This window comes from Rhinoderma darwinii, chromosome 1 (assembly GCF_050947455.1).
Source record: "Rhinoderma darwinii isolate aRhiDar2 chromosome 1, aRhiDar2.hap1, whole genome shotgun sequence".
NCBI lineage: Eukaryota > Metazoa > Chordata > Amphibia > Anura > Rhinodermatidae > Rhinoderma > Rhinoderma darwinii.
This window is the reverse complement of record NC_134687.1, coordinates 29,790,842-29,862,930: the sequence shown is the minus strand read 5'-3', so window position 1 is coordinate 29,862,930 and position 72,089 is coordinate 29,790,842.

Sequence of the window (72,089 nt, the reverse complement as noted above, 5' to 3'; positions counted from 1 at the left end):
AATAAGGTGTATGGATGTCATAGATGGGATCCCTAACTTGGGCACCCCCTCTATTAGCCGGACCAAAGCTGTACATTTTAATCGGCGCAGCGTAATACTACATTTCACCTGAGAAATATGTGGCCGACCACAGCTTCTCCCAGTGATATTAGGGGTTAGGGCAGTCGAACCCAGGGAGGCTTCTTTTTGAGAATGGGTAATCCAATTGGAATAAGCCCTTTGACTATAGTACATGGACTGTAAATATAAATAAACATCTTCACATGTTTTTTTGCACCTTGGGAATCATAAAGAGGTTTTCTAGTATAGAAAACTACCTTTCACATGTGGTATTATTATTGAACCTTCACCTTTGAGTGAAGAAAAGGCTAGCTATGGCTCTGGAATAAAGCTACATCTATTGTATGCTATGGGGGCTTTTCACATGTACTGCTAATAAGCATTGACGTTTTATCTACAGTACATTTTGAATGGTGGACACCTTTCATTTATTGTACCAGTGACTGTCTTCTCAGGTATTCACGGTGCCACCTGGACTGGTGAGCTCAATACCCCCTGTCCCTACTTCATCACCATTTTTTTAGAGGAATGTGGTTGTCTATGGTTTTCCATTGAAAGCAACAAATGTTCATTGATATCAGTGGGTGATCTAGAATACTCTTGGAAGTGATACTTCCAGTGATAACAGCTGATCTCCTAGGATCACGGCAACATATTGCCATGTGGCTTGCCCATTGAAAAAAAAAAAAAAAGACCAATATCACACATCACTATGAACGTGGCGGGCACAGGACATATACACAGTTATAATAATATACTTAGAGTAGAATAGATGAATAGTAAAACTTCTACAGACTCTGTACTTTCATGGATGAGAAAGTCTATGGCCACCAAGACTTGGGGTTCGAATTACTCAGCATAGCAGTTTTTTGAAGATGTGGGCATGTTAAGTGTCCTTTCCAATCAATTCTATTTGCATAATTTCCCATTTAATCATGTGGGTGCCACACCTAGAAAAGTAGATGTTGAGTGAAACCCCAGTCAATAACTTTCCACAATGAACAGTGCTCCAAGCAGTCGGTTCCCGTTAAATAAATTAGCTTTCCAATCAACACATACAAACCAACTACAGCAAAAATACATATATCAACTAAGCTATAATGACACTTTTACGGTACAATGAATGTAAATGTCAAGTGCAAAATAAAACAATAATCTGCTCCTGGCAACGTTGTGTTATCCTAGAAGTAGCTGTGCGGTCTGCGTTACATAATTACAAGCTTCACGCTACAAGGTCGAAATTGTTAATACATTTTCAACACAGGTTTACATTACCTACACAGATCTTCAATTTGTAATAACATCCCCTGCACTGAACCTTATTGACTCGTGTGTCTTGCAGAAAGAAAAAGATCTTTGTTCATTGTTTGGAGAGAAAATGCCTGGAGCCTTCAATAGAAAACCACACAATTATTAGCCAAGCCACTTTCAGCTTCTCCATGGTGGCTGTTTGCCAACATCAACCAGCAGGTGTCAAATAGCCCCATATATGAATAATGACACAAGGAAGAGATCCTGCCACCCGCCGTGGCCTTGTATTCTTCACTTTGGCTAAATTATTACTTAATACTCAGTTATTAGACAGATTACATTAATGTAATGGTGTTCACAACACAAACCTTGGGTTCTCGTCACAATATTCAGATAGAACATTGGACGTTGCAAAGGTTTTTTGCCACCTGGACAGTTGCACCAACTATCAATTTCTGACATAGGTGATTGGCCAACATTATCATTCCTACCCCACAATGCCATGAATGAGGGAAAAAGAAGCGCCACCTTGGCTAATATGTCTATTACTACCCACTAGGGTCAACTCGCCATACAGAACCTATGCAGTCCTTGGTTGTAGATGGTTTTCTATCTTATTACCATAAGGGAACCCCTGAAATGTTTTGTCTCTCCAGGAAACCCTTTTGCCACTACTACTTCTAAGAAGCTTGGTTTAGGAAGAGATAAAGTATTGCATAAATCTTGCTCATCGCCTTATACCATCCTAGATTTGTTGAATGCTTTGCCAAGCATCTTCGAATAGGAGCTATACGGTAAAAGTGACAGATCTTCCTGCCTGCTATCTTCTGAGGAACCCCTGAATCGGTTCCAATGAACCCTGGTTTGGATACACTGGTCTTCACAGTGTCCAGTGATCTACAGATGTAGCTTTCTACTTGGTTCGAGTAATCCCGAGATGATGTAATTCGATATAATTTTTATTTTTTTTCCTTTTCAGGAAACTTTGGTCCCCAGATTAATCCCATGCCAAAAATCTGATTTTGCCATAGTCTTATTGGAACTCATGACTCATTTGGTGATAATGACTGTAGACAGCAGTACCAACCATTGCTTCAATGACGGCTTTCCATTGCAGGAAACTCAGTATAGGAAATCCAATATAGGAAATCCAGTATAGAATTTCATGAAGAGACGGTACCATTTTTGGTGCTATTCATGCCAAATTGCCCCCTTCCCTTTAAAGACAGAGGCAATCATTGCCCCCTCCTTCCCATTTCTTCTCCGAAACAAATTCAATTGCCCCTTCTTTGTTTCAGGTCCACAATGTCCTTTGGGAAGAAGACAATAGAACTTCTCAAGATTCTACTTCCATGGTATATAATAATAATTTATCATATACATTAACCGTAAAGATGCCTTGTAAGCGGATTTTACAAATTAATACATGTTTTAACCCAACACCTCTCGCCATTTTGTCTTGGCTCCTGTGCTAAAATCAGACATTGATGCTTTTTTGTTTCGGTGCTAGATCGGCAGGAATTACATGCCATTATATTCTGGATTATTGGAGTTTTACTCTATGTTTCATTTGGCTGCGATGAAGATCTCGGTGCTTTACTCGAGTTCTGGATAAGGAGGGCCAGAGGGTGAAGCAGAATGGCTTTGTGCAGAAAGGTGTAAATGATCGATGATCACTGTCCTCCAGCAAATCGTAGCCCTTGCTGGTCCTGTTCTTCATCTATTATAATTTGACTTCTATACAAATTTTAAATTTTGGAAGAACCACAGGAACCAATGTGCTGATCTGTTAATCCTAAAAATACACACACAATTTGTGGGGCTTTTGGCTGTTGGCTACCTCCGAACACAGTGATGCAATAAGTTCTCAGATCCAATTATAGAGCAGATGGAGAGCATGTGTTGGTCTGTCTCCAGGAGCTACATCTCATAAAGGCTGGCCTGTCTGCTTCAATAACTTTAAAAGTGCAGATCGTAATTGCAGTTTCCTCTCTCTTGAATAGGCTTTACACTCGACTTACAGGAAGGTACGGAACACTTGTGCCCAGCTCTCGTGAACAAGACTCTCTCGTGGAGAAGAGCCTGTAATGGATTACTAGGACCAGCACTTGTAGACATGATGATATATTTATGAAGACTGGTGGCCAAGAATAATGCACAGATGAAGCAGAGCTGAACTAGCAATTTAATGCCGGAGAGAGCATAAGCTCTGTAAGGCCAGGTTCCCACGTGTCGTAAATGCTGCGGAATTTCCACAATGGAATTCTGTGCGGAACTTCCACAGCATTTACAGTAGCAGCAAAGTGGATGAGATTAACAAAATCTCATCCCCGCGCTGCGGAAAAAAAACGCAGCGTAAACGTTAATAAATTGACCTGTGGTGCGGAATTTAAATCCGCATCATGTCAATTAATGCTGCGTTTTTGTTGATTTTCCGTTGCTGGTTGCATTGAATCCAATGGGGATGCAAAACCCACAACAGAAAGCCAAGTGTTGAGACTTTTGCAGGGTATTCACAGCGATTACGCTGCAAAAATCGCAACTACAGGAAAAAAAAACATGCTTACCCAGAAGTCTGTGTTTCTTCATTTAGTCCGGCCTCCTGCCTCCCATGTGACCACTGGAGCCAATCAGAGGCTGCAGCGGTCACATGGGCTGCAGCGTCATCCAGGGAGACCAGACCGGACTAGACAGGGGGGGAAGCATCGCCATAACAATGGCCTAGGTAAGTATGAGCGTTTTTTACCGCAGTGGAAAATCTGTGCGGTTTTTTTCGGACGGAATGTACTGCGGGTTCCAGGTCGGATACATTGCACAGTTTTTATGCAGCGTATCCGAACCATGGGAAGCCGGCCTAAGAGTGTCTCCTGCTCTAGCGGACACAGCTTATCCATGTATTACATGGGCGGGTATTCATTTGAATGACCGCCATGTAATGCTACATTTTTCCTTTATCTCTAGACACGGTTTCCTCCAGCAAGAGATGATCACTGCGGAACATTGGCTTATTTTTAAGAGAATACAGTAAATATTTCCTCAGATTACACAATGTCATATCACCATAGGTTGTACTGGATTACAAACGCACCCAACACACCTGCACTATCTGACAAACTAAGCTCTGCTTCCTCTGTACTGCAATTTATAACAACCAAAAAACAACTGTCATGTCACTGGTTTTATTCAGTGTTGTGTAGGAAAATAAAATCTATTGGTACCGGAAAACTGTCAACAAGCAGGTTAACCACTGCTAGGTTAATAATACTCTCTGTGTTAAAGGGGGTTGCCCCACAATGAACCCCTTTTTACTATATTACTCATCAATTAGACAGATCATAAAGGTAAAGGACCGATATTGGCCTTGAAAATAAACGCCGATCAACGATACAGTCACAAGGAGCAGTAATCGGTGTGAATGGGGACGAACGATTGTTACTATGATCGTTCGTCCCAATGCATTTGCATCATGTTGGCAGCATATCTCGCCGTTTATATCAGGAGATGTGCTGCAAACTAGCGAACATTTTATTGGCCGCATAAAAAATCCGATCAGCCGATGAATGAGTGTTTGCTTGTCCGGCATCTGATCGTTGCCCTGTTTAATCAGGATAATAATCGAGATTGAGCATTCGTGTGAACGTAATGCCCGTGTGCTCGAACATTGGCCTGTGTAAAAGGGTCTTCAGCTAGGTTAGGGTGCGACCTCTGTGACCACCACCATTCTTGAGATTGAGGGGCCTGAAATCACCATTTTCAGCTGGATGGCCTTGATCTCTAGTACTGCCATAAAAGGGTGTCACATTATAGAAATTTTATAATAATAATTATAATAATAAAATATCCATCACCAAACTTAAAAAAAACAACTAACAATAAAACAACAAATCATCCCACAATGTAAAGTTTTATCAAATAAAACATTTTTCTTGGGAACTTCCATTAATTAGCTGGAGCAGAGAGCGGCTCTAAAGAACATCTCTCTGTGAGGAGGACCCAGTCTGTCCGTGCATCACATGGTAAGCCCATTGATTCCAATGGGCGCTATGTAATACTTAATTTATCCTGTGGTGGCACTGCAGAGGAAATGCACACTTTCTGCAATGTTCCCTTATAGCTGATCATTGGTGTCCCGGCAGCGACACAGCCTGTGAGCAGCTTATATTCAGTTGACCCCTTTATAAAAATAAAAAAAAGGGAGCATCCAAAGTGAACAATTTAAGTTCTAATATCAAATTTGATTTTTCTATTAAAAATAATACTTGAAAATTATCAAGATATCTTTTACTAAATTTCATCGCTGTCTTTGATCTTCTCATTTTGTGCATTGCAGGCTTAAGATTATAAGCTAAATGACCTTATATCAGGAAAATAGATCAACAAGTACGTCAATTTTACAGCGAGATAAAAGAGACTAAGTTGTTAATTAAACCGGTAATAGCCCCAATTATTGCTGAAAGTGACATTGATGTGATTCAATAGCTGAACTTGAACTGACATCCACACGGGGTACGTCACAGCTGTCTCCTTTCTTGGACCTACATTCCTCAGTGTAAGGTTGGTCACAGTAATTGCAGCCCCTACAATTAATCCTGTCAATGGGGCACCGACTGCACAGCCTTGGTATAATAATAGGCATGACTAGTTTTATCTCTCGGCTTTATAGGCATGTGCAAACCTTGTGCTAAAGGAATAAAATGGAAGAATGTGACACAAGTTCTAGACATAGATTATTTCCTTTCGATAGGCAAAAATTGAGACTAAGAAAGTCCCAACAGATATGTCAAAAATGTAAAGAAAGAATATAAAAAGTTACAGCCCATATCCAGGGTTAGAATACATCTCTCAATCAGATGTTTTCATAAGAACACAGGTAAAAAAAATAGGGAACGCCATAACAAAAGTCCAAATAGGGCTCCACTTTTGATGGGATTTCAGTCTACTAATCCAAAAAAGTTGGAGCCAATTATCTGCAAGCCAATGCCTCCCCGATCCATTGAGAGAAGAGAGGCAAATTACCAGAACGCCCACTATTCATTTATATTTGCATGAACCCAACTGCCTTTGCGGTGCGGTTCACGGGATTGTCCTGCCAAAGTCAGTACTGTTGGCAAGTATGTATTCCATGTTAGTCACAAGTCATTCTTCTCGCCTGTCAAGTCATACCTGCTGCTAAGTATGCAGAGTTATTCAGGTTTTTGCATAGAAACCCTTAGGCCTAGTTCACACAGATTTTGACGTGAAAACTGCGCTGGAATCAGCGCCAAAAAACATCCAAAATCGCCTCCCATTGATTTCAAGGGGAGGCAGAGGCGTTTTTTTTGGGGGGGCAACTTTTAGCCGCTCGCAGGAAAAAAAAGCGGCAGGTTCTTTCTTGCCACGGTTCCGCCTCTGAACTCCCACTGAAATCAATGGAAGGCAGAAAAAGCATTTCTTGCTGCGTTTTTTGCCCGGAGGCCTCAATGGCCGAGGGCGAAAAACGCAGTGAAAACCGTGACAAGAAAGTGCAGGCAGGTCAAAATGTGCCTCAGTTAGTTTTTTTGTAAATGTACTGATTTATTTTTTATTATATCTTTATATTGGTCCGAGCAAAGCTCCAAATCCCCTGTATAGATATAATTAAATGAAAAATTCCATTCAAACAGTAATAATAGTATTCAGTAAGCTTCACAGCTCCGCCTAGTGGTGTCTGCATGCAGCTTGAATTTTATAAGTTAACTTCTTGACTATGAAGGGGAATGGAGATTTGAGCGATGTAAAGATATATTAAGAAATTAATCAGCACAAAAAATTGGAGCTAAAAACTTCATTGATTTAAAAAGTGGACATTCACTTTTTCACAAATGTAGCAATAAAAAATTGTGCAAAAGTTTCCACGCTCCCATTACTAAGGATCATTTGTTTCAGTATATATTTGGCAAATACCTGAAAATGTTCTTTTTTCTCTCTGGTGGTTTAGTAATTTGTACTTTATAATAATTCTGCCCTTGTAATAGAAATCAACTCCCCATGCACTGAATTCCTGTTCATCATGTGATGGGCTGGTGTTTATACACAGGAGCCAATCTGTAGAAGCAGAGCTGAAGGGGGAGGGACAGAGCAGCAGACTGAACCAATGCTAAGACAGGAGGTGTGTCTCAGACTACATCAGACTCCTTGTAGACAATGTAGCTAAACTGTAGTCACAAATCACAGCTCTGTCCCAATGAAGCTTAGCCCCTTTTTGCGCATTAACCCCTAGGCGCACCACAACGCAACTGTACGTGCGGGTGGCCAGTGTCTTAGCGCACGGGGACGTACAGTTACTGCGCAGTTCCCGGTCCACACTGTCGGCGATAGTGTGCACCGGGAACCGGGAGGCCAGCTGTCCCTGACAGCTGACACTCCACTGTATGCCGATTAGTAGCTTATTTCCGCTGATTTAGGCAATTAACCCCTTAATTGCGGTGATCGATTGAAATCGCCACATTTTAGAGGTTTCTAGCACATCGGCAGACCTCACGATGAAATCGTGAGGTTTGCAGATGGCTATCATGGCAACCGGTGGCCATGTAATGGCCTCCGTGTCTGCCATGTACAGAAGCCTATCAGGACCAGCTTCCTGATAGACTTCCTGTCAGAGTGACAGGACATCACTGCCGTTCGCGATGCACGCTGTCGGCGACAGTGTCTGTGATAGTGTGCATCGGGAACTGGGACGTCAGCTGTTGCCGATCGCTGATTTCGGCAATTAACACGTTAAATGCGGAGCTCGATTGCAATCTCCCCATGGAGGGGGTTTGTAGCACATCAGCAGCCCCCATGCAATTGTGGGGGCTGCTGATGCTTGTGATGGCACCCGGGGGCCAGGCAACGGCCCCCGGGTCTGCCATGTATGCAAGTCTATGAGGATCAGCCTCTGGCTGGTCCTCGTAGACTAAGGGTATGTGCACACGTGAACTGTCTTTTACGTCTGAAAAGACAGTCTGTTTTCAGGAAAAAACAGCTGCCTCGTTTCAGACGTAAAAGCTCTTCCTCGCATTATGCGAGGCGTCTGTGACGCTCGTAAATCTTGAGCTGCTCTTCATTGACTTCAATGAAGAACGGCTCAAATTACGTTGCAAAGAAGTGCCCTGCACTTCTTTGCCGAGACAGTCAACTTACGCGTCGTCGTTTGACAGCTGTCAAACGACGACGCGTAAATAACAGGTCGTCTACACAGTACGTTGGCAAACCTATTCAAATGAATGGGCAGATGTTTGCCGACGTATTGTAGCCCTATTTTCAGACGTAAAACGAGGCATAATACGCCTCGTTTACGCCTGAAAATAGGTCGTGTGAACCCAGCTTAACTGTCAGAGTGACTGTGACGTCACACTGACAGTGGGAATACGTTACACTACCTAGGTAGTGTAATGTATTCTAGCAGCGATTAAAGCTGCAGGTAAAAAAAGAAAGTGTAAAAAGTAAAGAAAAAAGTAAAAAAAAGTTAATAAAAGCGTTATAGGGAAAAAATTAAACCGTAAAAAACAGTACACATATTTGGTATCACCGCGTTCGTAACGACCCAATCTATAAAACTATAATATTATTTTTACCCCACGGTGAACGTCGCAAAAAGACCAAACTAAAAACAATGCCAGAATTACTATTTTTTGGTCACCACCCCTCCCAAAATATAGAATAAAAAGTGATGAAAATGGCATCGCATGTACCCGGAAATAGTACCAATAAAAACTACAACCCGTCCCGCAAAAAACAAGCCCTTAACCGCTTTTTGGACTGAAAAAAAAAAAAGTTACGGCTCTCAGAATATGGGGACACAGAAAATAAATTATTTTATAAAGAAGTGATTTTATTGTGCAAACGCTGCAAAACATAAAAAAACTATATACATATGGTATCGCCGTAATCGTACCGACCCGCAGAATAAAGTAAAATTGTCATTTATAGCACATTATAAACGCCGTAAGAAATAAAGAATTTAAAACGCCAAAATCATAGTTTTTTGGTCATTAAAGCTCTAAATAAAATGTAATAAAAAGTGATCAAAGAGTTGTATGTACCAAAAATGTACCAATAAAAACTACAGCTCATCCTGCCAAAAATAAGCCCTCACACCACTCAATCGACAAAAAAATTAAAAAGTTATGGCTCTCAGAATGTGTTGATACAAAACAATTTTTTTTTTTAACAAATAGATTTTTCTTTGTAAAAGTAGTAAAATATAAAATATATATATATAATTTGGTATCACTGTAATCGTATTGACCCGCAGAATAAAGTTAAGTTGTCGTTTTTACCGCACGGTTAAAGTGGTAAAAACGAAACCCAAAAAGTAATGGAGGAATCACAGTTTTTTCCAATTTCACCCCGCAAAGAATTTTATTTTCGCTTTCCCAGTACATTATATGGTACTTTAAATCGTATCAATAGAAACTACAACTCTTCCCGCAAAAAAAATAAGCCCTCACACCGCTCTATTCATGGAAAAATAAAACAGTTATGGCGTTTGGAAGGCGTGGAGTGAAAAACTAAAATGGAAAAGCAAAAAAGGATCAGTCCTGCAAAAGTTAATTAATTTCTATTAAAAAAATAAATTATTACCACATGTGGGGTATTGTCGTACTCGGGAGAGATTGCGTTACAAATTTAGGGCGACTTTTTCTTCTTTATCCCTTGTGAAAATGAAAAAATTCAACACTTTAGTGGACAAAAATGTTTATATTCATTTTTACGGCCTAATTCTACTAAATTCTGCAAAAAACCTGTGTGGTATAAATGCTTACTATAGCCCTAGAAAAATTCCTTAAGGGGTGTAGTTTCCCGAATAGGGTCACTTTCGGTGTGTTTCCACTGTTTTGTTCCCTCCAGGGCGTTGCAATCGCGACATGGCACTAAAAACCAATCCAGCAAAATTTGCCCTCCAAAATCCAAATGGCGCTCCCTCCCTTCTGAGCCCTGCTGTGTGTCCAAACATCAGTTTATTACCACATATGGGGTATTTCCGTAACCGGGAGAAGATGCTTTACAAATGTTGGTTGCATTTTCTCCTTTATTCCTTGTAAATATTACAAATTTCTATGTTTTTTCAGAAAAAAAAGTAGATTTTCATTTTCACAGACTAACTACAAAAATACCTGTGGGATCAAAATGCTAACTATACCCCTAGATACATTTCTTAAGGGGTCTAGTTTCCAAAATGGGGTGACTTTTGGGGAGTTTCCACTGTTTTGGCACTACAAGAACTCTTCAAACCTGACATGGTGCCTAAAATATAATCTAAAAATAAGCAGGCCCCAAAATCCTATATGTGCTCCTTTGCTTCTGAGGCCGGTGTTTTGGTCCATTAGGACACTAGGGCCACATGTGGGATATTCCTAAAAACGGCAGGACCTGGGCAATAAATATTGAGTTGCGTTTCTCTGGTAAAACCTTCTGTGTTACAGAATTTTTTTTATTACAAATGAATTTCGGCAAAAAAATAAATAAAAATGTTACATTTCCCCTCTACGTTGCTTTATTTCCTGTGAAATACCTAAAGGGTTAAGAAACTTTCTGAATGCTGTTTTGAATACTTTGAGGGGTGCAGTTTTCAAAATGGGTTGTTTTATGGGGGATTCTAATATATATGGCCCTCAAAACCACTTCAGAACTAAACTTGTACCTGTAAAAATAGCCTTTTGAAATTTTCTTGAAAATGTGAGAAATTACTGCTAAAGTTCTAAGCCTTGTAACGTCCTAGAAAAATAAAAGAATGTTCAAAAAACTATGCAAATATAAAGTACACATATGGGGGATGGTAACTAGTGACTATTTTGTGTGGTATAACTATCTGTTTTACAAGCAGATACATTTACATTTCGAAAAATGCAAATTTTTGCACATTTTCTCTAAATTTTGGTGATTTTCACAAATAAATATTGAATTTATCGACCAAATTTTTCCACTATCATAAAGTGCAATATGTCACGAGAAAAAATTCTCAGAATCGATTGGATAGGTAAAAGCATTCCCAGGTTATTACCACATAAAGTGACACATGTCAGATTTGAAAAAATCGGCTGTGCCACAAGGCCAAAACAAGCTGCGTCCTGAATGACCAAGGATTATTTTTTCACGGTCGCATTCAAAGAGTCGTAACTTTTTCTTATACCGTTGACATAGCCGTAAAAGGGCTTTTTTTTTGCGGAACGAGTTGTGTTTTTCAATTGCACCATTTTTAGATGCATATAATATATTGATTAACTTTTATTATGGGTTGGCATGATTACGGTGATACCAAATGTGTAAAGGTTTTATATGTTTTCCTACGCTTGCAAAATAAAAACCCTCTTTTAAAAAAAATGACTTGTTTTTGCCTAGCAGCATTCCAAGAAACGTTACTTTTTTATTTTTCCGTCGATGTAGCCATATGTGGGCTTGTTTTTTGCAGCACAAGGTGTAGTTTTTTTGTTAGTATTTTGGGGTACATGGAACTTATTGATTAACTTTTATTTTATTTTTTTATGGGGGGAACGGGAGGAAAAAAGGAATTTTGCCATTGTTTTTTGCGTCTTTTTTGGAGTCGTTATGATCGCTGCAATACCATATATGTGTATGTGTTGTTGTTTTTTTACACTTAAAGAAGTGGTTTTATTTTATTTTTACAGTAACCTTTTTTTTTTTATTCGATAAACTTTATTTAGCTATTTTTTATTATTTTGTCCCACTAGGGGACTTCACTTTGTATACCAAAGCATTGTTACCTATCAGTATAAAACTGACAGGAAATCTATAAGGCCATAACTCTGGCATGGCCTAATAGGCAGTCGCTGAATGCAGACCTGGGGGACTGGGTGCCAATGGGGTGACAGAGCGAGCCCCCTCCCTCTGTCAAACACATTAGATGCCGCTGTCGCTATTGACAGCGGCATCTAATGGGTTAAACTGCTGGAATCTGAGAGCGCTTTGATTCCGACAGTTGCGGCTGGAGCCAGGCTGTGTATAAGAGCCGGTCACCTGCCGCTGATCTCATGGGTACAGTGGCAGTACCCACGAGATCAGAGCGACGGATATCCGTCGCTATGCTGGAACTAGCTCATGCTTAGGACGAATATATCCAGCGCTTGTCGTTAAGGGGTTTAGCCAAAAGCAGCCACGCAACAAGCACTGAGGAAAATAAATAGCAGGTCACCATGACTCATAAGTACAGACTAACATATAGAGAAAAGGTAGAGAAAACCTCCAGTTCAACCTTGAGTATAGATTTGCACAGATAACTCCGCACGGATCCTCGTGTCGGCACACGATGGGTGAATAGTAGAAACAAGAGAGGGTTGGATCCAGCGTAGATGTAGATAAAACGGAAACTTGGTCCAAGTTTAATTCAGTCGAGTTAAAACAGGATCAAAGAAATGATGTCCTGGAGTGTAGGGAGAGGTATCTATGGTGTAGGGAGCCTACGCGTTTCAGACGCCTCTTGCGTCCTTAGTCATGGCTGATGTTGACTGCCCGACACGTGTGACCGGTATATATGTCCGGTTTAACACGTGTGTATTCCGATTGCGTTCCAGATTGCTTTAATTTCCCGTAACGCAAGCGGAAACTGAAGTGCGATAGAAGCCCTTTCTTGTGGGCGTGACAAACTAATACTTGGATGGATAAGTGAATAACTTAAATGAAGTCCTTATTTGTTGAAAATTATGGCACCCGTGGAATGGATATGGATTATTTGGTTTTAATTGGTTGGAAAGAAGAAAGTCAAGTATTGTTGTTGTCTTTCAAGTGGCCCGGCTGAGATACAGTCACTTCCGGTCTAATATGTGTATTCTGTTTGCGCTCCAGGACACATGGATCATCTGGAACGCAAACAGGAAATGGAGCGACGCCTGGCCACCGATGAACGAACTTAGGACGGGTCGAGCCAGTTGGGAAGTAAATAATGTTTGTTTCTACATAGAATAACTGTACTCTTATAAATACAGGGATATGAAGGATATATTTGAATATGGAAAAGCAAGTGTATGTATGTTTTGTTTGCCACCCAAAAGTATGTATTCCCTATTAATAGTGAGAAATAGGAGAATAGTTGTTGATGCTTCTAAGTATTACTTTGAATCGAACAGTCAGTGATATTAATTGATTGAAACCAAATAAAAGTAAAAAATTAAAGAGAAATAGGGGAATAGAATACGGGAGAATATGCGGGCTAAAAAACGTTTACATGTAAGAAACATATAACATGCATGTATTGTTGGTTAAAATGTGAGATAGGATAAGCGGATGGAGATCAATTAGATAGAGATAATCATTAGTGACTCTTGTAGTATTTGCGGTGTTTATAAATTGGCTACGTTTGTACAGTATATTCTGAAAAAAAATTATTGATATATAGTTCAAATTATTATTAATGCTGTAAAAAAAACCTGAAAGAGAGACGAGAAGAAGTATTTTGATTTGTGTCTATTATGTAAAAAATTGCAAATATCTGCGGTGATGTGTACTCTTCTTTGATGTGAATATAATTGATCAGAGGCTAGGAGACTGCTATTGGCAGGATATGTATGTTTAGTAGTGGAACATCAGTTCCTATTTGAGGTTGAGACCATTGGGCACTTGGGTTTTGAGTCTATATATCCAATATGCTTCTCTTTGGTGGATCTTATGTTGTAGATCTGCGCCTCTTTTGGGAAGATGAATTTTTTCTATCGCCTGGCATTTTAGCGTTTTTACTGCTCTATTCTGATGATAAATGAAGTGTTTAGCCAAGTTGGAGATGTTACTAATGTTAGGGTTTCGAATATAGCTCAGATGTTCCAATATTCTAGTCTTGAATTTTCGACTGGTACATCCAACGTATTTTAAGTTACACCCAATGCACTCAATCATATAAATGACGGATGTGGAGTTACAATTGATGTAGTTTTGTACTGTGAAAGTGTCAGAATTGTTTGAATTTGAAAAGGTTTTTGTTGGATGAGCATAAGAACATACTTTACATGGATGTTGTCCACATATGAAAAAACCTTTATTTTCCAACCAGGTCGTTTTGGCTTCGTTTAAGGTAAAAAGAGAAGGAGAGAGGAGACTGCCGAGTGAGGGAGCTTTACGGGCCACTATTCTACAGCCCCCCTGAAGAATGGAGCGCAGGCTGTCGTCTTCCATCAGGATCGGTAAGTATTTATTTACAATTTGTTTTATTTCAGAAAATTGATTGCTCTGCTGTAAGACCAAAGTGGGTATGTTAGGGTCTAATTTTTTGACTTGGTTAGATTGTTTAAGTAAGTTGGCTCTAGGTATCTTAGCTGTGATGTTGTTAGCTCGATTGAGTGACCAGTTAGGGTATCCTCTGTTATGTAACCTGGATTGTATCTGTTTTTGTTCCATGATGTATTGTTTGTTGGAGCTGCAGTTTCTTTTGGCTCAATATATTTCCCTGACGGGGATGGACATGATGGTCTTTTTTGAGTGGTTACTATTAGCGTGTAATATGGTGTTTGCAGTTATTGGTTTGCGATAAGTTTTGGATTCTATGATAGATCCTTCTGAACCTTTCAATTCCAAGTCTAGGAATATGATGTTGTTTTTGTCATAACTATGAGTGAATTGAAGATTGTATGGGTTGTGATTCAAGAATTCTGCAAATGTGGGGATAGTTGAAATGTCTCCGCTCCAGATAAATAGGAGATCGTCAATGTATCTTCCATACCATTCTATGTAGTCCCCGAAGGGATTGTCGGTGGAAAAGATGAAGTGTTCCTCCCACCAAGCCATAACTAAGTTAGCTATGCACGGGGAGAATTTAGACCCCATGGATACACCGTTTAGTTGTAGATAATATTTTCAGTCGAACTGAAAGTGATTGTGGGTCATGAGGAACATCAATATGTCTAGGATGTAAATTTGGAAATTTTTGCTATAAGTACTATGAGTGGCTAGATGATGTTTTAAAGCAGCATAGGCGACTTGATGAGGGATACATGTGTATACGTCACATGTGAGCCATACATACTTTTTATTCCAGTTTTTGTTGTGAAAGGAGCATAACACATCTCTTGTATCTTTGAGAAAGCCCGGTGTTTGTTGGGCTAAAGGTTCTAACAGAGCATCAAGCCACTCTGATAGTTTTTCTAGGAGGGAGCCGATGCCTGAGACTATAGGTCGCATTGGTGGGGGATTCATGTTTTTATGTATTTTGGGAAGAGCATGTATAATCGGTATAATTGGTTGTTCGATATAGATGTAATCTAGCTGTTTTTGGTTGATAAAGCCGCCCTTCAAGCCTTCATTTAGTAGTTGTCTCATAATGGTTTGGATTCTTTCTGTGGGATTATTGTCAAGTCTTTTATAAGTATTTTCATCTGACAGAAGATCTAGTATTGATTGTTTGTAATCAATTTTATTCATTACAGCTATACCTCCTCCCTTGTCAGACATTTTGATTATTATTTCTTTGTTATTTTTGAGTGACCTAACTGCATCTTTTAATCTGGGGGGAAGATTGGATTCGTGTTTGGTTAGTTTGACTCTGTCAGATAGATCCTGAAGTTCCTTTTCAATTATTGTTTGAAAGTAATCCATAGACTCCGTCCTTGACTTTATAGGATAGAATTTTGGATTCGTTTTGGAGAAATTGCTGGAATTGTTTGTCGATATGTCTGGACTATCTGTGCAGAGACTCTCCAGACAAACAATGGTTTTAAGTTCTTGGAAGGATAAGTTTATTAGTGATTGTTCTTTGTTTCCTTGTTGTGACACTGCAGAAGATTCTGTTGGTCCACTAGTTGTGGGGGATAATGGCGCTGAATTGTCATGTCCAAAGGTATGTGGTTCCGGTGTAAGGAAGTGTCTCTTAATAGTGAGATTCCGTATGAACTTATTGATGTCCAAGAGAGTATGAAAGGGGTCAAAATTATTGTTAGGAGCAAAATTGAGACTAACATATAATTTTTAATTTTTGAGCTAACAACTGGACTGGTGCCTTAAGTGTACATTTTAATATAATTGTCTATCTGTGATCACATGAACTTGATAGTATTCGTGTGTGTATATATATATATATAAGAATCTACTGAATGTGTTAGTTATCTTGTACACTTCGTGTGGCTTCATATGGTTCCATTTGGCTTTTCCTGTTCCCTACAAATTTTCCAATAAATGGCAACCTTTTTTAGGTGACATTTGAAGCACGGACCAAAAATAAATACGGAATTTAGTACAAACTGGAAACTTAATGTGGCCTTATGTTTATCTATCCAGCCTGTAAAGGCCAAACTGCATGGTCCAAGTAAAGCTAAACAGAAGACTATATTCCCACTGTCTATTTTTCCAATGTATTGTGAGTACAGATCTTAGATTTAGAAAAGCTTATGTGAAGATTTTTTTTGTACTGTATATCCTTTTATTGATAATTAAAGGGGATTGATACACTTTGATGACCTGTCATTCAATAGAGTATTTGAAGCACGCACAGCCAAAACATCACTGAGAGCCGAATGCCCTCATGCTCGAGATTTCTTATCGTTACTAGTTAGTGCGTTGAAAAAGTCCATCAGGTTCAACTTTTATGCTTACAATCCCTAATTGATCCAAAGGAAGGCAACAACAACCCTTAAATGGAATAGACCAATTTGCTATAAAGTGGAAAAAATTTCCTTCCTAACTCTTGCTGCCAATTGTACAGATCCCAGGATCATCATTGTACATATATTGTGTTTCTAAAAGAAAATGTTTCTTAAATCTATTCACATTTCCAATCATTACCAATTCCTGGGGAAGTCATTTCCATAACTTTTTTTTCGATAAAATTTCACCTCCTTTAACTGCAAGCATTGACCCCGTGGTTTCTGTGTGGTCCTCAAGTAGAATAACCTATCACATTGGTTTTGATGAGATCGATTTACATGATTATATAAATATATTATATATCCCCTCAGCCTTCTCTTTTCTGGGGTAAATACAATTTGTTTTAACAACCTTTCTTCATAACTGAGATCTTCCATACCTCATATTAATTTGGTTGCCCCTCTTAAAACTTTCTCCAGCTCTATACATAATTTGTATAATCTGGTAACTAAAACTGGACTGCATATTCAAGATGTGGCTAACTAGTACTTTATACATTTCTCGAGAACCCATGTCCTTTCTGAGACAATATCTTGTTAGCTTTTGATGCAGCAGACTGGCATTGAGTGCTATTATTACGTTTCTTATAGTTTCAGAGTCCTTACTTACAACAATTCCACATGGAAAACAGAAAATTACTATCAACACAAATTACTATCACTTACAATCAACACAGGTATTATAGTTTTTCTGGTGACTTTAATGAAGATTCAATAAAGACCTTAAAACATCATGGATGGGGCTTGGACAGTCAACAAATAACTGAGGTCTTTTTGATTTGTCAGATGATTTTAGCAGGAATTCCTCTTTATGTTCAACGTTACATGTTAAGATAGACCTTTACTTTATCCCAGCTGGTAGCATTATGACTGCTTTTTTAGTGACAGGCAATGTAGCTGTGGTGGCGGGACAACTTGTCTTTAGATTCAGGTCCCGTAGCTGTAATATTGCCAACATATAGGTAAATTGAAGTTTAAGCTTCTAGATAGAGGAAAGAAATGATGGTTCTGCTACTACATCAGATGATGCTGCAATAGAATCAGTCTTTGACGCAACAATGGCCCCTAAGGCCTAATTCACACAGAGTTGTTTGCAGGCAGAGAATTCTGCCTGGAAATATCAGCTCCGTTTTTTTTTAAGTTGTTTGCACCACACGCGTTTTTTTGTTGCGGTATTTGAGGCATTTTTTTTACCTCTTTTTTCAACAGGCAAAGGAAAAAACCGCGAGGGTCAAAAACTGTTTTAAGAATAAAACGCATAAAAAAACTAATCAAAAATGTTCGTGGCATTTTTTTCCATCTCCTATTGATTTCAATGGTGACTTTGAGGTACAAAACACCTCAGGATAGGTCATGTCGCTTTTTTTCCCGCGAGCCCTTTTTTCTGCTAACGGGAAAAAAAACACTGCCGCCTTCCATTGAAATCAATAGGAGTGAGTTCGGCCGTTTTTTTGGTGTGGTTTCCGTGTTAAAAATATCACCAAAATACTTGGTGCCAATTACATGCCACTAGGGTCTATTTCTTATGCGTTGATTTCGAAATACAAAAAACTCTACTTAAAATATATAAAAAAAATTTCAGCAAAGAATACGATATAATTAAAAATAGACGTGCACGAGTTCTGTATGGATGGAAGGTGGCTCTCAGAATTATATTCTCTGGTGGGTCCAAGGAAGCCCAGCCCAACCCTGGTACTGACTTTGCAGAACTAATGCCTAATAGATAAAACGAAAATAAACTTGAGACCATACTCTCACCCAGACTTGTATCCATTGTGTAGTTAAGGTTCTCCTTTAATTACTTACATATTGCTCTTACATAAATCCAGCGACATTTCTCCCATTCTTCTAGTGTTGAGGCCGTTTATCTTTCTGTTCCATGACTAGGCCCATTCCAGTACTAAAACCATTATAAATATTTCCAGTAACATAATACCTCTGAGGATTAATGGAGGGCACAAACGTAATGTCCAATGTTACACATCAATGTGTATAAATTACATAATAGTCCTATAACTGTCATGTCCGGAGAAACCACTTATTCCTATGTCTGTGGTAATACAATACCGTAAGACGGCGCTGGGCCATAAAAGCAGCAGATGTGTCTGTCTCGACCGTCGCTGCATGACCCTAGGCTCATTATAATATACCCCACCGTGTGTAACTGTACTAATACATTGCTATAAGGCTTTTCTCGGTCTGTTTTTGATGATAATTAATTCAACGTTTGTTATTATAGAAATTAAATGAGAATTTACTTCAAATTGATTGATTGTCTGTACTTTCTAGTGACAACATATCCTACAATGCTGTATATACTCACATCAGTCCCTATCCCCAGTGAGGCTCATAGTCCAGTTTCCCTACAGCGGCTCCATAGAAAAATGTAAATGGAACCCCCTTCTGATGCTGGTTTACAAACCACATCCCCAACCTACTAGGGGGGAGAACATGGAGTGTGTTTGCCCCCCCCCCCCCACTACCTTCTATCCATGATTTGTAGCTTAATTACTCGCACGTTTGTTTATTAACGTTGTACGGCCTAAGGAGAGGAGTGCCTGCAAAAGTTCTCAATAAAGGACGCAATAATCCTGGGATGAGTCACAGGCCCTTTACCCCCCAAAGATCGGACCCCTCTTCCCCAGATCGGACATAAATTTTTATTTTATTTTGCCGGACCCTAATGTGGGGGCCTGAGGGGATCCAGGATTGGCCCACCGTTTTCCTCCAGGCACGGTTGCAGCATTGATGAGTCCCCTCACTCCATAAGCCCCATAGATTGCCTCTATGGTAGGTTTGCCCTTGTTTTCCTGTCTCACACATACATAATCAAGGGCCAATTTTATAAGAAGCTAATTGACCTGACCCCCCTGCGACCGCGATCGTTACGCAACTGATGTGTTCCCTCTCTCCATGGGACCCATAGCAGCCCCATGGACTGCCTCTATAGTAATTTTGCCCTTGTTTCCCTATCTCACAGATATATTATCCAGGTTCAATGCACCTGACAATATTTTCAAGGAAGTCATTTTGAGGCTAGACAAAATACAGCCTACTCTACCCTTTTACTTGTAGCAATTGGGAAAGAGGGGTGAATCCAGAATGAGCCTCCAGCTATGGCTGTAATACTCTTTTATAGGGCTGTTCCTATCTGAGACATTTATGGCATATCCGCAGGATATGCCATAAATGTCTGAGATGGGAATACCTCTTTAAGTTCTTCTACCACGTCAGACTGCATATATAAACCCGCGTACAATACTTGTTTTTCCTTTTTTCTGTACCTTTGTGAAATATCTCCTAAAACCAACCAACCATCTATATCAGTTACCATTGTGAGGGGAAGAAAGCCAAAGAGCAGCAATGGGGTCAACTACAGGAAGTCTCTCCTCATAGAGACCTGGTATGATGGCATTCCTTCTGCTTTAACTAGGCATTTTTATAGTTTAATAAGAGTTCTTCCCTGGAGGTTTTGCATTTACAGTATATGTAGCACAGTGAGGATATGGCAAAAATGTTTGGTATTGTTACGAGTTTACATGTTGACTTGTTATTACGTAACAAAGGCTTTTATGGTCAGTTGCTTTGCAACCACTCAGGAACTAATTCAGCTATGCTCGTAACCTTTCTGGACAGTAAAGGATTTTGGTTATACCCTTGTTACATTCGGCTCCGCCTGGACTTACATGAAGCTCCATATTGTAACTACATTAAGGAGCTCCTAAAGTTTATCTCACCCACACTTTAACCCCCCCCCCCCCCCCGTAAATCAATACTACAAGCAAAACTAGCAAAATATATTATTACAGAAAGATGCTTTCTCTACTTATCATACTTTTTTCCTCCTACACTGATTATTCACTGGTAAAATCCATAGGGTAACAGCTGCTGTACATAGAAGTCCATGGAGAGCGGAGTGGGAGGAGGGAGCTGCTGGTGGGAGACAGAGCAGATAGACACACACACACACACAGAAGATGCTGCAGCTTTTAGTAAATGTTTTATATCACCCCAAAGCTGGATTCACAGCTACACTGCTCATTACTGCTTTATAAAGATCTTAATGCTGCTGCTTCTATGTACAGTTAGGTCCAGAACTATTTGGACAGTGACACAACCTTCATGATTGGGGCTCTGCTGCCACCACATTGGATTTGAAATGAAACAACTGAGATGCAATTGAATTGTAGACTTTCAGGTTTAATTCAAGGGGTTGAACAAAAATATCCTGTGAGACGCTTAGGAATTGAAACCATTTTTCTACACAGCCTCCTCATTTCAGCGGCTCAAATGTAGTTGACAAATTAACATTACCATAAATAAAATGTTTTTGTTTTTTTAATACTTTAGAGAATCCTTTGCAGGCAATGACTACCTGAAGTCTGGAAACCATGGACATCACCACACGCCGGGCTTCCTCCTTTGTGATGCTTTGCCAGGCCTTTACTGCAGCTGTCTTCAGTTGTTGCTTGTTTGTGGGTCTCTCTGCCTTAAGTTTTGTCGTAAGCAAGTGAAATGCAGCTCGATCGGGGTGACATCTGGTGATTGACTCGGCCATTACAGAATATTCCACTTCTTTGCGTTATAAACTCCTGGGTTCTTTTCGCAGTATGTTTTGGGTCATTGTCCATCTGTCCTGTGAAGCGACGTCCCAACAACCTTGTTACATTTGGTTGAATCTGAGCAGAAAGTAAATCCCTGAACACTTCAGAATTCATCCGGCTGCTTCTGTCTTCAGTCACATCATCAATAAACACTAGTGACCCAGGGCCTTTGGTAGCCATGCATGCCCATGCCATCACACTGCCTCCACCATGCCATCACACTGCCTCCACCATGCCATCACACTGCCTCCACCATAACATCACACTGCCTCCACCATGCCATCACACTGCTCCACCATGCCATCACACTGCCTCCACCATGCCATCACACTGCCCCCACCATGCCATCACACTGCCTCCATCATGTTTTACAGAGGATGTGGTGTGCTTTGGATCATGAGCCGTTCCAAGCCTTCTCCATACTTTTTTCCTCCCATCATTCCGGTACAGGTTGATCTTAGTTTCATGCTGTTCCAGAACTGGGCTGCTTCTTTAGATGTTGTTTGGCAAAGTCTAATCTGGCCTTTCTATTTTTGAGGCTGATTAATGCTTTGCACCTTGTGGTGAACCCTCTGTATTTGCTCTCATGAAATCTTCTCTTTATAGTAGACTTAGATACTGATACACCTACTTCCAGGAGAGTGTTCTTCACTTGGGTAGATGTTGTGAAGGGCTTTTTCTTCACCATGAAAAGGATTCTGCGACCATCCACTACTGTTGTCTTCCGTGGACCTCCAGGACTTTTGGAGTTCACGAGATCACCGATGCGCTTTTTTTTTTCAAGAATGTACCAAACTGTTGATTTGGTCACTCCTAACATTTGTGCTATCTCTCTGATGGATTTCTTCATTTTTTTCAGCCTAACGATGGTCTGTTTCACTTGCATTGAGAGCTCCTTCCACCTCATGTTGTGGGTTCACAGCAACAGCTTCCAAATGCAAATGCCACACCTGGAATAATCTACAGACCTTTTACCTGCTTAATTGATGATGGATTAACGAGGGAATAGCCCATGCAGCTCATTAAATAGCTTTTGAGATAATTGTCCAACTACTTTTGGTCCCTTGAAAAAGAGGCAGCTACATATTAAAGAGCTGTAATTGCTAAACCCTTCCTCAAATTAGGATGTGAATACCCTCAAATTAAATCTAAGAGTCTGAACTTTAAGCCCATATTGATTATATAACTGTATATTCAATATGTTTTGGTAAGCAGCTAAAATGACAAAACTGTCGAAATAATTCTGGACCTAACTGTATGTGATAGAGATAGATTGGAGAGCAGCATTAACTCTCCTTTCTAGCTGCTATGATGTTTCCCATACACAGCACAATCTTTTCCCCCTCTGGCCCTCTGGAGTACAGGCACAGCCTGAACATTATTTATAGAAATAGTGTTATTCCTCAAGTACACACATATAACAGCTTATATGGAAAGTCACCTGAAAGGTACAGATACGTTTTCACCCCAATATTTATTTTGCCCCATGTCACAAGTGTCCAGGAAGCTGAGATATGAGAAGAAATATTTGGTGAGTTCCACACTATATTGTAAATGGTACTAAGATAGCACTGTACTGACTTACATGTTTTTTAACAGTATACTTAGAAACTGGGACAATGGGAAGTTAAAGTGATATGACCAAAGTCCCAGAGTGTCTGGTCAAAGGTCCCTCAGCAGTATCCCAAGTCCCTGAGGATGGAGCAACCTTGTTTCTAGACCAGAACGCTGAACTTATCACGTCAGATAAAATTACAACAAATAGAACAATTTAATCAATGTCAAGAACTTTTGCCTAGAAACCACGTCCACACTGACAGGCTGTTTGCTGTAATAAGCTGGAAAAACACACAACAGCTGCACTATTGAAGCATAACACGTTTAGTGGAATTATATACAGAACACTTACTTTAGTGACATGCGTTTGAACTAGGAGATAAATTACAAATAAAGTCACTTTCCATCGCAGGAACGATGATGGAAGGGGATGACCAGGAGAACACAGTTCAATGCTACGAGTAAAAATAAACAGATTATTGTCAGTACTAGAGGCAGACACCATCTGAAAATTAGGTGGATTTTTGTTTCCTTAATGTAAACAATAAATACAGTATATTCAAAAAGTAATCCCAGTGATCACATAACCTATCCCATAACATTCATTTAGCATATATTCATAAAGGTCACTAGTTGACCAAAAATATCCAGCAGAATCAAAAATTTGGCAGATTGTCCATAGGTTATGGGTTGACTGCATAATAGAACATAGGGAATGAATAGGCGATAATCGAGAGAATCGGAAAAGGCTATTTTGGCCAACATTTATATCATATCTATAGCAAGCATAAGTCTCTGGAGTGATGATAGATAGATAGATAGATAGATAGATAGATAGATAGATAGATAGATAGATAGATATGAGATTGTTAGGGATCTGCCAGGTACTACGTCTGGGTATACTCCTGGGATTAATCAGTCCACACCTGAGGCCAGACCTGTTCGTCTGACACCATCTCCCACCAACCGGGGTGGCAGGCTCAGGAGTGGGAGAGCCTATCGCGGCCTGGTCAGGCGGAGTTAGCTCCGCCCCCTGTCCTTTATTACCTGCTGTGTTCTCCTCCTCAGTGCTTGTAATTCTTTTGGATTCCTGGCCCCACTGCTGCTTGCTCCAGCCTGCTCCTGCCGTGCTTCTGCCTTGCTGCTGTTCTGCTTAACCTGCTTTGCTTTGCCTCCGGCTTGCTTCTTCCTCCGTGCTCACTTCGGTATACTCCACCTTATCCTGGTCCTGACTACTCATTCACCGCTCCGTTTCCTCGTGGCTTTCCGTGGGCTACTGCCCCTTCCCTTGCGTGTTCCCTGTTTGTTTTCCCGTGCACTTAGACAGCGTAGGGACCACCGCCCAGTTGTACCCCGTCGCCTAGGGCGGGTCGTTGCAAGTAGGCAGGGACAGGGCGGTGGGTAGATTAGGGCTCACTTTCCCTTCACCTCCTCCTGCCTTTACATAATTACAAGCCACTTACCTAGTCTACCATTTCCCCCACGCTACGCTATCATGGACCCCCTTGAGACCCTGACCCAGCAGATGCAGGGCCTCTCCCTACAGGTCCAGGCCCTGGCCCAGAGGGTCAACCAGGGTGACGCTGCCGTAGTAGTTCCCCTCACCTCACCTCTAGAACCCGACCTCAAGTTACCTGACCGGTTCTCAGGGGACCGTAAGACGTTTCTCTCCTTCCGGGAGAGTTGCAGACTGTATTTCCGCCTTAAACCCCACTCCTCAGGTTCCGAGAACCAGCGGGTGGGTATCATCATATCCCGACTCCAGGAAGGGCCCCAAGAGTGGGCCTTCTCCTTGGCTCCTGACGCCCTTGAACTTTCCTCTGTTGATCGGTTTTTCTCTGCCCTCGGACTCATTTACGACGAGACTGACAGGACTGCTTTAGCCGAGAGTCAGCTGGTGACCTTACGTCAGGGTAGGAGACCGGTTGAGGAGTACTGTTCTGATTTTAGAAAGTGGTGCGTAGCTTCTCGGTGGAACGATCCGGCCCTAACGTGCCAGTTTAGGTTAGGATTATCTGACGCCCTGAAGGATCTGCTGGTTAGCTACCCCTCTTCTGACTCCCTTGACCAGGTTATGGCCCTAGCAGTACGACTTGACCGACGTCTCAGGGAACGTCAGCTTGAAAGCTTCAATGTGCTCCCCTCTGACTTTTCTGCGATCCCCCCCGAGGTCCCGTCTCCTCGCCCCTCCACGGAGGACTCGGAGGTACCTATGCAACTCGGGGCCTCCATGTCCCCTCGACAACGTAGGGAGTTTCGCAGAATGAAGGGTCTCTGCTTCTACTGTGGGGACGACAAGCATCTTCTGAACACCTGTCCCAGGCGCAAGAATAAAAAGCCGGAAAACTTCCGCGCCTAAGTGATCATCGGGGAGGTCACTTGGGCGCACAGGTATTTCCCGTTAATGTGAAACGCAATAAAATTTTGCTTCCCTTTCAGGTCTCGTTTGCTGGCCGGTCTGCCACTGGCAGTGCCTTCGTGGATTCTGGCTCATCTGCTAATATCATGTCTGTGGAATTTGCTATGTCTCTAAAAATGCCTTTTATTGATTTACCTTATCCTATCCCTGTAGTAGGTATCGACTCAACTCCCCTTGCTAATGGTTATTTTACTCAGCATACTCCTGTTTTTGAACTCCGTGTTGGCTCCATGCATTTGGAGCAGTGCTCTGTACTGGTGATGCAGGGATTATCGTCTGATCTGGTATTAGGTCTTCCCTGGTTGCAGTTGCATAATCCCACGTTTGATTGGAATACTGGGGAGCTAACCAAATGGGGTAGTGAATGTCTTATGTCATGTCTTTCTGTTAACTCTATTTCTCCCCGGGAGGAGGTAAACACGCTTCCTGAGTTTGTTCAGGACTTCGCCGATGTGTTTTCTAAGGAGGCCTCCGAGGTGTTGCCCCCCCATAGAGATTACGATTGCGCCATCGATTTGGTGCCTGGTGCCAAGCTTCCTAAGGGTAGGATATTTAATCTTTCATGTCCTGAACGTGAAGCTATGAGGGTGTATATCCAAGAATGCCTGGCCAAGGGTTTCATTCGCCCCTCGACCTCTCCTGTGGGTGCTGGCTTCTTCTTTGTGGGGAAGAAGGATGGTGGTCTTAGGCCGTGCATTGATTACCGTAACCTGAATAAGGTCACCGTAAGGAACCAGTACCCACTTCCTTTGATTCCGGATCTTTTTAATCAGGTTCAGGGAGCCCAATGGTTTTCTAAGTTCGATCTACGGGGGGGCATATAACCTTATCCGCATCAAAGAGGGGGATGAGTGGAAAACTGCGTTCAACACACCCGAGGGTCATTTCGAATACCTGGTCATGCCCTTTGGGTTGTGTAATGCCCCTGCTGTCTTCCAGAATTTTATTAATGAAATCCTGAGAGATTACCTGGGTAATTTTCTTGTTGTGTACCTTGATGACATACTGGTGTTTTCCAAGGACTGGTCCTCCCACGTGGAGCATGTCAGGAAGGTGCTCCAGGTCCTTCGGGAGAATAATCTGTTTGCTAAGACTGAAAAATGTGTCTTTGGGGTACAGGAGATACCATTTTTAGGGCAAATCCTCACTCCTCATGAATTCCGCATGGACCCTGCCAAGGTTCAGGCTGTGGCGGAATGGGTCCAACCTGCCTCCCTTAAGGCGTTACAGTGTTTTTTAGGGTTCGCCAACTATTACAGGAGATTTATTGCCAACTTCTCGGTCGTCGCTAAGCCTCTTACGGACCCTACTCGCAAGGGTGCCGATGTCCTCCATTGGCCCCCTGAGGCCGTCCAGGCCTTTGAGACCCTCAAGAAGTGCTTTATCTCGGCCCCCGTGCTGATTCAGCCCAACCAAGAGGAGCCATTTATTGTGGAGGTTGACGCATCCGAGGTGGGAGTGGGGGCCGTCTTGTCCCAGGGTACCAGCTCCCTCACCCATCTCCGCCCCTGTGCTTACTTCTCTAGGAAGTTTTCGCCCACGGAGAGTAACTATGATATTGGCAACCGCGAACTCTTAGCCATTAAATGGGCTTTTGAAGAGTGGCGGCACTTCCTGGAGGGGGCCAGACACCAGGTAACGGTCCTTACGGATCACAAGAATCTGGTTTTCCTAGAATCGGCCCGGAGGCTTAATCCTAGACAAGCTCGGTGGGCACTATTCTTTACCAGATTTAATTTCTTGGTTACCTATAGGGCTGGGTCCAAGAATATTAAGGCTGATGCCCTGTCACGTAGTTTCATGGCCAATCCTCCTTCCGAGAAAAATCCTGCTTGTATTTTACCCCCTGGTATAATCATTTCTGCCACGGATTCTGATTTAGCTTCTGATATCGCGGCTGATGAGGGTGCAGCTCCCGGGAACGTCCCTGGGGACAAACTGTTTGTTCCCCTGCAATACTGGCTAAGGGTACTCAGGGAAAACCATGACTCCGCTCTATCTGGTCATCCTGGCATCTTGGGCACCAAACACCTCATTACCAGAAACTATTGGTGGCCTGGGTTGCCTAAAGACGTTAGGGCTTACGTCGCCGCTTGTGAGGTTTGCGCTAGGTCCAAAACCCCTAGGTCCCGACCTGCGGGCCTACTACGTTCCTTGCCCATTCCCCAGAGACCTTGGACCCATATCTCCATGGATTTTATCACCGATTTGCCTCCATCTCAGGGCAAGTCGGTGGTGTGGGTGGTAGTAGACCGCTTCAGCAAGATGTGCCACTTTGTGCCCCTTAAGAAGCTACCTAACGCCAAGACGTTAGCTTCTTTGTTTGTGAAACACATCCTGCGTCTCCATGGGGCCCCAGTCAATATCGTTTCTGACAGAGGGGTACAATTTGTTTCCTTATTTTGGAGAGCCTTTTGTAAAAAGTTGGAGATTGATCTGTCCTTCTCCTCCGCCTTCCATCCCGAAACTAATGGCCAAACGGAGAGGACTAACCAGTCCCTGGAACAATATTTAAGGTGTTTCATCTCTGACTGTCAATTCGATTGGGTCTCATTCCTTCCCCTTGCTGAATTTTCCCTGAATAACCGGGTCAGTAACTCGTCAGGGGTCTCCCCGTTTTTCTGTAATTTCGGGTTTAACCCAAGGTTCTCCTCCGTTTCCCCTGGTTGTTCCAATAATCCTGAGGTAGAGGATGTTCATCGGGAACTGTGCACTGTCTGGGCCCAGGTTCAGAAGAACCTAGAGGCGTCCCAGAGCGCACAAAAGATTCAGGCGGATAGTAGACGTTCTGCTAACCCCCGGTTTGTCGTCGGGGATTTGGTCTGGTTGTCGTCCAGGAACTTGCGCCTTAAGGTCCCGTCCAGGAAGTTTGCTCCCCGATTTATTGGGCCTTATAAGATCATTGAAGTCCTCAACCCTGTATCCTTCCGTCTGGAGCTGCCCCCATCCTTTCGCATACATGACGTCTTCCATGCCTCCCTCCTTAAACGCTGCTCCCCGTCCTGGCCCCCCTCGAGGAAACCTCCTGTTCCCGTTCTCACCCCTGAGGGGGTGGAATTCGAGGTGGCCAAGATTATGGACAGTAGGATGGTCCAGGGCTCCTTCCAGTACCTGGTCCATTGGAGAGGGTACGGGCCGGAGGAGAGGACTTGGGTACCTGCCCGTGATGTTCACGCTGGGGTATTGATCAGGAGGTTCCACCTTCTCTTCCCTACTAAACCGGGTGCTCTTAGTAAGGGTCCGGTGGCCCCTCATAAAAGGGGGAGTACTGTTAGGGATCTGCCAGGTACTACGTCTGGGTATACTCCTGGGATTAATCAGTCCACACCTGAGGCCAGACCTGTTCGTCTGACACCATCTCCCACCAACCGGGGTGGCAGGCTCAGGAGTGGGAGAGCCTATCGCGGCCTGGTCAGGCGGAGTTAGCTCCGCCCCCTGTCCTTTATTACCTGCTGTGTTCTCCTCCTCAGTGCTTGTAAATCTTTTGGATTCCTGGCCCCACTGCTGCTTGCTCCAGCCTGCTCCTGCCATGCTTCTGCCTTGCTGCTGTTCTGCTTAACCTGCTTTGCTTTGCCTCCGGCTTGCTTCCTCCTCCGTGCTCACTTGGGTATACTCCACCTTATCCTGGTCCTGACTACTCATTCACCGCTCCGTTTCCTCGTGGCGTTCCGTGGGCTACTGCCCCTTCCCTTGCGTGTTCCCTGTTTGTTTTCCCGTGCACTTAGACAGCGTAGGGACCGCCGCCCAGTTGTACCCTGTCGCCTAGGGCGGGTCGTTGCAAGTAGGCAGGGACAGGGCGGTGGGTAGATTAGGGCTCACTTTCCCTTCACCTCCTCCTGCCTTTACAGAGATAGATAGATACACTGGCGTAGCTATAGGGGTCGCAGCGGTCGCAATTGCGACCGGGCCCCGAAGCCAGGGGGGCCCACGGCCCCCCGCACCACATCAATAAAAAGTTACTATAGTAACTCGGGCCGCAGGGCCCCTGCTACTATAGTAACATACTTTACTTACCTTCCTGGTTTCCGGATAGCAGCGGAGGTCCTGACGTCAAGCGTTGTGCGCAGCGCATGACGTCACAGCGCTATGCGACGCGCACAGCATCGAGACGACAGAACTCCCGCCGCGGCCAAAGAGGAAGGTAAGGTTAGCCCTGACTGGCGGGGTCCGACTCCCGGGACCCGCCAATCAGCTGTTTTGAAGGGGCCGCAGGCCCGCAGCACTCGTACGAGAGCTGTTCCACTTCATTCTTGTCACTTCATTCCGGTCACACTGTGAATCCGTGTCGGCGATTCACAGTGTGGGTGAGTAGTGAAATGAAGGGGAAGCAGCTCTCGTACGAGTGCTGCGGCCCCTTCAAAACAGTTGATTTGCGGCTCCCGAGAGACACATCAGCTATTGATGGCCTATCCTGAGGATAGGCCATCAATGTTTAGGGACTGTACAACCCCTAAGCCTACGATGTAGCAGGCTTAGGGGGCCCATGAGACAGGATCACAGATTGTGTGATCCTGTCTGCTGGGCCCTGTATCTAAGCCAATCACATGGTAGGCTTAGATAAATGGCCCATGTGTGATCCTGTCTGCTGGGCCCTGTATCTAAGCCAATCACATGGTAGGCTTAGATACATGGCCAATGTGTGATCCTGTCTGCTGGGCCCTGTATCTAAGCCAATCACATGGTAGGCTTAGATACATGGCCCATGTGTGATCCTGTCTGCTGGGCCCTGTATCTAAGCCAATCACATGGTAGGCTTAGATACATGGCCCATGTGTGATACTGTCTGTGGGACCCTGTATCTAAGCCTACCACACTGTAGGTTAAGATACAGGGCCCCAGCACACAGTAATCTTATACTGTATAAGATTACTGTCTGCTGGACCCTGTATCTAAGCCTACGTTGTGGTAGGCTTAGATACAGGGTCCCACAGACAGTATCATACATGGGCCCTGTATCTAAGCCTAACATATGTGTTACTAATCATTTTTTGTGTGTTTTCTTACAGGTTCGGTCGTTGGACTACGGCGGATTCCAGGACTACTTCGATGACGGCTTTTTTTATTATCAATAAAATAGTTAATGAGGGTTGTGTGGGTTTTTTTTTTATTTCAATAAAATATTTTTTCTATGTCTTTGTGTTTTTTTTTAAACTATATTACTACCGCCTTAGTAATGGCCGTCGGCTGATTGACAGCATCCATTGCCAAGGCGGGGCTTAGTGTTAGCCGATGCAGAGGCTAACGCTAACCCCCTTTATTACCACGGTACCCACCGCGGGTGCTGGGAAGAGCCGGGTACGATCCAGTACCTGACCATCTGTAGTGATGGTCGGCCACTGGGGTGGCCGCAGGCTGGTATTATCAGGAGGGGAAAGGCCAAAAACAGTGGCCCTTCCTACCCTGGTGATGCTAGGCTGCTGCTGCTTTATTGCATCTGGCTGGTTATGAAAAATGGGGGGGACCCCACGTCATTTAAAAAAAAATAAAAAAAAAATAATTGGAAAGAACGATCGTGTCACGGCGCGGGGTGTGGACCCACTGGGCCGTACCGCGTAGCGGGATAGAAGCTGGCCAACTAGGTACAAAACAATGTCTATAGTCCAGAAAGGGTACCTGAGGCAATGTAGACAGTAGCAGAGACACAGCTTGACTTTCACTGTAGATGGCACAGTAGATGCAGCGGAAGACTAACCCCCCAATTTTCATAACCAGCCAGATACAACACAGCAGCAGCAGGCAGCATTACAAGGGTGGGAAGGGCCACTGTTTTTGGCCTTCCCCAGCCTAATACTACCAGCCTGCGGCCACCCCGGTGCCTGCCCGTCACTACAGATGGTCGGGTACTGGTTCGTACCTGGCTCTTCCCAGTACCCCTGGTGGCGGTGGGTACCGGGGTAATAATGGGGGTTAGTGTAGCCTCTGCACCGGCTAACATTAAGCCTCGCCTTAGTAATGGAGGTTGTCAATCAGCCAGTGGCCATTACTAAGGCAGTGATAATAAAGTTTAAAAAGAAGCACATAGAAAAAATATTTTATTGAAATAAAAAAACAACCATCATTAACAATTTTATTGAGAATAAAAAAAACGCCGTCATTGAAGTCCAACAACCGAACCTGTAAAAAATCACAAACACACAAAAATAATTAGTTACATAGTTACATAGTTACATAGTTAGTACGGCTGAAAAAAGACACATGTCCATCAAGTTCAACCAAGGGAAGGGAAAAGGGAAGGAAAAATTTCTACACATAGGAGCTAATATTTTTTTGTTCTAGGAAATTATCTAACCCTTTTTTAAAGCCATCTACTGTCCCTGCTGTGACCAGCTCCTGCGGTAGGCTATTCCATAGATTCACAGTTCCCACGGTAAAGAAGCCTTGTCGCCTCTGCAGCTTGAACCTTTTTTTCTCCAGACGGAGGGAGTGCCCCCTTGTTTTTTGAGGGGGTTTTACATGGAACAGGATTTCACCATATTTTTTGTATGTGCCATTAATATATTTATATAAGTTAATCATGTCCCCCCTTAGTCGTCTTTTTTCAAGGCTAAATAGGTTTAATTCTTTCAATCTTTCCTCATACCTTAAATTCTCCATGCCCCTAATTAGCTTCGTTGCTCTTCTTTGTATTTTTTCCAACTCCAGGGCATCCTTTCTATGAACTGGAGCCCAGAACTGGACTGCATATTCTAGATGAGGCCTCACTAATGCTTTGTAAAGTGGTAATATTACATCCCTGTCCCGTGAGTCCATGCCTCTTTTAATACACCACAATATCCTGCTGGCCTTTGAAGCAGCTGATTGACACTGCATGCTGTTATTGAGTTTATGATTTACAAGTACACCCAGATCCTTCTCAACAAGTGAATCCGCCAGTGTAGCTCCCCCTAGGACATATGATGCATGCAGGTTGTTGGTACCCAGATGCATAACTTTACATTTATCTACATTAAACTTCATCTGCCAAGTGGACGCCCAAACACTTAGTTTGTTTAAATCTGCCTGTAATTCATGAACATCTTCCATAGTCTGAACTATATTACATAGCTTGGTGTCATCTGCAAAAATAGAAATAGTGCTATTAATCCCATCCTCTATATCATTAATAAATAAGTTGAATAATAGTGGTCCCAGCACTGAACCCTGGGGTACACCACTTATTACCGGGGACCATTCAGAGTAGGAATCATTGACCACAACTCTCTGGATACGGTCCTTGAGCCAATTCTCAATCCAATTACAAACTATATTTTCTAAACCTATAGTCCTTAATTTACCCATTAGGCGTCTATGGGGGACAGTGTCAAATGCCTTTGCAAAGTCCAAAAACACTAAATCCACAGCGGCCCCTCTGTCTAGACTTCTGCTCACCTCTTCATAAAAACAGATTAGGTTAGTTTGACAACTTCTGTCCTTAGTAAAACCATGCTGGCTGTCACTTATAATGCTATTTATTGTCACATAATCCTGTATATAGTCCCTCAATAGCCCCTCAAACATTTTCCCCACGATGGATGTTAAGCTTACTGGTCTATAATTACCTGGGGAAGACCTAGAGCCCTTTTTGAAAATAGGCACCACATTTGCCCTGCGCCAGTCCCTTGGCACTATACCAGTCACTAGAGATTCTCTGAATATTATGAAAAGGGCACAGAAAGTAGCACAGAAAGAAGCAAAATTATTATTCTTACCTTTCCTGGGTCCAGCGCTGGAGCCGCAATGTCAGCGAGCTGAGCCCTGTATCTAATCCAATCATGTGTGATACTGTCTGCTGGGCCCTGTATCTAATCGTATCTTGTGTGATACTGCCTGCTGGGCCCTATATCTAATCCGATCATGTGTGATACTGTCTGCTGAGCCACTGTATCTAATCCTATCATGTGTGATACTGCCTTCTGAGCCACTGTATCTAATCCTATCATGTGTGGTACTATCTGCTGAGCCACTGTATCTAATCCTATCATGTGTGGTACTGTCTGCTGAGCCACTGTATCTAATCCTATCATGTGTGATACTGTCTGCTGAGCCACTGTATCTAATCCTATCATGTGTGATACTGCCTTCTGAGCCACTGTATCTAATCCTATCATGTGTGATACTGTCTGCTGAGCCACTGTATCTAATCCTATCCATAGTTTATAGGGTCGTAGTGCTATAGATATGCTATGCTGTCTCATATACACAGTTATTTGGGGCGGACACATATGTATTGGGGCTATTTCCCTGACATTTTAAGCCCTGAGGGTATGTTCACACGGCAGCGTCTGTTACGGCTGAAATTACGGTGCTGTTTTCTGGAGAAAACAGCACCGTAATTTCAGCCGTAATGGCATGTGCAGTCGTCTTTCGCTGCGTCCATTACGGACGTAATTGGAGCTGTTTTTCTATGGAGTCCATGGAAAACGGCTCCATTTACGTTTGAAGAATTGACAGGCACTTCTTTGACGCGGGCGTCTTTTTTACGCGCCACCTTTTGACAGCGGCGCGTAAAAAAAATGACCGTCGGCACAGAACATCGTAAGACCCATTCAAATGAATGGGCAGATGTTTGCCAACGCTTTTCAGACGCATTTTCGGACGTAATTCAATGCTAAAACGCCTGAATTACGTCCGTAAATAGGGTGTGTGAATCCAGCCTTAGTGACGCCCCCGGCTGCTAGTGCTGCATCGTTGGGTCACTTAGGAGACCCAGCGATGCAGCTGAAAGCTGCGGACCGTCGGCTGTGAGAAGTTTGCGGGGGGGGGGCCAGTAAGAATTCTTGCATCGGGGCCCATGAGCGTTTAGCTACGCCCCTGGATAGATAGATATGAGATAGATAGATAGATAGATGATAGAGAGATATGCGATAGATAGATTATATATAGATAGATAGAGAGAGAGAGAGAGAGAGAGAGAGAGAGATAGATAGATAGATAGATAGATAGATAGATAGATAGATATGAGATAGATAGATAGATAGATAGATAGATAGATAGATAGATAGATAGATAGATAGATAGATAGATAGATAGATAGATAATTGCTTTGTGGTAAAGATACAGTAGCTTCACACAAATATGCAAACTGTGTATATCGGCAGCAGACCTGGCGGAGATGTCATTAAATTTGTCACCCAGCAAATCACTTCTGCGCAACTTCTCCTAGTATTACTTATTTATTTCTGTATTATTGTGACACTCTCTCCCTACTTTCGACACCGTCTCCCACTCTTTTACTATTTAAAGTGACTGTAAGACAAGCAGGTGATTCACCAGAGACAAGGTTTTCCTGGGACAAGCTTCCTACGGAATGCCATAAGAAGTCTTCTACATGTTCTGTTTGCAAACAGTCACAGCAAATCCCTAAAACAAACTCCCGGCGATGTGTTTCTACGCTCCATCCTGTTGACATATTGTATATTGCCAATAATCTTTGTAAAGAACGCGCAGCTGAAAGACAGCTCCTTTATTATCAGTTAGGGAGAACATCTGTCGAAAACGGCTGTGTCCTCCGTGGTGAAGATTAACCCATGGATGTTGGGGAGTCATTTACTTCTGTCTTAAAGGTATAGAGAGTAACTGGTTAGTGAAAAAGTCAGACATTCAAACCCCACACAAAGTTTTAGCTGTACTGAGAACTGTTTTACCACTATATACTCTTTTCTCCCTTTATCAGATCTCAGGGGGCACTGGTTCTCCTTGTGGAGATCCAGTTGGTGTTGAGAGACTTACTGGCAATGCCCCCTGGGAAAAGTATGCAAATTAGCTCTCCTCCAGAAGGAAGAAAACTGTCTCTCTAGTGCCACCAATAGGTAGCTACCCTGTAAGTCAACGTCTGACCAATTAAAGACCCATGAAACGTAGGTCTGTCAATTATGCTCCTGAACCCTCTTGTAGAGGTGTCCAGGAACTTACAGCAGCCATTTTATCAGCTGTGGAACTATCATTTAGAATCCTGCTGTTTCTCTACTTCTGTGTCCCCACGTCAATACTTCCTGTTCTGTGTCCCCACGTCAACACATTGGCTGATCGCTGCCCTGTTTACACTGGACAATGATAGGAAATGAGCATTCTGGGAACGCTCATTTGCCCGATAATTTGTCCGTGTAAACAGGGCAGCAATCAGCCGTTGTGTTGACGTGGGGACACAGAACAGGAAGCATTGACATGGGGACACAGAAGTAGAGAAACAGCAGGATTCTGTTCTGTAAGTTCAAGTACTGATAATGAGAAACTGTTTAGAAATTCTGGCAATTCTCTTAAAGTTAATGACCACTCTTAACACGTAAGGAGCACTGAACGTGCAGCACGATTGGGCAATTTTACAAAATTTTCATTAACGTGAAAAGAGGATATAGTCTTGCAGCAGATGTATTTTATACCAGATTTATCAAAATAAAATAGGAAAAAGAGATTATCAATGTTAGGCACATTTTAAATATACTACTGCAGGTCCTTTTCCGCAGTAATCCTACTGAGTCCTTTGGCCTTGCTGTTAATTTGCTTGACACTTTCTCCAGATTTTCAGGGTTAAGGGTAAATTGGCAAAAGTCAGCTATAATGTATACAGCTTCTACTCCACCGTTAGATCCGATAGTGTCACAATGTGGTTTGGAAGTGGTCTGCAGGTTTACATATTTGGGAATTGAGATGGTTCTGGACCACAATGGGGTGATGGCTGCAACTATAGATCTGTTACTAACTCACATAAATCTGAAGGTGAAGTTGTGGTCTAAATTACCATTGTCGATTGCTGGTCGGATCAACTTGATTAAGATGGTCATCCAACCTAAATACTTATATACTGCAACACATGCCAGTTCCTGTCCCTCAGTCATATTTTCATCATAGAACTCCTTATTCATTACATTCGTTTGGGGCTCCTCTCGTTCTAAACTTAAACTCACTACCCTAGAGCGCCCCAAAGCAGATTACCCAATATTAGGGTAATTGGGTAATATATATATATATATATATATATATATATAAAATTATGATATAAAGTTTTTAAATATGTACATAACCTTGTGGCACTATATACAAGGGGGAGCGCTGTGTGGCACTATATACAAGGGGGAGCGCTGTTTGGCACTATATACAAGGGGGAGCGCTGTGTGGCACTATATACAAGGGGGAGCGCTGTGTGGCACTATATACAAGGGGAGCGCTGTGTGGCACTATATACAAGGGGGAGCGCTGTGTGGCACTATATACAAGGGGGGGCTGTGTAGTGCTATCCACAGTGGTATGTGTGTGGCGCTCTTTATAGGGGGGGCTTTTTGGTGCTATTTACAAGAGGGGGAGGGCTGTGTGGCGCTCTCTACAGGGGGCTGTATGGCACTATCTATATGGGGCTGTGTGTAACGCTCTCTACGGGGAGGATGTGTGATATATAGAGGGGGCTGTGTATGGCGATATCTATGGGGGTGTGTAATATCTACAGGGGCTGCGTATGGCACTATGTACAGGGGGCTGTGTGTATGTGGTGTTTTACAGTGTGTGGTATTATTATATTCAGGCACGCAATGTTTGGTGCTATTATATTTAGGGGCACAGTATGTGGCACCATGATAACTTTATTTTCGTTTATAGGTGTGGAAATGTTGGAAAAGTGAGGAGACGTCTGAGTGGCAAATTCTGCAGAAATGAGTCATGGCCGGGAGAAGTCGTCATGAGCGCTGGACCGGATGGAGAAGAAAAGAGGAAAAAAACTACTAGAATCTGAGACGTCGTCACCTGTGAGTCACTAGATTTATAGAGAATCTGTCACCTCTCCTGACATGTTTATTATAGGAATCCTTGTATTTCACAAAAAGTCTTTCTGCAGTCCAGGACTGATAGACAATTCCCCTTGTCATGAGGTTGTGTCCCTGCACAGTGTGATACTCTCAGTATGTAGGGACACAGCCCTGTGACAAGGGAAAACGTAACACTGTTAATGCTTGCCCAAAAAAGTAGTGTCAAAAATAGTTACGGCGCGGCAGGGCGGCGGTGAGGAAGGGGGGCCCAAGTTTGGGTAACAGCCCAGGGCCCATGGTCTACTTAATCCGCCACTGGAACTGCCTCTATGGAATAATCCTTCCCCACCTTCACTACTTCGTATAACAGAACCAGATTTTTGGCAGGACTTAGGTGTAGGGAGGGTTAGAGACGTTTTTGCTAAGGGCTCCTTTGTCACACTCCGGCAGTTACGAGAGGCTCATGACTTCCCTCACGTACAGTGGTATAGATACTTTCAGCTTCGCCATGCTGTCCACTCCCAGTTTCCGCCGAACATTAGTGTTATATCTGACTATCCCCTTATTGGGATCTTGAAATCACAGGGACCTAAGGGCCTCATATCAGCACTGTACACCCATCTACTCTCTTCCAAGCTCACTTCGGTGCCGTTGCCTGTATTTGATAGATGGTTGGTGCAAATTCCAGATCTTACATTGGAAGATAAAGATGCAGTGTTTAGCTCTCATATGTCAGTTTCCCCAGCGATAAATAATAAATTGATACAGTTTTATATTATACACCAATCCTATTTGACCCCTATTAGACTACATAAAATGGGTAGAATACCCACAACGGAGTGTCACAGATGCCATTGTTTGGATGCAGATTTCTGGCATCTTATGTGGAACTGTCCATATATTTCTGACTTTTGGGCACAAATATTTAACTTCTTATCCTCCCTTTTACCGTCCCTGTGCCCATTTCCCCTAAGGTTGCTTTATTTGGTATCCTAGATGAGGAAATTTGGCCACACTACATGCAAATTTTCTTGAAAGAAAGCTTGTTTTTGACAAGGAAGGCCATAGCTATTCGCTGGATGGCTGATAACGTGCCCTCGGTTGCTCAACGGAGAGGTCTTGTCAATACAGTAATAACATATGAACGATTAGTATATCAACATAGAGGGTGATCCGGATACATTTTTCAAGGTCTGGGGTCCCTGGTTAGATACTCCAGAGACTTTTGATGTAGAGGAACCTTAACTTCTGTTTCATGGTGTATGTCCTTAACCTTATTCGTTTATTGTATTGCCTATTCCAACACTCCTCATACATTTGAGATATTTTCACGGCATAGACAACAGGTTTTATTGTTGTTTCAGAGTTATTATTGACGAATTATATAAAAGTTTTGAATGTTGCTGATTACCCCTTCCCTTTTATTTTCCTTTCTGTATCCCATGTGATGTAACATATTTATTTTCTTGGTGCACTTGTTTGCCCTTCGTCCTGTCTGCAACATTTTAAATAAAACGAATAAAAAAATATATACTACTGCAGGCATATACAAAATTCAGCCAGACATTTTTAAAGGCACCACAATTATTCATAGATGTGCGCCTTTTAATAAATAAGACACAATTCTTGCCATCTTCTAAAAACACTGGTGAAAAATACATCATTATTAATAAATGTGGGCTGAGGGCATTTTTAGGTCCAAAATTGTGTGATGACTACTTTCTTAATGCATTGTTATAGCAGTTAGTGCTTTGTTTTTCTGATACAGAGCTCCAAATCCCATAGAGGTAAAAAAATAATTCTGTCTGCCTGCAGCTGCCACTAGAGGGAGATGTTTATTAGAGGCATACTGCTGAGCTCAATGTATAAACAGTATGCAGTAATCTCCTAACCTCCCTCTAGTGGTGACCACAGGTAGCTAGAATATTATCATTTAAAATCCCACTGTCCTAAACTGGATGTGTAATACTCGGAAATGTAATAGGTATTATTAAATGAGTAGGACATAATGCAGTGAATATTTAATGGTATTTTTTAGGGTCTGGATATATTGAAATCATGATTACTGTATTGTTTTTTTATTGGTATGTTTTTATAGAAAAATGGCAAATGGTTCCACAAATTTGCCATATATCAACATATTTGACTTTTTATTTTTGGCCAAAAACTGGCATAAACTACATAGTAAGGCCCCATGCACACGAACATAAAAACGCTCGTAATTACGGGCCGTAATTACGGCCCATAGACTTCTATTGGCCATGGGTAACTTCCTGTTTGCTTACGGGAAGGTGCCCGTGCCGTTGAAAAATATAGAACATGTCCTATTTTTTTATTTTACGGGTCGTGCTACTATTCTTTATAATGGGAGCACGGGTCGTAATTACGGGCACAGTCGTGTGCATGAGGCCTAAATGAGAGTCAATATATCCAATCTATCTAGTTGTAAAGTACATTTCATCAGCCAATCACCATTTTGGCTTGTAAGCTATACTCGTATCCTAACAACAGCTGTAAAGCCGCAGGTTGTCTCCACTCGGGTCACGCTATTTGGACGCTATAGGCATTTAATGTAAGAAAATATTTACATTACTGCAAGCCTTTCCAGGATTTTTATGGCATGAGCAGCATATGTGTTATAAATACATGCTCAGTTACTCGCTGGATTATATCTATATACAGAGACGAGCTATATAATAGAAGACAGGACTATTTAATGAGGTTTACAGCGAATACCCATGGAGCAGATCATTCTCTTTAGTCCATCCCTACAAGGTATGATGGTTTCCATTGCCTCTACTACTTTTATAAACGTAATATGGTTTTAAAGTGAATCTCCCCTTATTGTTTGTTCATATAAATATGGTGGTTTGGTTGAACATAGTTCATAATCATTCTGTCCTTATGTAATGAATATTAACTCACCATGCACAGACTTCTTGACAAGCTTGTGGGATGTGTTTCGGTGTGATTGTAGGCAGAAGTCAATCTAAGCAAGCAGGGCTGCAGTGTAATGCATGGTGGTAGAGCAGCCGTTTAAACCTCTAATGAGATAGGAGTCTTTAGACTAGATTAAACCCCCATAGGGAGTCTGGGAGCCTCTGACATCATCAGAAATTAGTTGTGATTGGGGAGCAAATGACTGGTAGGGGCCCATATATAAATAAAATAGAAGCATTTAAAGGCTATGCACACATTCAAGAGCAATTTTTTTTATTTAATAAAAATGTCTATCAGTGTGTTTAACGTTAGCAACGTTCTAATGAGTTTTTATTAAAAATAATTTTTACCTTTTGAGATGCAGCTGCTTTGTATCCTGTATACAGAGCAGCTGTATCGTGCATTGAGACCTGAATCTGTTAGGTCAGCGGCACTGACGGATTCAGTGACAGCGGGTCTTATCCACCAGTTATTAATCACATCTAAGTTATGAACATAGATGTGATCGGTAACAGATTGATCCTGCGTGTCATAGACATGCAGGATAAGCTGACACTGAACCCGTCAGTCCCACTGATCTGACAGATACAGGTTTCAGCGCACGATACAGCTGCTCTGCATACAGGATATAAAGCAGCTGTATCTCAAAATGTAAATTTTTTTTTAATAAAAAGCATTTAGAAAGTTGCACCAAACACACTGATAGACATGTCAAAGTGTACATAGCTTTTAACAGGGGCGCTTGACCATGGACTTTAGTCATTGAAAATGTCCTGTTCTTGAAGGTCTGTTCTTTGCTCTAGAATCTGACTTTTTACACGGTCTGGGATGGGGATCGCTCCGGTTTGTCTGTTCCTGGATCTGCCCGGTTCTCACGTCACTACACTATGAGACATAAACACGTTGACGTTACATACTGTAGCATCCCGTCCCGGCAGGGAGATAGAGGGCCGGAGCTACAGGGCAGAACATGTCTATCTCCCTCCAAGGACAATCTCAGGAAATCTTTGTTTTTATAGAAAGACCTGCGATGAGCTTCTTCACAAAGCACAATAATCCATTTAAGGTGTTGTTGAAATATGAGTTTCCTAAACAATTTGTATGTGGATTATAACTCTCTTGGAAAAGGATCAGGGAAGACCTTGAATAAATAAGATTTATGACAAGGACTTTAGAAAAGGAATCCTTCAGATCTAGAAATCTTATGAATTCATGTGAGTAGTCTAAAGAAAATAAACTTCAATAATAATATTGATTAATAATTCCTGACGCCATAGACTGAACAGAACCACATGACAATGCAGAACCATAGTTGGTATTAGTATGTAAAACAAGGGCTTGTATAACATAAGAGGTGGTCCATGAAGTTGCTATGCTGCCGTTGCAGCGCCGGCGACCGATGGTCTGACTTGCCCCGGCAGCCAACAGCCTTGTTGCTCTCTGCGCCAGCATCTCCCTACTCTGGGACGCCGCACACTCTGCTCTCTCCACTGGTCTGTGCCCGTACGCTCGCCCCTTTTCATGAGGGGCGAGTGGGCACCAGTAATATTGACCAGGAACTCTGCCCACTCCCTCAATGCCTGAGCAATGTTGTGTCTTACCTAGTGTTTGTCTGCAAAGGATTCCTAGCTGTATCCTGTATCCTGTATGCCCTATCCTGTATACCGTATACCGTATCCAGTATCCATGTCCAGTGTCCGAGCCAAGTCAAGTGTCCGAGACTACTGCACTATTATTCTGGCTACACAGATCAACATGAAGTTACAAGAACATGCCCAGGATATTCGTAGGAAAAGCAGGGCCTACAGACCGGCGCCTAGGTTCCAGAGACCTCTGCTACATACTTCAGTTGTTGTCTCTGAAGAGCCGATGTGTAACGTCCATGGCCGCGGACCGTCGTTCAGACTTACTCTCTGACGGCTCCGGCCATGGACCTCTGTGTTCTCGGTGGCATCTCCCTCCAGGGAGACGCCGGCAGTCACTTCTGGGTTCCGAGAGTGTTTCCCGCAGGGCGCGCGCGGGCCCGCGCGTGCACGGCCTTAAAGAGCCAGTACGCATCCAGTTGTTAATAATCAGTAATTAGCCCAGAATGCTGCTGGACTATAAAAAGGGCCCTGCCCACTTGTTCCTTGCCTGAGCGTTGTTGTATACCTAAAGTGTGCAAATGGTCTCCCAGCCTTTTCCAGTTCCCAGTGTTACCCATTCCTGCTGCCTGTACCCTGTAACCCGTGCTACCGTGCCTCTGTGCCATCTACAGTGAAAGTCAAGTCGTGTCTTCCGCTGCATCTACTGTGCCATCTACAGTGAAAATTAAGTCGTGTCTTCCGCTGCATCTACTGTGCCATCTACAGTGAAAATTAAGTCGTGTCTTCCGCTGCATCTACTGTGCCATCTACAGTGAAAGTTAAGTTGTGTCTCTGCCACTGTCTACATTGCCTCAGGTACCCTTTCTGTACTATAGACATTGTTTTGTACCTAGTTGGCCAGCTGTTATCCTGCTACGCGGTACGGTCCAGTGGGTCCACACCCGGCGCCATGACACAATGCAGGTGGACAGACTCAGACTGTTTGACCATGAGTGGCAGCGCAGACGTTCAGCAGAATTATGTTTGTACTGTGGCCACAAGGGTCATTTTGTGCGTCCATGCAACCAGAAGCCGGGAAACTCCAGCACCTAGGGTTGGTAGGAGAGACTTCCCTAGGTGGATTGACGCCTGGTGCAAAATTCTCCCTCAAATTATCGATTCCTGTGACAATCTTCTCCGGTGAAGGATCGCACTCTGTTTCCGCTTATCTGGATTCTGGAGCGGCTGCAAATTTTATCCAAAAGGCCTTAGTAGACCGTCTCCGCTTGCCCACGACTCCTCTGGAGAAACCTCTGGCAGACGATTCGGTGAATGGTCAACCTCTGCCAGACCCAATTCTTTCCATTACTGAACCTCTGAAGTTGCAAGTTGGAGTTCTTCCCTCGGCATTAATAGCTGTTTATATCCTGCCAAAAGCTATTAACCCTATCCTGCTGTGTCTACCATGGCTTCATCAACACACTCCTGTCCTCGACTGGAATTCCGGAGAAGTACTTCAGTGGGGATTCCAATGTCTTCACCGCTGCCGGCCTCAAGTTCGTCCTGTTCAGTCCCTTATACCTCAGTCACTCGCTGGTCTGCCTCCACACTATGCCTGTTTTGCAGATGTCTTCAGTAAGAAAGAGGCTGACGTCCTTCCTCGCCATCATCCGTACGATTATCCAATTTAATTGCTCCCTGAAGATTCACCTCCTCGTGGACGGGTTTATCCCCGCTCCTTGCCTGAGACCCAGGCTATGTCGGCATACGTGAAGGAGAACCTCGAGAGGGGGTTTATCAGGAAGTCTATATCTCCAGCCGGATATGGATTCTTCTTCGTAGAAAAGAAAGATGGATCTCTCCGGCCATGTATCGATTATCGTGCTTTAAATCAAATCACTCTGTCTACAACAAATACCCTTTGCCGCTAATCTCTGAGTTCTTCGACAGAATTTGTGTGGCCAAGACTTTCACAAAGCTGGATCTACGCTGGGCTTATAACTTGATGCGTATCCGCAAAGGTGACGAATAGAAAACCGCATTCAACATCCGAGACATTCACAACGTGATGCCCTTTGGATTGTGTAACACTCCAGCTGTGTTCCAGGAGTTCGTAAATGACTTCTTCATGGATCTATAGTATGTCTGTGCGGTGATGTATCTGGACAACATCTTGATTTATTCACCAGATCTGACGACTCACCGGAAGCATGTTCGCCAAGTCCTGCCGTGGTTAAGGGGGAATAGTCTCTACGCTAAACTTGAAAAGTGCATATTCGAAAATAAATCCTTGCCCTTTCTGTGCTATATAATTTCAGATTGTGGACTCCAGATGCATCCAGAGAAAGTGAAGTTCGTCTTAGAGTGGCCACGTCCTTAAAGAGGCTCTGTCACCAGATTTTGCAACCCCTATCTGCTATTGCAGCAGATAGGCGCTGCAATGTAGATTACAGTAACGTTTTTATTTTTAAAAAACGAGCATTTTTGGCCAAGTTATGACCATTTTTGTATTTATGCAAATGAGGCTTGCAAAAGTCCAAGTGGGCGAGTATAAAAGTAAAAGTCCAAGTGGGCGTGTATTATGTGTGTACATCGGGGCGTGTTTACTACTTTTACTAGCTAGGCGTTCTGACGAGAAGTATCATCCACTTCTCTTCAGAACGCCCAGCTTCTGGCAGATCACGCTGTGACGTCACTTCCCCAGGTCCTGCATCGTGTCAGACGAGCGAGGACACATCGGCACCAGAGGCTACAGTTGATTCTGCAGCAGCATCGGCGTTTGCAGGTAAGTAGCTACATCGACTTACCTGCAAACGCCGATGCTGCTGCAGAATCAACTGAAGCCTCTGGTGCCGATGTGTCCTCGCTCGTCTGACACGATGCAGGACCTGGGGAAGTGACGTCACAGCGTGATCTGCCAGAAGCTGGGCGTTCTGAAGAGAAGTGGATGATACTTCTCGTCAGAACGCCCAGCTAGTAAAAGTAGTAAAAACGCCCCGATGTACGCACATAATACACGCCCACTTGGACTTTTACTTTTAAACACGCCCACTTGGACTTTTGCAAGCCTCATTTGCATAAATACAAAAATGGTCATAACTTGGCCAAAAATGCTCGTTTTTTTAAAATAAAAACGTTACTGTAATCTACATTGCAGCGCCTATCTGCTGTAATAGCAGATAGGGGTTGCAAAATCTGGTGACAGAGCCTCTTTAAGGTCTCTGTGCCATAAAGAGTATCACGGTTCTCACCGGTTTGTTTGTGGATCCTCTGTGTCGTCTGGGAGATGTGCTTGTAATAGAGGGCAACGCTTGGCACAGCAGGTTTAGAGGCAGTCAGATGACTAGGCCAGAAGTCAGGACACGCCAAAGACAGCCGTTACACAGAGATTTATTTTTTTCACAAATTTCTACCGCCAGTTAATCCCAAGCTTCTCATCACTTATCGCTCCTATCTCTGCTCTTACCAAGAAGGGAGTGAACGCTAAGATCTGAACCCCTTAGGCGGAGTCGACATTCTCCAACCTCATGAGAGTCATCACTTCATCTCCCGTTCTTCACCATTCTTATATGTGTCTCAGCAATTCTCATTAGAGGTTGACACTTCCTACATTGGTGCTGGAGCACTTCTATTTCAAAGAAACTCCAAGGGTAAGGAGGTATCCTGTGGCTCCTTCTCAAAGCTCTTTTCTCCTGCAGAACAAAACTACTCCATTGGGGACCGTGAGTTACTGGCCATCAAATTAGCCTTAGAAGAGTGGGGGCATTTGTTAGAGGGGGCTGCTCATCCTATTATCATCTACACCGATCACAAGAACCTCACTTATTTACAGTCTGCACAACAACTGGACCCTCGTCAAGCCAGATGGCCGATGTTCTTTGCCAGATTTCAGTTCTTACTTAATTTCCGTCCTGTAGATAAAAATATAAAGGCCGATGCGCTATCTCGGTCGTTTGAGACAGATGACTCAGAAGAGGATCCTCAACATATCATTGACCCTTCTAGGATTATTTCTGGTTCAGGAGGAAAAAGAGAGAGCAACTCCTAGGAGAGGCGCTCCTGTGTCCGTGGTGTATATCCAAAGGCTTCAAGTAGGTGAAGGCAACTCAGGTGAGATAAAAATACGAAGTTTATTCTTTTTTGTAAAACCCCTTTTGTAGGTAGCTGGACTTTTCACATGCAGTATTATTTCTGAGAATCCTCTGCAGATTAAATACATTCCTCCTGGAAACATTTTTGTTCGTCCTACTGGACGTCATAATTTCAAGGTGCCAGGGCACTCTGGTATTTGTAAGAATAAGGACTTTATTTCCCGTCATTACTGGTGGCCCACACCGCCCAAAGATGTTGCGGACTATGTCTCTTCATGTACCAACTGTGCCCACAACAAGGCTACCCAGTCCAAACCTGCGGGTCTACTCCAACCTCTGCCTGTTCCTGATGGTTCTTGGCAACATCTTGCCATGGATTTTATTACTGATCTTCCTCCTTCTGCTGGTTGTACCACTGTCTGGGTCGTGGTGGATAGTTTTTCTAAGATGGCACATTTTGTTCCTATGTCTGGCCTCCCCTCAGCTCCTTGCCTGACAAATTTGTTTGTTTAACATATTTTTGGTCTAAACGGACTGCCCCTCCATATCGTGTGTGATCGCAATGTACAATTCACGTCAAAGTTCTGGAGAGCCCTGCGAAAACTCTTAGATGTAAAATTGGGCTTTTCTTCTGCATACCACTCACAATCCAACGGTCAAGTTGAAAGGATCAATCAAGTGCTAGAAAATTATCTTCGTCATTTCATTTCTGGTCAACACGACAATTGGGTGCATCTGCTTCCATGGCCCGAATTCTCTTACAATAATCACACAAGTGAGTCTGCTGCTTCTTCTCCATTTTTCATTGCGTACAGCCCACATCCACGTGCTCCTCTTCCTGTAACGGCTACATCTCAAGTGCCTGCAGCCAATTCTTCTTTCTGAAGCTTTCTTCAGGACTGGCAGCAAACCAAATCCCTGATTCAGTAGGCAGTGAATCGCATGAAGAAATGTGCCGATTGGAAGAGAAGACTTCCTCCTCAGTTTCTTACCGGAGTCAAAGTCTGGTTGTCTTCAAAAAATATTCGAATGAAAATTCCATCCTACAAATTTGCTCCCAGATTTTTCGGCCCCTATGAAGTCCTGCATCAAATCAACCCAGGGTCTTATAAGCTACGGCTACCCCCTACTCCAAAGATTCCCAACTCCATCCATGTATCCCTTCTCAAGCCTGGGGTCCTTAACCGGTTAAGTAAATCTCCTGACTCTGCCTTTAATCCCAGAGGTTCTTATGATGTCAGCGTTTCTGACCTGGCTGTGTCCATTTGTAAGTATGATCTTTTTCGGTGTTTTTGTATATGTCCCCTTGTTTTTATCGGTTCTGTTTGTGCATCAGGAACGTTCTGTTCCAGTTTAGGAGTTAGGGACTCGCAAGTCTGGGGATCCTTGTCGTGGATTGCGAGCTTGCGTCCTTTTGTCCAAAATGATTACCAATACCCCAGGTATTTTTCATTATTATGTATATTCGCATCTCTTGGACACAGTCGGGTCTTTGATGCTGGGAGAGCATGGTGTGTTGTTGTTTGGCATAGCAAGCAGGGTAGCCCGCTCTATGAATTATCAAGGCGTCATAAATAGGCTTCTACCTGGCTATACACGTTGTGCCTCATGACGTACACACTTTCCCTCCATGTTTCACTCACTTGCACCCCATTATCCATTTATTTCTATTGAGGCACTTCACTCATTACTGCCCCCTATATTTCACTTATAGTATTACACTTGCACACACACTATTCATTTATTATTTCTTACTACACATCCCATGCACCACACACCACTCCCCTCAAGACTAGTGGGAGTGGCTATTATTATTTAAAGCACCTGCTCACTCGCCTTCATCAGCGTTTCTGACCTGGCTGTGTCCATTTGTAAGTATGGCCTTTTTCGGTGTTTTTCAATTCTTCTTTCTGAAGCTTTCTTCAGGACTGGCAGCAAACCAAATCCCTCATTCAGTAGGCAGTGAATCGCATGAAGAAATGTGCCGATTGGAAGAGAAGACTTCCTCCTCAGTTTCTTACCGGAGTCAAAGTCTGGTTGTCTTTAAAAAATATTCGAATGAAAATTCCATCCTACAAATTCGCTCCCAGATTTTTCGGCCCCTATGAAGTCCTGCATCAAATCAACCTAGGGTCTTATAAGCTACGGCTACCCCCTACTCCAAAGATTCCCAACTCCATCCATGTATCCCTTCTGAAGCCTGGGGTCCTGAACCGGTTAAGTAAATCTCCTGACTCTGACTTTAATCCCAAAGGTTCTTATGATGTCTTCGAGGTCAAGAAGATCCTGGACTACAAGAAGGTAGGAGGGAAGACCTTCTACCTTGTAGATTGGAGGGGTTTTGGTCCTGAGGAGTGGTCTTGGGAGCCAGAAGAGAATGTGGATGCTCCAGCTCTCATTAAAAATTCCTCTTATGCTGTGCACCTAAGAAGAGGGGGGCGTAAGGGGGGGGGGTCTTTCTCACCCCAGCAGCCATCAGCCTCATTGTTCTCTGTGTCGGCGTCTTCCTGCTCTGTGCCTGTAGGGTGCGTGCGCTCACCCTGTTCTTAATGGGCCAGCGAGCACACCAGGAATATTGACCCCAACCTATCCCAGCACAGCCTGGGTTTTGAAAGGAACTCTGCCCACTCCCTCATTGCCTGAGCAATGTTGTGTCTTAACCAGTGTTTGTCTGTAAAGGTTCCCTAGCTGTATTCCGTATCCTGTATCCCATATCCATGTCTGGTTTCCGAGCCAAGTCCAGTGTCCGAGACGACTGCATTATCCGTGTCCGGTGTGCATGTCAAGTCAAGTGTCCGAGACAACTTCAGTGTTCAAGTCCGGTTATCCAGCACAAGCATGCTTCCGATAGTCCGGTACAAGCCAGCTTCCGATAGTCCGGCACGAGCCTACTTCCGATAGTCCGGCACAAGCCAGCTACTCTCGCCCTAGTGTTTTTCATAGACTTTCCATTTGACCAGCTACTTTTCCACTACGGTGGAGTGGCCCAGTGGGTCCACACACCCCACAGTCGTGGCAACCTGTACAGAGGGGTGAGGATCTAGAGAAACAAATTGAATTTGGTCAGAATTCCCCAAAAGCTTCAAAAAAGTCAAAAACATTTGGGGTTTGAGGTGCACGAGGAATAGAGGAGATAAAAAAAAATACCATACTCACGTGGTCTCCTGTAGCGATACACTTTTGCCGATCTCCTGAGATTATTTTGTTTAATCCAATGTGACTGCTGCTGTGAAGTGTTCCTTCCGACCTTCTGAGATTGTCGTTTTGTCCCATGTGACCGGTGCAGCCAATCACAGACTGCATCGGTCACATGGGGCAAATTTACGTATATCTCACAATGTCGGCAGGGACACGTCACTACGGAAGACCATGGGAGGTGAGTATGGTATTTTTTTTCTTTTAGAGGGTGGGATCGCAATTGCCCTAGTAAACAACATAGAGTTAAACAGGGCAAACAGGACACTTGTGATAATCGGTGAATAAATTCAGGTTGAAACTAATTGGACAGCCAATTTGATAGAATCAGATCCCAAATGAATTTATCTCTAGTAGGATCAAAATTTACCCAGAGCAAACCTGCGCAGGGCTGCCCTTCCCCAGTCGCATGGTAACATTAGAATAGAAAATAAGGAGCATGCCCATGGTGTCACAGTGGCCAACAGACAGATAGTGGACCCAATGAGTCCTTAATGAATTAGGTTTAGGGTTAGACCAGGGAGTGAAGTCGAAGAGATTATCCACATTGAAACCCTCTCAGAAATATCCGAAATGTAGAATTAGGACAATAGACATATGCAAAGCCGTACAAAAGCTGAGGTTGGGGCAGGCCGAATTCTTGCAACATGGGAGAATCTGTGTCATATGCCCTACGGCGTACATATCAGAGAGGCAGACCATGTGGCTGCTATGGGTACTTGGTTGATCCCATCTTCTTCTGGGGTGCAAATACCATTGCAGGACTCCCCTCACCATGCAGACCTATTACTTCTGACAACTGAGGGCTTGCTACAATTGTATTCAGTCTAGACAATCCTCTATGGCCTAAACAGCTTGAACTCCAGATTGATACATTTAACCTGCATTGATACATTGTAACAAACATGACAGGAGAGAGAATTCTTCTGCTGACAGGAGTTTACAGGATTACAGGATTGTCTAGACTGGAAACATTTGTAGCAAACACTGAACTGTGAGAAGTATAGTATTAGCTCTGTACTAGCTTTGATTTGCGAAAGTATAAAGGGGCATAAATATTGGAATGGGAAAATCCAGAGTTTAGGCTGAACGCTATAATTATGAAACCCCTATGACACTATTTGACACATTTATTTTATTTGTATATAGTCTATTGATTACTATCGTCTGCTTCTTTTCTACTTGAAAAATTGTCCGAAAAAAACTACCAGGTCCAGGCTGCATAGGCAAGAAATGAACCTCTTCATATAATCGGCCAATTTAGCCTAATTTTACAAATCTGCAAAAGTCACGTAAACTCAAGCACATATATATAAATATATATATATATATATATATATATTATTTACCTCCTGAGAAAAATAACACCCACCAGAGTTAAAGAATGCTCTTCCTAAAATATTAGAACAACAGCCACATTCATCTTTAATCTTAGTCAGAGGGACTGCAGCTTTAAGAGTCATAAAAAGATAGCAGGCGCATGCCATAAAGAAGTTTATTGTGGGTCATAAAGATTTCAGCGAGGACTGAGCTATCCACACGGTAACATACATAAATAGTATGAGCCTATTATCTGTTTATTGCGCACTAACGTCTACAGATACGGTTTCAGGCCTGTGGTACACTATATCCACGCCATAAAACTATTTACTTGGCACGTGTTATGTTTTCCTTTCTTGGAATCCAGTAATGGATGGAATATGTTGCTCTGAACAGATTAACGATTGTAAGTCAGACAATGCAGCTTCATCTCATGCAGAGGAGTAACACGAAGCTACTGGGCCCCAATGCAAAATCAGTAATATGACCCCCACTACTATGTGCCCTTTATATCTTCTTATGTGGCAGAAGGGCCTTTTGCCCCCTCAAGTACTAGGAATCGGGTGCGACTGCTTTATCACCAGGTGCGACTGCTACATCTGCAGCTTCTATGGCTACACCCCTGGACTCATGAATGACTTCCATATTAGATGGTCCCTTACTGGGCTTCATGGAAAATGAGAGAGAAGTATATAAACTGTATCCATACTAGCGGCTCCAAATGGGATGGAACCATAATAAGGCGGTAATTTTATCCTATGGAGGTTTCCCTACCTTCATCCTTCACTGGATGCCATATGAGTGTCATTTTTTTACCCCATAGAAGTCAATGAAAACTGAAAATGGCATATACAGTTAGGTCCAGAATTATTTGGACAGTGACACAATCTTCATGATTTGGCCTCTGCTGCCACCACATTAGATTTGAAATGAAACAACTGAGATGCAATTGAAGTTTAGACTTTCAGTTTTAATTCAAGGGGTGAACAAAAATATCCTGTGAAATGTTTAGGAATTGCAACCATTTTTTTACACAGACTCCTAATTTCAGGGGCTCAAAAGTAATTGGACAAATTAATATTACCTTAAATAATTTTTTGTTTTAATAATTTGTAGAGAATCCTTTGCAGGCAATGACGGCCTGAAGTCTGGAACCCATGGACGTCGCCAAACGCTGGGTTTCCTCCTTTGTGATGCTTTTCCCGGCCTTTACTGCAGCGTCTTCAGTTGTTTGTGGGTCTTTCTGCCTTAAGTTTTGTCTTAAGCAAGTGAAATGCTCGATCGGGTTAAGATCTGGTGATTGACTTGGCCACTGCAGAATATTCCACTTCTTTGCCTTAGAAAACTCCTGGGTTGCTTTCGCAGTATGTTTTGGGTCATTGTCCATCTGTACCTTGAAAAGACGTCCAATCAACCTTGCTGTATTTGGTTGAATCTGAGCAGAAAGTAAATCCCTGAACATTTCAGAATTTATCCGGCTGCTTCTGTCTTCAGTCACATCATCAATAAATACTAGTGACCCATTGCCTTTGGCAGCCATGCATGCCCCTGCCCTCACACTGCCTCCACCATGCCACCACACTGCCCCCACCATGGCATCACACTGCCTCCGCCATGTTTTACAGAGGATGTGGTGTGCTTTGGATCATGAGCCGTTCCAAGCCTTCTCTATCATTCCTCCCATCATTCTGGTACAGGTTGATCTTAGTTTCATGCTGTTCCAGCACTGGGCGGCTTCTTTACATGTTGTTTAGCAAAGTCTAATCTGGCCTTAATATTTTAGAGGCCGATTAATGGTTTGCACCTTGTGGTGAACCCTCTGTATTTGCTCTCATGAAGTCTTCTCTTTATGGTAGACTTAGATACTGATACACCTACTTCCAGGAGTGTGTTCTTCACTTGATAGATGTTGTGAAGGGGTTTTTCTTCACCATGGAAAGGATTCTGTGATCATCCACCACCGTTGTATTCCATGAACGTCCGGCGACCTTTTGGAGTTCACAAGATCACCAGTGAGCTCTTTTTTTTTTTCAAGAATGTACCAAACTGTTGATTTGGCAGCTCCTAACATTTGTGCTATCTCTCTGATGGATTTATTCATTTCTTTCAGCCTAACGATGGTCTGTTTCACTTGCATTGAGAGCTCCTTTGACCTCATGTTGTGGGTTCACAGCAACAGCTTCCAAATTCAAAGGCCACACCTGGAATCAACTCCAGACCTTTTACTTGCTTATTTGATGATGGATTAACGAGGGAATAGCCCATGCAGCCCATTAAATAGATTTTGAGATAATTGTCCAAATACCTTTGGTCTCTTGAAAAAGAGGCAGCTACATATTGAAGACCTGTAATTCCTAAACCCTTCCTCAAATTAGGATGTGAATACCCTCAAATTAAAGCTGAGAGTCTGCACTTTAAGCCCATATTGATTATATAACTGTATATTCAATATGTTTTGGTAAACAGTTAAAATGCCAAAACTTGTGTCACTGTCCAAATAATTCTGCATCTAACTGTATGTATATAGAATCAAGTACTAGTACTGTTCTTTCACCTAAACTAATGACAAGAAGGACTGGTTTTGTAGCAGGAAATACTATACTGTGGAAACTGAAATGGTATCTGCACAGAACACCATATGGAACTCATATGGAGGCACATAAAACTAATATGGTACCTGTATGGAACATCATATGGAAGCATACAGATAAAAATACTGTACCACACAGAACTTCTCAAGTAAAGTTTTTGCATCCATACAGGCATATATTACTGATTTTCCATATAGTTGGGTAAATGAGGCCTTAGGCCTTCCATTCTTCCACTCTATTAGCCCCTGTAGCTCCCACTAGGGGAGCTTACTGCATACAGTTTATACATTGAACTCAATAATAATGCAGTATGCAGTAAGCTCCTGATCTCCCCCTAGTGGTGACTGCAGGCAGCCAGATTGTTATGATTTAGCTATCTGTCTATACAGGAAATCCGGAGCTATATATCAGGAAAAGAGAGCACCAACCGATATTAAGATATAATACATAATTAATCAACAAAGAATGTTGGACCTTAAAATTACATGGTGTTACAATGTGGACATTTTTATTTAAAATTTTCACAAACAGGCAATGGCTGCCATTACAGCTCGGTATGTGGTTACCACCTATTTTTTCCTAGACTCCTGAAGGACTAATCCTCCAAGGAATACAGCACTAAAGAAGAGATCAAGGTATCAATGCAAAACCAGGTAGATTTTTCCTTCAGGGAGTCTAGAAGAAATAGGTGACAACCCTTATAGTAGCTGTACTGGCTCCCGCTTTCCAGTGAATCTTTTGGAAAGAGAAGAAACAGTTATGACCAAAAAAATGGCTGAACAAGTGAGGAAGTCAAGGGCTTATAGGACTTTCTCTTTTAATAATGTGTCCTTTTTTGTTTGCTTTTCTTTGTGTTTTAAGAAATTTTGATTAGGTATGAACAGGTCCGACGGAACCCCTCAACAGAAAGCCAAGGAGCTTTTTGGAAACCTAGGGACCAGGACTCATGTGCAACTGCAACCCCTCTATAGCTAGCCGACTGAACAGCATTCATTTTTATTCTCTTGAAGAAAATGTATTTAGGACTAGGGTTCATCTTAAAATACCCAAAAATTCAGAGAACATATAATTTTGAGTTCTAGTTTTGTATTTACGTACATATTCATATAATTGTTATACTAATAAGCCTTGGGCTCTGCCTTGAGCATCAATGTCAGGGATAGAACTTATCCATTCAACAACCTTGTATAGAAGGATCGACTTGAAATTTAGCCTTCAACCTTGTGGTGTTGACGTGCTAGCAGTCAATCATCTTTTAGTTATGAAAACTTGGTCATTAAGATCCTTGTTTCTGCTAGCTTAGAAAGGAAAAGTTAAGAATAAAGTTCTCCTGAGAGTCTTCTTTTGAGATTCAAAACGGACTAATTGAATGCATTGAATTTATTATGGTATATGTTCTACACCATTGCCTTAAGACTCATACATTGAGTGCATTTTGCCAAATTTTGATCTTTACAATATGAACTATATGAATACTAGATATAGAATGACCAAGACAAGGTCTTTCACGTATATAAAAGCTACAACAGAGCAATTGTTGTAAGGGGGTTCCCTGAAAGAGCATAGCCGTTTTTTGAAGATACAAGCATCACCTCAGTGATGTACATAGACGTGTGGGGCACCCTCCTCCTTATGCTGTTTCTGCGAATCACAACCATCTATCCCAAAATGGTAGGGTGAGAGCCTTCCATACCTTTTAAAAAGTGGGGCAATATAACCCCTCAGTCCTGGCCCCATATTCATTTGTGTGCATGTGAAGAGGGGAGCCCTGAACAGGTTTAGATCCAACATGGTATGGCCAACTGAAGGCTCTCCTACCTATAAGAGACCTCGCACCGAAAGGAGCAGCCTCAAAGATATATATAGTCCTTTCAGCAGTCCTTTATAACTAGCTAGAACCCTTCTTGTAGCATCCTACTATTATCTTGCCACCTGGGCTCCGAGCTTCCAGAATTACTTGGGTTAAAACTTTATATACAGTAGCTGAGCTTTTTGACAAGTGATAGTCTAACTTGATGGTTGATGTTGATGTCTTGGAAGCAGGAAAAATTGGCGAATGGAAGGATATGAGCGACTTTGACAAGGGTCAAATTGCGATGACTAGACAACTGGGTCAGAGCGTCTCAAAAACGGCAGGTCTTTTTGGGTGCTCTCTGTATGCAGTGGTTAGTACCGACCAAAACTGGTCTAAGCAAGTACAACTGGTGAATCGGCAAAGTCCTTCCAAGTCTCATTGATGCACGTGGGGAGGGAAGGTTTACCTGTCTGGTCTGATCCCACAGAAAAGTTACTGTAGTACAAACTGCTGAAGAAGTTACTGCTGGCTATGATAGAAAGGTATCAGAACACATACAGCTTTCTACGTTTGGGGCTGTGTAGCCGCAGACCAATCAGAGTGCCCTTGCTCACCCCTGCCAAAACCGCCTACAATGGGCAAGTGTACATCAGAACTGGACTATGGAGCAATGGAAGAAGGTGGCCTGGTCTGATGAATCACATTTTCTTTTACATCATGTGGACGGCCAGCGGCGTGAGCGTCGCTTATCCAGGAAAGAGATGGCACCAGGATGCACTATGGGAAGAAGAGAAGCCAGTAGAGGCAGTGTGGTGCTCTGGGCAATGTTCTGCTGGGAAATTTTGGGTCCTGGCATTCATGTGAATATTACTTTGACACGTACCACCTACCTAAACATTGTTGTAGACCAAGTACAACCCTTCATGATAACAGTATTGCCTAATGGCAGTGGCCTCCTTTAGCAGGATAATACCCATGCCACACTGCTAGAATTTTTTTTAGGAAGGGTTTGAGGAACATGACAAAGAGTTCAAGGTGTTGACTTGGCCTAAAAATTCCCCAGATTTCAATCTGATTGAGCATCTATGGGATGTGCTGGGGAAACAAGTCTGATCCAAGGAGGCCCCACCTCGCATCCTACAGGATTTAAAGGATCTGTTGCTAAAGTCTTGGTGCTAGATACCTCAGGAACCTTCAGAGGTCTTGTTAAGTCCATGACTCAATGTGTCTGAGCTGCATTAGCGGCAAAAATGGGACCTACACATTATGAGGCATGTGGTTTTAATGTTTTGGCTAATCGGTGTATAGACTCGATTAATCCATAAATTCAGGAAAAGCAAACAGCGCCTCCATTGTTGATGAATTGGTCTCAGGATAATATAATTCTATGAAATCTTTGCAGCTTATTTTTATTTTATGCATTTATTTAGTAAATTAGTTCCTTAGGGTCTCATATCAATCCTAGCCAAGAATCTTCGCACGCAGAATTACATCTGTAAAGCAGAACTTCCTTTACCTTGTGTCATATGGCGAATGCATGCTGAATAGGGGATACAGGATGGGAAATAATATATAGAAGTCAGTATGTAATAATCATCATATCATAACACCTGCAGCACAGATGTGAGGCCAATAAGTCTCCCAGGATTGTCAAGATCAAGGATAAAGGCTTATTCTTTAACTAAACCAAATTTCTCTATATCTGTCTCCCCTCAGTGGTCAAATAGCCCAGAACTATATTGGTCCTGCACCTCTTTGCCTTTGTCTTGAATGTTTTATATCTTAAAACTACATGATTTCTTATGCAATTTTCTCATGTTTCCAATAGAGTAAAGGGACCTAAAACAAGTCTACGTTGCATGCAGGGACTGATTTAGGGGATGGCAAAGTGAGCAATTGCCCATCTCCTATGAGGCCCCCTCAGGCCAGGACCTCCAGAAGTAACCTGAATTTACTATTGACCCCTTTATGGCTCTAGACCACCAGGGAATGCAAAATGAATCCCCACGGCCATAGACCACTAGAGAATTTACAATAATCCTTTTGGTACCCTACTCCACCATCTTGTAGACTGCACTTTGTTTTTTTCTATCATTAGGTACCTATCCCCCCAACATATGTCATACTCAGCGAGCATTAACTTATTTAGTTATTCCTTTCTATCTCAATTCCTCTCTTTGGTTGGGTCATGTGACCTCACTCTGACCTGATAAAATCTACAGCAGTTAATGTAATTGAGACTCAGCCTCTTCACTTCGTGATGTATGAAATGTACCAAACAGGTTCTCCACAGAGGGGATACAGAAACAACTGTCACTAACTACTGATGAGTAGACACATAACTATCATACAGTTATAAGTCAGGAGGCTGAGCTGCGACCTCCTTCATTATAACTGTATGATAGTTATGTGTCTGCTCATCAGTAGTTAGTGACAGTTGTTTCTGTATCCCCTCTGTGGAGAAGCTGTTTCGTACAATCCATAAATCAGGAAGTGAAGAGGCTGAGTCTCAATTACATTAACTGCTGTAGATTTTATCAGGTCAGAGTGAGGTCACATGACCCAACCAAAGAGAAGAATTGAGATAGAAAGAAATAACTAAATAAAGTAATACTCACTGAGTACAGGGTGGGCCATTTATATGGATACACCTAAATAAAATGGGAATGGTTGGTGATATTAACTTCCTGTTTGTGGCACATTAGTATATGGGAGGGGGGAAACTTTTCAAGCTGGGTGTTGACCATGGTGGCCATTTTTAAGTCGGCCATTTTGTATCCAACGTTAGTTTTTTCAATGGGAAGAGGGTCATGTGACACATCAAACTTATCGAGAATTTCACAAGAAAAACAATGGTGTGCTTGGTTTTAACGTTACTTTATTCTTTCATGAGTTATTTACAAGTTTCTGACCACTTATAAAATGTGTTCAAAGTGCTGCCCATTGTGTTGGATTGTCAATGCAACCCTCTTCTCCCACTCTTCACACACTGATAGCAACACCGCAGAAGAAATGCCTCCCGATCTGACCCCCTTAGACTTTTATCTTTGGGGTCATCTGAAGGCAATTGTCTATGCTGTGAAGATACGAGATGTGCAGCAACTGAAACTACGGATACTGGAAGCCTGTGCTAGCATTTCTTCTGCGGTGTTGCTATCAGTGTGTGAAGAGTGGGAGAAGAGGGTTGCATTGACAATCCAACACAATGGACAGCACTTTGAACACATTTTATAAGTGGTCAGAAACTTGTAAATAACTCATGAAAGAATAAAGTAACGTTAAAACCAAGCACACCATTGTTTTTCTTGTGAAATTCTCGATACGTTTGATGTGTCACATGACCCTCTTCCCATTGAAAAAACTAAAGTTGGATACAAAATGGCCAACTTCAAAATTGCCGCCATGGTCAACACCCAGCTTGAAAAGTTTCCCCCCTCCCATATACTAATGTGCCACAAACAGGAAGTTAATATCACCAACCATTCTCATTTTATTTAGGTGTATCCATATAAATGGCCCACCCTGTATATACTACATATTGGGGGGATAGGTACCTAGTGATAGAAAAAAACAAAAACAAAACGGAGTGCTTCTTTATTATATATCACGCTTGCGGGGAATGTGGACCCACTAGGCTGTTCCGCCATAACGGAGAAGCAGCTGGCCAACTACAGTCAATAATAGTCTCTAGGGTATGATTACCTGGGAGGATGTTCAGGCAGATGCTCGGAGTAGCAGACACGTGGCACATCTGATGCTTGGTGTGGCAGATGATACCAGACATGGCAGATGATACCAAACGTGGCAGATGACAACACACCAGGCGTGGCAGATTACACCAGACGTGGCGGATGACACAGAACGTGGCGGATGACACAGAACGTGGCAAATGACAACAAGACTCCAACACTATATGCAACTCAGGAACAAGCACAGTTATGGGATACAGGATATAGGTAATAGGATACGGGAACACTGGGAGCAAGATAACAACTAAGGGACCATTTGCAAAACTAACATGGGAATACAACAACAACAACGCTCAGGCAAGGAGTGGAAGGGCAGAGCCCTTTATATAGTCCAGGAAGTAAAGGGATTGGTTAGGGAACATTTTGGTTGTGCTCGTGCTGCCCCTTAAGCCTGAGCTCACACGTGGCGGATACACTGCGTAATAGCATGCAGGACATCCTCCCTGTGCGCCGCAGGGAACTTCTGGTGAAAAAGCGCACCAAACTGTGGTGCAGCTTTTCTCCTGGAATGTCCGCTGCAAAAACCTGCAGCACTTAGCCGGAAAGCTAGCAGATCAGCCTCCTGGGATGATGTCTCATCCCAGGAGACAGCTGCAGCCTTGTATTGGCTGAAGCGGCGGTCACATGGGATGAAGCGTCATCCCAGGAGGATGAAACACAGACCCCTAGGTAAGTTTAATTTTTTTTTTCTGAGTACCGTTTTTTGCGGCGGGATCGCTGCGAATCTGCCACAAAAACGGAACTGCTATTTAATGCGGGATTTGCATCCCCATTGAGTTTAATGGGGAAATCCCACAACATATAAGCAGCGTTTACGTAAAGATAATTGACATTCTGCAGAATGAGTTTCCGCACCACAGGTCAATTTCTGAGCGGTATTTCCGCTCAGTATTTATGTAGCGTGTGGATAAGATTTGTTCAATCTCATCCACTATGCTGCTACTGTATTTGCTGTGGATTTTCCGCAACTAATTCCATTGCGGAAAATCCACAGTATTTACGCAACGTGTGAACTGGCCTTTAAGGTTGGGGACGAGCGCGCGCACACCCTAGAAACAGTTGGATGCAGCCGCGAGAGTTGACGTCTCCTAGGAGGGTCCCCGACTAGTTCCTAGAGTCCCGTGGTCACTGGTACGTACAGTGTGCCGGCGGACAACGACCGCAGACACAACAATATACAATCATCTAGCCAATGAATCTTTACATAGCCAAACATGCCATGATATAGCCGACATGAAGAGCAATACAAATGACAATGAGCAATATGTCTCTAATGGTAGATAAATGATTAATGTATCTGTCTTTGTGGATTCTTACAATAACGTCACTGACAACAATACAGATAAAGGAACATTGATGGAAATTCAAGACATTCAATTTCTACGACTTACAAGATACCATGTATCGAGGTAGAATTTTGAAGCTCAGAAGCATCGCTTTACTACAAAGCGAATATGAAGTGAATATGATACACAATGTGTTTGCCAGTTTGATGGTCCCTCGGCTGACAACTACCCGTCCATCCATTGTTAATAAGGCTTCTATAAGTACACAACATATATCTTGGTGTCTCCACATGAAATAGGATACCATTTATTTATTTATGACATAATACTTACTTTCAGTTATTCCATTACTAGGTTTAAAGTATTATATGTGATACTTGTGGAAACATACTTCACTTCAGAAGTTCTTGAGAAGAAACGGCATTATTTCAAGGAATGAATTGCTGACTCCCTGATGCTTTATTATATATTACAATTTATTATTTCTATTATGTTCTAGTTTCTTTTTCTGTAGTATGTAACAACAAGGCCACACTGGGCAGATACCGGGGCCCACTGTTCAATGGTTAGGATACGTGTAGCTTCTAATAAGATAAGAAAAAAAAGATAGGACGGTGCTCCCCTAGGGTAATACCATCAGGATTTATGGTGACACACAGATTATAGACAGTAAAAACAATGTTTACCTATTTATGTTGTCCATGTGTATTGGCACAACTCAATACTTGCACATGTAGAGAATTTTTTTAGACGTAGCTGACATAGACGCTATTGAAGAACAGCTCCAAAAACGTTCATTAAAAACGCTGCGAAAAACGCTTTGATTAAAAAACATCTGAAAATCAGGAGCTGTTTTCCCTTGAAAACAGCTCCGTATTTTCAGACATTTTTTTTATTTTGTGTGTGCACATACCCTTACTGTATACCCATCGTTTTGTGATCGGGAGGGTGATCCTACATTTATTCTAACAGGTGCACCTACCCAAGATACAACCCCTAAGGAGTCACTCCCATATGACAATCTGTTATAAAACTTTCACCTAATACGATTCTTTACCTAAAGTGGATCCCTAAGGTTTGGCGCTGGCTAAATTGAGATGCAGAATGTAAGGAATCTCTGGATAACGAAAAAACATTTATGATGCAAGAGATGGAGTTGTGCTTTACAAGGTATGGGATGGAAGGAAAGGTAAGGAACAAAAAAAAGAAGGCCAAAAGTAAAAACAAGGAACAATGAAAAAATAGGGAAAAGAAAAGTAAAGGACAAAGAAAAGAAACGGAAAAGAAGGGTAAAAGAAAAAGATAAGAAACGGAAAATAAGGGCAAGGGACAAATAAAAGAAACGGAAAGAAAGGGTTAGGGACAAAGAAAGGAAAGGGAAAACGGGTAAGGCACAAAAGAAAGGAAAGAGAAACAAAGTGTAAGGGACAAAGAAAAAAAAGGGAAAAGTAGGGTAAGGGACAAGAAAAGGAAAGGGAAAAGAAGGGGAAGGGACAATGAAAGAAAGGAAGGAAGGAAGGAAGGAAAGAAGGGTAATGGACAAAGAAAGGAAGGGAAAAAAAAGGAAGAAAGGAAGAGAATTGGAAGAACGGAAAAAGGAAAAGGAAGGGGAAGAAAGAACAAAAAGATGGAAGACAAAAGGTAAGGTTGGGAAAAAAGGTTGGGAAAAGAGGAAGGATAATTCTTCGAGCTTCAAGCTGGAGCTTCACCTCACTAACTGTACAGTAGACCTTAAAATACAATATCGGTCCCTATGAAATAGTTGTGAGTTGCATTGTCTGAGTCATTGCTAAGTAGCATATAAATAGAAGAACTTTTTGATGTCTTCCTTGTATATGGACAGCATGGTGGCCCAGTGGTAAGTAGTTAGCACTGTTGCCTTGCAGCCCTGGGTTTGAATCCAGCCAAGGGCAACATCTACATGAAGTTTATATGTTCACCCCGTGTTTGTGTGAATTTTCTTCAAAACAATCTGATAGGTAAATTGGCCCAAGTGTGTGACTGAGATAACAAAATTAGATTCCCTCATGGAGGACTGGGACTGATGTGAGTTTTGACAATGTCAGTGCAGCGCTGTGGAATATGTTTCCTCTATATAAGAATCAGTAATAAGTGAATACTAGAACTTCTGGTTAACATGACAACTGTAAGTCAGTGATGTCTGGAATGAATGTCTCTGCTAAAATGTACGACCTGTTACTATTGAATGACCACAAGATTTATTGTTCTGTCTTGACTCCCAACACCCTTGTTTTCTTTTAACTAATAACATCTCCTGTCTACAAGCCACACCTGGGTTACTTCATTCTCCGATCTCCTCCTTAAAGACGTGGATTTGATATTACTAAATATCTGCACTAACAATAGCCTCAATGGTAGATGAAAATATACAAAAGCTGAGGACATTGTATACAAACCGTCTCTTCCTGGCCACACCGCTCTAGCGGGAACAGCTAATCTTAAGGAAACAAAAGCAGAAATCGAGGCTAAGAGATGCCAAGACAATAACTGAAGCTCCAGACTGAATTCTTCCTGGTACTCAGTCTGTTTGTTTTTGTTTTCTCAGTTCAACTTCTATGGAGTCATCTTGGATTCATCACAATGGAGGACAAACAAGTACCCAAAAAAATAAAACTAAGTACTAATTAATGGCAGGTAAGCAACAAAAAAGGGGAAAGTCTGGACATGTATTAGGTATTTTAATACAATGAGTGCGGAGCTTCTTAGCTTCTTATGGTTTCATTAGTCAGCTGCAAGTTCAAAGGGAACTTTCATGAGTGTTAATAGAAATTTCCGAGGCTTCTTGTGTGGCCTTTTCAATGGAAAATAGAAATATGTACAAGACGTGGATGTATTAAAGGTCCTGACCTGTTTTGAATATGTTCTTTGACCTTTTTTTTCTTCAATGCCCATAAAATGTTCCCAGAGGATTTCGCATTGAGTGATCATATTGATTCTTTTCATGTGATGAAGTTCATTAGGGATCAAGTGGGTCAGCAGAGGCATCACGTCTAACAGGATTTCAAATATGCCCGATATGTGGAAAAAACAAAAGAGAGATATGGTGCTCCTCTAAGGTGATAACGTACTTAGTTCACCCTGGCCTCAACACACCGAGCAAGCCTCCGGAGCAGACCCACGATGTATAGCTCCAAGATTGGGGTTTTCTGCCGTGGTCAAATGGAATGAGGAACGTAGGATTTCAAATATGTACACCAATGTATCAGCAACTCAGTGGTCCCACTTTTGGAGGGACAATCAAGACTAATTTTGTACCTGGTGGACCTTAATGCAAAAGCTAGACTAGTAAAAACAATTATGTTATACACTACTGTAGGTCATGACACCATGCATTATGAGCCCTACGCACTTATAAACGAAGTATAAAAGGGGTTTGAAGCATAATCAGAGAATGAACGGGGCGGGCATTGAGGAGTCTGTGGACCAATAGGATGCCTCAATAGACCCGGGCTTGAGGTATCCCATTGTTCCACAGCCTCCTCAATGCCCGCGACGTAAATTTTTTGCTTATGCTTCAATGACAGACCTTGAGTATCGACACAGGTCTGTCTGCATAATAACGCTCAAGTGCGTGTCGAAGTGAAAAAACACATGAATGAAAAGCTGAACTTCCGGCCAGCCAGATGTAGGGGGAATAGGAACAAATGTGTATTAGGAAGTTTATTTAATTTAGACATAGAGTATAAGTACAAACATTTTGTATCCCTGGAAAACCCCTTTAAGCATTACACAATGCCCATTAATATCAATGGGTTGTCTGTGTAATGCAGACAGGACAGGTCCTTTAGAGCGAGAGACCATCTTTATAGCTGATATCCACTCTGGCCAAGAGATGATGATCCTGAACAGAGGACTTCCCACTATTAACTAACAATTTCCCAATAGGGTGTATGAAGATGGGTTTTTTAAACAAAGACAACCCCTTTAATATAGCGACAGGACTTTTTTTGTATGAGATTACAGCCTGGTGAAATTTGTATGATAGGTACTGCCAAGAATAGGGACTGTGATTACAAACTTTGTGCTGTTCCCGAGGGAGTAGCTACAGGGGGTGCAGAGGTAGCAGTCGAACCAGGGCCCTGGTGCCTGAGGGGTCCAAAGCCAATATGCCGTTTCCTTCTGTAGAAAAAGTAAGTATACCTAATGCCTGGTATTGCCTCCTTTGGCAGAAACAATCTCCAACGGCATTTCTAATAACTGTCTACCAGTCTCTGACATCAACAGTGAGAATTTTTTTCCCTTTTCCATGGAAATATTTACCTGTTTACAATCCCTACCAGGCATTTCAATATGATTTAGATCCATTCAAGGACTCTCCATTTACTGGTATGTTATGGTCATTGTCATGTTGCAAAGTCCACTTTCGGCTGAGCTTCAGTCTTTTGATAGATGGTCTTATACTCAAGCGCCCTCTAATACAATGAAGAATTCCTAGTGGAGGGGGTGGTAAAAAGGAACACGTGATTCACACTACGCCACATTTTTCTATGTTTGGTAACATCACTCGCCTTTTCCTTCAATATGTAAACTACTTCTGCAACACAAGAAGAAAATAAAAGTGGAATATTTAAACACCTAATGACAGGTAGAGGCACACAAATTCAGGTACAAGTTTGGTGTGATCTTGGGCTGGGGGAGGGTGCAATCGTTCGAATACACATCAGTGTTGTGACTGGAACACAACACAAATAGGTGGATGCAATTGACATCACTCAAACACTGTCATATTGTTCATTAACGTACCAAATTGTATTGAAAGGAGGTAAAGATAAAAAGTGGAAGCATGAAAGCAATTCAGAAATATCAATATTCTAGATCTTGGTAACCCAGTTCGTCAGCCACCTGTCCATCATATTATACCTCTCACAAGTCTTATTCCTGCAGCTGGCACACCTTTTCTGGGCAATGTGCTAGAGTCCTGTACATTGCACAGAGAGTAGGCATTGGGAAGGATATGTACAGACCTGAGCACTGCTACAACATTTACAGTGGCGCTCAGTTCAGGAGGGAGTATTTTTAAAAACAATAAATTGCAAATCCCTCCTATTCTTCATGATTAAAAGGGCTAAATTAAAAAAAAATCCCAAACAACCCCATTAAAGTATGTTTTAATTCAGTAAATTCATTCTATTAGGAGCATGTGGTCGTTTGCATGGGAAATACTCATAAAAAGGTTTCAAGATCCAATATAAAATGGTAAAAGTAAAGCGGCGCCAGACTAACGTGGTTGGTCTTCATTTTGTATGTTTTCTTATTTTTTTCCCCACCAATTATGTACACAACTTAAGTTCAGATTCTCACAGTCTTAAGAAAGGGGAGGGGGTGATACACCTCCCACCACTTCTTATTCCTTCAGAATGTGATAATTTTAACATAACATAGTGTTACGCTTACAGAGGCTCTGTCACCACGTTATAAGTGCCCTATCTCTTACATAAGGAGATTGGCGCTATAATGTAGGTGACAGCTGTAAAGGATCTGCCAGACACAGCTTCTGTGTCGACGCCTGTGGTTAATCAGTCTGCATCTGCTCCTAGGTCTGTTAGAGTGACTCGATCTGCTACCACTCAGGCTGGTAGGCAGAGGAGTGGGAGAACCTATCACAGCCTGGCCAGACGGTTCTAGCTCCCGCCTCGGTCTATGTATACCTTCATTTGCTTCTTGTCTTTGCCTGTGATTCTCTCTTGTTTCCTGGCTCTGCTGTTTCAGCTATTACTATTGACCTCAGCTCCATTTTGACCCTGGCTTTACTGACTACGATCCTGCTCTGCGTTTGGTACCTCGTACACTCCTGGTTTGACTCGGCTCGTGCACTACGATTGTTGCTCAGGGTGTTGCCGTGGGCAACTGCCCCATTTCCCTTAGCTTCTGTGTACCCTTGTCTGTTTGTCTCTTGTGCACGTATTGAGCATAGGGACCGTCGCCCAGTTGTACGCCGTCGCCTAGGATGGGTCATGCAAGTAGGCAGGGACTGAGTGTTGGGTAGATTAGGGCTCACCTGTCTGTCTCCTTACCCCGTCATTAAAACAGCAGTGCTTTTTATTTAGAAAAACTATCTATTTTGACCACGTTAGGAGCGATTTTAGCTTTATGATAATTACTTTCTTAATGCCCAACTGGGCGTGTTTTTACTTTAGACCAAGTGGGCATTGTACAGAGGAGTGTATGACGCTGACCAATCAGCGACCAATCTGCGTCGTGCACTTCTCTCCATTAATTTAGTCAGCGCATAGGGATCCTGCTAGATCACTACGTGCGGTCTTATACTGACACATTAACGTTACTGAAGTGTTTAGACAGTGAATAGACATTCCTTCCAGCCAGGATGCGATGTCTATTCAGATTCCCGACACTTCTAACGTTTGTGTGGGACTTAAAGCAGAGCAAAGCGTAATCTCCCTGTAACCTGTCATTTACAGCGTGATCTCGCGAGATTACGCTTGCTCTGCTGTAAGTACCGCAGAAACGTTAGCGAAGTGTCGGGATTGTGGATAGACATCCCATCCTGGCTGGAAGGAATGTCTATTGACTGTCTAAACACTTCAGTAACGTTAATGTGTCAGTATAAGACAGCACATAGCGAACAACGCAGTGTCACTATGCGCTGACTAAATGAATGGAGAGAAGTGCATGATGCTGATTGGTCACTGATTGGTCAGCGTCATACACTCCTCTGTACAACGCCCACTTGGTCTAAAGTAAAAACACGCCCAGTTGGGCATTAAGAAAGTAATTAGCATAAACCTAAAATCTCTAATAACGTGGTAAAAATAGATCGTTTTTCTAAATATAAAGCACTGCTCTCACCTTCATTATAGCGCCCATCTCCTTATGTAGGAGACAGGGCACTTATAATGTGGTGACAGAGCCTCTTTAAGTCAACTCAAATTACAAATTTTCTTATCAGTAAACGTTCAGGAGTTTTCTGCAGCAGACATTCTGGGCAAATAACTGCACCACAGTTACCAGATACCCTGGCCCGGTACCGAATGATCCGCAGTTCGATATAGGTCCGTGGTTGGGGATCACTGTGCTAGACCACCTTCATTTCAGTAAGGTGTTATCATCCATGTTTGTTTTCAGCAGTCATGGATATTATCTAATACAAATTTGTGTAATACACAGTTTCCGGACAACTGGCAACATTTATGTTCAGATGAGATAAAAGGACTCAACAGGAAAAGGAACCGCCCAAGGAGAACTCTATTTTTTCTAACAAACCAATTAAAACTTTTTCAGTCCATTACCAGTATAATCATCTAAATTAGGTTGGCAAATGATAACCAACATGCAGAGGCGTAACATGAATCTCCTGGGTGCCAATGTAAAATCTGTAATAGGGCACCTACCTACTACGTGCCATTCATTTATATACTAGTGTCTTCTTATGTAGCAGATGGTCCTTTTAGCCCTCTCAGGCACCAGGGCCCAGGAGCGACTGCTACCTCGGCACCCTCTATAGCATGAGTGGGGAACCTTTTTTCTGCCATGGGCCATTTGGATATTCATAACATCATTCGCGGGCCATACAAAATTATCAACTTAAAAATGAGCCTGATATATTTGGTCAAACATTTAATTAACTCCCCCCTAATGTGATGGCTGGAACTGCTTCTCTTTGGTGAGGCGTGTCTGGGAAGGCCACGGCAAATGCATTTACGGCCCAACTTTACTTGAGGCCCAAACTAAATTTCTAAATTTTAGGAGCAGGAGGACAGCTGACAGAGTTAACTAGTCTCATTCACTACTAGTAATTGAGGCGGATGCGGTCTGAGTGAGGTTGGTCCGTGCCGGCCCGGGAGTGGACCAGTCCAGTCACCTGACCTGAGTTACCAGAGGGAGGTCGGTGCGTGCCAGACCAAATGATTTTGCAGGCCTTATACGGCTCGTAGACCGGACGTTCCCCACCCCTGCTCTATAGCAACACTCCTACCAATGCAGTTAATTACAGGTCCTATGAGTCATGAACCAAGATAGATATAACCTTTAAATAATCTTTTTCGTACCAAGTCTAAACATGGACATCAGCTCCTGGATAAATAAGCATGGCGCTAATAAGACGTATTGTGCACTATTTTCGAGTGGTAACGGTTTAGCTGCCGTGTATGAGAGGCCTGATTTATAAGTCCCAGTTATATCAAATGTGTGCAGGTGTGAGGTCTCGACTGGCATTTTCATGACCAGCCGTGGGGTCACACTTAGTAAGCCATGCCTAAACAAATCATAAACAAGAGGCTCTGGAAAGCAATGGATTCCTATATTTTTTCACTGCCTCAGCCAACATAAAGAGAGGATTGTGATTGTAACTTCAGAGCATAAAGTACAGTCTGTCTCGATGGAAATTATAGCATTTTAGCTGTGGTCGGAGTTCGGTGAGAACCCTGACCTGTAGCCAAGGTAGCCTGCTGAATCTATATCTCTCCAGATCTCCGAACAAATAACGATTACAGTTAAGAAAGTTCCAAATTTACATACGAAACCATAAATATTTTTGCTTGGCTACCGGGGGATTATATTACGTTTCGCGAGGTGACAAATATCCTAACACAGGGTGCGCTTTGTCACTACCATGCGTGTTAGAAAAAAAGTGTATTATTACTTGTATACGTTGGGTCCTGACTTTACATCTAATGAACTGACTGTTTTTTATTATGTGTATAGTCCACATGAGTTGAGTGTTTATAACCTTTTCTGCTGTGCTATTTAGAAAGTTTCTGTTTATAGTTTTTTTTTATGGGTCTATATATATACATACATCTCTTAGGCATCATGCAAACAACCGTATTACGGTATAAAGCCTTCATACAGTGGTAATGTTATCCTTTGGAGGTTTCCGTACGTCCATGTGATGATGTGTATGTTTGTACAGAGGTGTTTTTGTACGTAGTTTGTGTGCCATTTTATGAAATAATCGTGCCATGCTTCATTGAATGCCATATGGATCACGTTGTTACCCCATAGAATGAATGGAGACAGAAAAATTATATCTGTGTATATGGATTAAATGTTTAAGGCACTGATGGAATCTGACGAAGGGTGTGGTATGTTGGGTGGGGCTTGCCATAGGACGTGGTTTATCAGAATATACTTTTTTTCCGAATATTCCCTGTATACTGTCTTGACTATAAGGATCTTACAGTATAGAGGAAGGGAATCGGACACAATAGTGATCTCAGATGTCATTAGCTGTTAAAAGGACCAGTCACATTGAAATTGCTGTCCAATCTTCGGCAGCATGTTATACAGCAGGAGGAGATGAGCAGAATGATATATAGTTTTATGGAAAAATTTCAATAGAACTTATTCATTCATTTAAATCTCTGCTCATTCTGGGGTTAAGAGTCCAGTAGGAGGTTCTTCTCAGTGATTGACAGTGAATCATTGAGCAGGACCTCCGACTGGACTCCTAAACCCAGAATGGGCAGATATTTAAAGGAATAAATTACAAGTTACACTGAATATTTTGCTACAAAATTATATATCAGTATTCTCAGCTCCTCCTGCTCTATAACACGCTGCCCCAGATTGGATGGCATTTTCATTGTGATAGGTTCCCTTTAAAGTTATAATGTTTTTTTTAAAAAGCCTCAATAACCCTTTAATCCAGACCAGATCTCTAAAATTAAGACCCCAGACCAGACCCTAAAATTTAGACTCCAATATTCAGACTCCGGACATGAATCCAATATTCAGACCCCAGACTAGATCCCATAATTCAGACCTCCCAGACAACACCTCATAATTATACCCCAAAATAAAGGCCCCAGACCAGACCCCATAATTGAGATCCCAATCCAGAACCTGCCTCGAGCCAAAGAGGAGTACGAGCTGCTGAAGAGGAGCCGTAGCAAGGAGAGGAGAGTAATACCGGCCGTTATATATTGGATTAATCCAATAGGTAATCACTGAAAAACAAAAACTGGCGGTGTAGTTTATGAAGGGGGTGTTGCCCCTATCGCCCCCTTCAATAAATCCGAACCCTGCCTTTGCGGGACAAATATTTGCCAGGATTGCCCTTAAAGAATTGGGACAGCATCGGCAATTTTGGGACTGTTGGCAACTATGTAAATCTGCCCTTCAACACTGGCCCTTCCTGCAGACTCGCATATAGGCAAGAACCTACTGTGTCTATGAGCACAGCTTCTCTTAGGCCTAATTCACACGAGCGTTGCGCACAGGGCCGCCATCAGGAATTTCAGGGCCCCCTACAGCTACATTTTCTGGGCCCCCCTACCGTGGCACCGCCTGTTAACGGTACTCCGTCCAGTACTATATCATGGTACCCAGGGCCGCCATCAGGGGGGGTATTAGGGGTACTGATGTGAGAGGCCCGGCCAAACCTAATTGAAAGGGGGGCCCGGCAAACTGCCGCGACTTGCCTTTGGTAGAAAAAAAACAGGCCCCTGCAATGGGGCCCGTTTTTTTCACCAAAAGAATGTCATGAGCTGCGGGCCCCCCTTTCAATTAGGTTTGGCCGGGCTTCTCACATCAGTACCCCTAATACCCCCCCCTGATGGCGGCCCTGGGTAGCATGGGGGCCGTCAAACACCGCCGCCCGTGCGACCGATCACGCGCACCACGCAAACTCCCGCGCATGCGCACCGGCGACCGCCTGGAAGCGCGCACCGAATTTTGAGGCAGATTTTGACCTGCCCACACTATCTTGCCGCGTTTTTTGCCTGCGGCGATTGAGGACAGCAGACAGAAAACGCAGCGAAAAATGCATTTTCTGCCTCCCATTGATTTAGATGGCAGGTCAGAGGCAGAACCGCGGCAAGAAAGGACGTGCTGCTTTTTCTTTTTTCCGCGACTGGCTCCCATTGATTTCAGATTAAATCAATGGGAGGCGGTTTTGGAAGTTCTTTGGTGCTGATTCTGACGCAGTGTCCGAGTCAATATCAAGGGCCAAAAACTCTGCGAACTGGGCCTTATTGTTAGGGCTTATGCAGACGAACGTGTAATACGTCCGTGAAACGTGTGTGATTTTCACGCGCCTCGCACGGACCTATGTTAGTCTATGGGGCCGTGCAGACTGTCAGTGATTTTCACGCAGCGCGAGTCCGCTGCGTAAAACTCACGACATGTCCGATATTTGTGCATTGTTCGCGCATCACGCACCCATTGAAGTCAATGGGTGGGTGAAAATCACGCCCAGCACTTCCGCAGCCGTATAAACTATGAATGAAAACAGAAAAGCACCGCGTGCTACAAACATACAAACAGAGTGTCATAATGATGGCGGCTGCGCGAAAATCACGCAGCCGCGCATCATACGCTGCTGACACACGGAGCTGTTATGGACCTTTTGCAAGCGCAAAACGCCACGTTTTTGCGCGCGCAAAAAGCACACGCTTGTGTAAATCCGGCCTTAGGGTAGGAACACACTAGGCATGAACACTGCGGATTTTATGCAACACATTTTATTGTGGAAAATCCGCAGCGTATCACAGTCGCAGCAGAGGGGATGAGATATGAACAAATCTCATCCACACGCTGCAAAAATAATGGACCTGCCGTGTGACTTTTTGGCTTTTTAAGTCGCATGTCAATGTATTCTGTGGAATCGCCGCTCCTCTGTTGCAGAAATGCTGCGGTTCTGCCGCAAAAATCACAAATGAGAAAAAAAAAAAAAAGCCACTTTTTTAAATTGATAAAGTTTAGACTTGCCCCGGCCGTAGTCCTGGTGACGCGATCCTCTATTCTTAGCGTAGCCCCGCCTCCTGTCATGACGTTTCATCCCATGTGACTGCTGCAGCGGTCACATGGTCTACAGCGTCATCCCAGGAGGCGGGGCTACGTTCAGAAGAGAGAGATGCGTCACTTAAACTACGGCCGGGGTAAGTCTAAACTTTTTTTTCCCTGCAGGATTCCCGCAGCGGACACGCCTCACCAAACCTGCGCCACTATTTGGTGCGGTTTTTCTGGCGGAATTCCCTGCGGCTCCCGGGATAAGCTGTGTAGTTTTACTCAGCATATCCGCCTAGTGTGTCCCTTATGATGTCGCTCCTGGAGCTGCTGCCGGTCTCTAAATAGGCAGTTGGTCCAGTAGAATTTGGAATTATTTTTTTTTGTGAACCAGCTTAAAAAAATACAAAACTTTTGTGTTAGGGCCTGTTCACATCACCGTTCACTTCCGCTCCGGGGTTCCTTCTGAGGTTTCTGTCGGGTGAACCCCGCAACGGAAAGTGAAAGTGATAGCACAGCTTCCGTTTCCATCACCATTAGCGCAGTCGACTGCGCTATTAATTCCGTCCGAAAACCAGCCGGAATGGTGACGAACCACCGCTCCGGGGTTCCGTCTGAGGTTTCTGTCGGGTGAACCCCGCAACGGAAAGTGAAAGTGACAGCAC